This window comes from Euleptes europaea, chromosome 2 (genome assembly GCF_029931775.1).
Source record: "Euleptes europaea isolate rEulEur1 chromosome 2, rEulEur1.hap1, whole genome shotgun sequence".
Classification (NCBI taxonomy): domain Eukaryota; kingdom Metazoa; phylum Chordata; class Lepidosauria; order Squamata; family Sphaerodactylidae; genus Euleptes; species Euleptes europaea.
The window spans coordinates 26,030,056-26,093,503 of record NC_079313.1 but is presented as its reverse complement, the minus strand read 5'-3'; the positions used below and the strand labels follow the sequence as shown (position 1 = coordinate 26,093,503).

The following is a 63,448-nucleotide window of genomic DNA, read 5'->3' as shown; positions in this document are numbered from 1 at the left end:
TGGTGGCTGCAGGTCTCCCTCCGGCCATCTGCTATGGCGGTGCTGAAGCACAGGAGAGAGTAGAGCAACAGCCTCCTCCTTTGACAAGTTCCCATGATGGCACAGAGAGAGTAAGATATCTGGTTCCTGCTGCCCTCGTTTAGGACCAACGCTTTAAAAGCTTTCCTGGTGGATTTTTACCATACAAAGCAGAAGGGAGCCTATCAATTGGAATTTCCTCTTCAGGTACTAACACAACACGGGTGGCAGGTCCTATTTGAGTGGTGCCCATGTTGTTTTTTTGTAAAAGCCCAGTGAAGCGAATCTCTGGGCCTCTGTAGTTTTTATATTTGACTCTTTGGCTAAGAAGAGGTATGTGGAGTTGTGAATACAAGCCTGTTGCCTCATACTTGCGATTCGCAGTGGAGGGGCTTTGGAATCATCAGTTGGTTGCCCAAAGTATGGATGGGCACTAATAAGTGAGAAATAGTGGTTGCTACAGCAGAGTTCGGGACTAGATTCTCATGGTAGATCTTCAGACCACCTGGGAACATCTGCTTTCAAAGCCTCATTCTCACACTGTGAGGGAGGCCTACTTAGAAAGTGCAGGCCGTTGATAAGAGAGAAAAGCAGATTGTTCTCTGGATCTCCAAGGCCAGTTTGGTGAATATTTTGTCTGGGCTGAGAGGTGGAATGCTTTCCCTCCCTTTCCCACTCAGCGGTGGTGGCCTGGTGCCCACTTCCAGATTGCACCGTATTAATGGATTTTGCAACAAGTTGATGGAACCAGTGCTTTTCACTTCAGCCACAAGAAACTTGAAAATATGCTTCGTAGGCATCCGTGACACATCTCCCTTTCCTATCCCTTTGATTATTAGCCAAGAACAACCAAAGTGAGCACCTAGTTGTTTTGTCCTAGTATTTTGGGCAGCTTGAACATTCTACCCTTTCTCTTGTTTGCTCAAGATTTCATATGTCTGCAGGATTGGCTTGTAGGTGATTCAATGCACCCTCTTCAGTGGCATTCCTCTGTATTTTGTTGACTCTTCCTTTAAGCCACATCAGTTCTGAACATCAGTTCAGTCCCTAGAGTCCAATGTGCTCTTTCAGTGCCTTCAAACCATGTGCTCCCTGAACTGATTTCATAGCAGTTGGGTACAAGAGCAGAGCAAGGACAGGTTCTGCTGTGTGTGCATGTTTCAACCTGTAAGTGGATTCTCTCATGCTGCAGCATACACATATTTTTAGGAAACTTCCATTAAAGTCTCTATCCCAAAAGGAGATGTTTTCCCATGCAAGCAAACTGAAGATAAGTGGTGGACCTACATTTTTGGGACCCTGAAGCTTGAACTGTTATGGGGGCCCCTTCGCAACCAGCAACAATAGGGCAACATTCAACAAGGTCCAAAGGGCCTTGCTGCCCTTGCAAGGATCTCGAGGCTCAAATGGAAGAGAACAGGATGGTGGCGTAGAGTCTTTGAAAATGGGCCATACAATGAGTCCCTTCCCACCAGTGAGGTCTGGGTAACCACTGTTATCTTCTTCAGTGGGGTTGTTCTATGGCAGATGGTTCATTCTCTAATAGAGGTAGAAGGTCATCAGAGGGGGCTTGTTAGGATAAAGAGGTGAAAAACTGATTTTTGGTGTTAAAACACACAAGCAAGATAAGTGCAGCCGGAATTGAGAATTAGAATAGATTCTAATTCTATGAATAGATTCTGGCGGGCTCAGCAAGCCCATACAGCTGGGGGTTTGGACGCTGCAAGCCCCTGAGAAAATTTTGAAATTTGACCAATTACAGGGACATTTTGATGCCATATGAAATGGTATTAGAGTATATTCTAAGGTCAATATTAAGTACTTCAACCCACTGGCTTATGATTCTATCACTAAAATAGCCTTATTTTAATAACAAACACTTAAAAAAACTCCATCAGTTTTGTTGAAAAATTCACTCATAAAAAAAAAAGTTGCTTCAGGGCCCCTCCAGGATTAGGGGCCCTGAAGCTTAAGCTTCATTAGTTTCATAGTAGATCCGCCACTGCTGAAGATTGCCACCTTGTTGACATTCTGAAGGATTGCTAATGTTTTGGGGAATTCTGAATCACTGATAAAAGAACTTATGAACAGTGCATACATTTTTTAGTTTTGCAATTGGTCCTGTAGCAGCCAGAAGGCAAGTTCAATCTTAGGGTGCATCAGTAGGGTTGCCAGATCCCTCTTTGCAACCAGCGGGAGATTTTGGGGGCGGAGCCTGAGAAGGGCGGGGTTTGGGAAGGGGAGGGACTTTAATGCCATAGAGCCCAATTGCCAAAGCGGCCATTTTCTCCAGCCGAGCTGATCTCTGTCAGCTGGAGATCAGTCGTAATAGCAGGAGATCTTCTGCTACTACCTGGAGGTTGGCAACCCTATGCATCAATAGATGCATAGTGTCTAGGACATATGATAGTATCTCTGTATATTGCTCTGGTCAGACCCCATTTGAAGTACTGATTCCAATTCTGGAGGCCTTTTTATAGGAAGGGCATAGAAACTTTAGAGCAAGCGCAGAGAGTGACGAGGATGATTGGGGATTTGGAGACTAAGCCTTACAAAAAATGGCTGTGGGGACTGGGAGTGTTCAACCTGAAGAAGAAGGATATTGAGAGGGGGATATGATTGCTTTTTTAAAGCATTTGAAGGGCTGTCATTTAGAAGAGGGTAAGGTGCTATTTCAGTTGGTAGTGGAGGATAGGACTTACAATAATGGGTTTAAATTACAGGAGGGGAGATATCGGTGGATATTAGGAACAACATTTTAAAAATAAGGGCAGTTCAGTAGTGGAAATGGTTGCCCACGGATGCTGTGGGTACTTCCTCCTTGGAGGTAGTGGAGATTGTGGATATTGGACATTTGTTTGTCGGGATACTTTAGGTCCTTTGGATGGTACAGGGGGCTGGACTGGATGATCTTTAAGCCCCTTCTGACTTTTTAATTCTGTGACTGATAGCACCTGGGGCAGGTTGATTTCTATTGGGAACAGGTATGGGGAGATTAGTTTTTAAAACCTGTGCACCACTCCAACCATTCCTTCACACAGCTGATTTTGAACATTAAAACTATTTCAAAGCTCTCTCATGTGTAAAATTAAGTTCAGCCTTTGGTCTCTTTTGAATTTTAGGGACTGGATGACTCCAGAATGCTAGAGCCCTGGGGCTTTTAAGCTAATTCACATACCCCATTTTTAAAAAATGGCAGCTATCCATAGGTACAGTCCCCAACCATCTCTTGTGCAAGCCTCATTGAAAGACATCTGTTCATCTGGGCTTATCTTTGAGAAGATTTTGATGCATGTATCCTAGGACAGCACATCAGGACTACCCCAGTGCCTCTCCAGGTGAAACTGGATGGATGGAACAGAAAAAGCTCTGCAAACCTGCCTTCCTGCATTATGTTGGCAGTCCAGATGGATGTTGTCCTCATCTGTTGCATAGTGTCAGGCTGCAGCTAGATTCAGAGTACTCAAAGAAATATAGAGGAGTTATTGTCCATGACATTTGTTTTTGTCTAATTACATGTTGTTTTTAATTACTGCAATTTTTGTCAAACAACTTTTGCATGTTTTTGAAGCCATTCAAGGGGCTCTGAAAAACCAGCAAAACCTTTTTTTCGATGCCAGTCGTAGGAAAAGTGCATGTGATTGCTAAAAGGCGCATCAGTGGCTCTAATATCTCACCCACGTTCTGGGTGGGGGGGATACAAAATGTTTCTTCATCAGCCTCCTTAGGAGTAGTTGTCCATACTAAAGGCTTGGTATAATCCAAATACTCATGTGTACATAGAATTCCGTAGAAATAAAAGTTTAAAAAAGTATGTACAGTTACAATATATTTGTAGGAAATAGGAATTGTTAAAGCTTTCCAACACATTCGGAAGGATAAAGTCTTCCTCTCTCTGCAAGAAATATTCAGCTTGTGCCAGCCATCGTTTGACCTGACCTTACATCAGTGTAAACAGTATTGTTCAACTGCCAAGGAACGTTTTCCTTAAGCAGAGTTTATACTGGTGTAGCCTCTTCAGAAAATTGACTTTGGGTGACGGGCTTAGGGTTGCCAACTCTGGGTTGGGAAATTCCTGGAGATTTGGGGGTGGAGGATTGGGTTTGGGGAGGGAAGGGACAACAGCAGAGTGTGACGCCAGAGTCCACTCTCCAAAAGCCCTTTTGTCCAGAGGAGCAGGTCTCTGTAGCCTAGAGATCAGTTGTAATACCAGATATCCAGGCCTTCCACTTGGAGATTGGCAACCCTACAACACAGTGGTTCCCAAACTTTTCGGGCCACTGCCCCCTTGGTTCCACAAACTCAACCCCAGCGCCCCCTACCCTATCCAACAACACAGTTGATGGGGCCCACCGCTAGTGCCCCCCCTGTCTCTTAGTGCCCCCCAAGGTAATCCCACCGCCCCCCAGAGGGTGGTACTGCCCACTTTGGGAACCACTGCTATAACAGGATACGCTTCTGTAGACCCTTGGTGGTGTGGTGGGCAGCATGACCAAGCGTGGAAACAAATGAAGGAAGACATTTGTCTCTGTTTTTAAGATTTTTTTTAATTGAATGTATAAACAAACAAAGGGTGCATCTCAACAGCTTTTTTAAAAGAGAAAAAAAATGCAGTTTCCTGATCTACTTTTTAAAATTGAAAGCGTTTGCCTTTGAGGCATAAACGCAGGAGTCCAATTTCAAGCTGTCTGCACGTTTAGTCTCTAAAAGCAGACAATTGCGGCAACAAAATCTCGAGGAGGAGTTGGTTTTTATATGCCCGCTTTCTCTACCACTTAAGGGAGACTCAAACCGGCTTACAGTCGCCTTCCCTCCCCCTCCCCACAACAGACACCCTGTGAGGGAGGTGAGGCTGAGAGAGCGTGACTAGCCCAAGGTCACCCAGGGAAATATGTCCCCTGCCTGGGCTACAAATAGTTAACAGCTATGCTAGGACCCAAAATGGCTTAGATCAGGGCTTCGATCTTTCCGTGAACCCACAATGCATGCATCACAAATTGCTGTTGAAAAGTTCCCTCGGGTTCAGAAGTGGTATGCCATACCATGTGGATGGGTTGTCCAAAACAGATATACACAACAGCTCTTGGGAGCGCGGTCCTTTGGCGCTTGACCCCAGTTTATAATATATTATACATTAGTCTTGCTGCTGTTTGTAGTGGTAGTGTTTCTTGTCTTGTACACCGTTCTCCTGCAAACCGAACGCACTCCTCGGAGGTGTTCTAAGTTACTGTTGTGGCTAATCGGTCCCTCTGCTATAACAAGACCCCGAGAGGGCCATGCTCCTTCCAGCCTAAGAAAATATAAATTTCAGGCTGCTTAATCTTTGGTTCTTGCAGGTTATCCGGGCTGTGTAACCGTGGTCTTGGTATTTTCTTTCCTGACGTTTCAGGAAAGAAATACCAAGACCACGGTCACACAGCCCGGATAACCTACAAGAACCAATGAACTCTGACCGTGAAAGCCTTCGACAATGCTTAATCTTTCTTTATGACTGTAACATTTGTTCTGGAGCAGTTCTGTATGTGGAAATGGAGGCTTAGATTACCAGTGTATAGTTTCTTTATTTATTCTTTGTAAGATAAAAATTGAACTGTATTCCTGTAAAATGATCAATTTGTAAATAAGAAGGCTCTTTGGAGGGGGCAATAAACCCGTGTCGCTGTCTGTATATTGAGGTGAAGTGTGATCAGTCCTGTCACTATGCACAGTTGAAGAAGAAGAAGTAGAGTTGGTTTTTATATGCCGACTTTCTCTACCACTTAAGGGAGACTCAAACCGGCTTACAACCACCTTCCCTTCCGCTCCCCGCAACAAACACCCTGTGAGGTGGGTGAGGCTGAGAGCTGTGACTTGCCCAAGGTCACCCAGCTGGCTTCGTGCGTAGGAGTGGGGAAACGAATCCAGTTCACCAGATTAGCCTCCACTGCTCATGTGGAGGAGTGGGGAATCGAACCCGGTTCTCCAGATCAGAGTCCAGCACTCCAAACCACAGCTCTTAACCACGACACCACGCTGGCTCTACTTAACACAGTTAACTTTGGCTCAGTTTGGCTCTTCCCCCTACAGAAGTGGAGGAGGAGACGCTGCTCAAGTCGTGGTAAGTAGAATCCATCAGGAGGGTCCAGGGAAAATGAATCCTCAAAAAAACAAGTCATGTAGTACCCTGATTAACCTATCAGTAGGGATGCCACCTCCAAGTTGGGAAATACCTAGAGATTTGGGGGGCAGGGTTTGGGGAGAGACCTCAACGCCATAGTGTCCAGCTGCCAAAGTGGCCATTTTCTCCAGGTGAACAGATCTCTATCAGCCGGAGATCAGTTGTAATAGCGGGAGATCTACAGCTGTTACCTGGAGGTTGGTAACCCTACCTATCAGGGAGACCATTGGCGCAGATGGAATACAGAGCTGCTCCTGTATCACCACACCTTCAATGCATGTGGGGGCAGGCAGCTGCCATAATCAAACCACTGTCTTCAGCCTTATTTCCGTTCTGAAATAGCCCACAGGATCAGCTACGGCTACTTCTGGCAAAAGAGGCTGCACAGTGTGCCAAACACGCTGCAGACCAGAAAATTGTGAGGTTAGGCCAAGAGTCCCAGCACACACACCACTTCAGGAAGACCCAAGCATGAGACACACAGGAAGCTTCAGGGACTAATCCTGAGAAGTTCTACAAGCCAAGCACTGAGCCGTAGCCTCCTATTGAGGATGCAAAGTTGATGCTGAACCAGAGCCCCACCACAGTAGGTGTCTAAAATTATGCTGCTGAACTGATGGAGAAGACACAGTTCCAGCTCCACACGATGGACATCCATCAGCTTCCTGCCCCAGCCATTTTCCATGCTGAAACAGTATGGAGGGGGGTTAGGGATGCCAGCCTCCAGGTGGGACATGGGGATCCCCCAGAATTAGAAGAAGAGTTGGTTTTTATGCCGCTTTCTCTGCCACTTAAGGGAGACTCAAACAGGCTTACAATTCCCTTCCCCTACCCACAACAGACACCCGGTGAGGTAGGTGGGGCTGAGAGAGCTCTAACAGAGCTGTAACTTGCCCAAGGTCACCCAGCTGGCTTTGTGTGTAGGAGTAGGGAAAACAAATCCAGTTCACCAGATTAGCCTCCGCCGCTCATCTGGAGGAGTGGGGAATCGAACCCGATCTCCAGATCAGACTCCACCGCTCCAAACCACTGCTCTTAACCACTACACCTCACTGGCTCTCACAATTACAGCTCATCTCTAGACTACAGAGATCAGTTCCCCTGGAGAAAACTCATGCTTTGAAGGGTGGACTCTATGGCATTGTATCCCACTGAGATCCCTGTCCTCCCTAGGCTCCATCCCCCAAATCTCCAGGACTTTCTCAACCTGGATCTGGCAAGCCTACCCCCGAATCCCCAGTTGGTGGCCAGGGGGGGACCTGGCAACCCTAAGGGGGGTATTTCCGTTTTTGCTGCTTTGGGGGGAAATAACTCCCTCCAGCACTGTTTCAGCATGAAAAACGGCTGGGGGAGTCGCGCACGCCCCCCCCCCCCCGCCCAGGCTGTGTTCTGAGCCCACGCTCTGCTTTATTGTTAATAGTCATTTTAGCACAGCTGCTGTATGGCTGTAGGGAACCCGACTTGGGTGTGTAGAACCCGGAACCCACTGTTTTTAAAAAAAAGGCAAACATCTATTTTGGTCCTCAGGCTTAGCTCCTTTCTGAACTTGTCTGAGGTACTTCTGGAAAAAGGAGTGACCTTCTCAAAAACCCTGAGACCTTGACTAGGTCTGTCTTAGGCATTTTTAGACCTAAGGTGGAAAACCCTCATGGCACAAACCAAATTACTGTCTTTGGCACAGGACCCACACTGGGAAGGGGGGCTGCCACTGTCTGCAAAGTTGTGCTCTAACAAGGGGGATGGTTGCACAATCCCCCCCCCCGCTCATTCACTGGTGGTGGTGGTGGGAGGAACATGGTCATGAACCTTTTGAATGCAGTGTATGGAGGGGTGCATGGGAAGGCATTGAGCAAAATGATTCATTTGTGTGGTGGCGTCAGCAGCTCACCCCAAAGGGATTGTGTTTGATAGTGCAAAACATCAGATATACCCAGAATACTTTCCAGGGCTGTCAGGTGACTAGCCCCATGCGAGGATTTAACTGGGGGCCCTGGGTATACTATGCCATTCTCTCCCGTCCTCTTTCCTGGCTGGTCGGTTTCGACACCAGGACTGCTGGCACATTCCTAATGACCAATTCTCTGTGTGTTTGTTTTTCCTGTGTGCGGTTAGAGTTCTGCTCAGGTGTGCAAGGTCTGAGTTCTAACCCTGCCTCTGCCTTCTCTTTTGCTACTGGTCACCAGCTCCCCCTTGGTAGGAGTCAAACCCATGCCTTGTATTCCCCCCTTGGGAGCTCCCCCCCACCCCGGGGAGTTGGCAGGGATGCCTTCTGTGAATGTGCAGGTGAGTCTTCTGTTGTTGGGTGTCTTTGCTCCCCCTTGCCTTGCAAAAGGCTGGTTTGCCTTAACCCCACCCCAAGACCTGAATCCTTCCGCAAGAAAGGTTTTGGGAGTTTTATCAAGGTTGCCTCTGCCAAATGAGCTGTGGACGCAAATGAATACCAGGGTGAGGCCAAGGGTTTTTGCCCCTGAGGTGACTGACTTTGCCGCCTTCCCCCCAGCGCTGCAGGGAAGCTTCCTCCACGTAGGCAACCTGGATCCTGATCCAGGTTCAGGATCGGTGGCAGGGGCCAGGGTTGCAACTTGCTGAGGTGCCTCTGCCACCGATCCTGAACCTGGCAGCAAGGGAAGGCTCTCTCTGTTGCCCAGTGAATTAGTGAAGTATGGGATTGGGCCGTTTCTTGCTATGCCTCCCACTCCCGTCCTAGACCTGGCACCAAAGTTAGGACCTGGCACCACGTAGTGGCCACGCCCGTTTCTTTCCTATCTTTCTGCTTCACAAAATGGGACATGGTTGCACAAGAGGGGAATTGAATCCACCACTGCAGTATGTTCATTCCCAGAATCCTACTGGTCACATCACAGTTCTCGTTGCATCTGAGAGTGCTGAGTTTCATTGACACCTTCAGTTGTTGCATTCTGCATGTCAGTGGGGGGAATAGTCCTGTCAGGGTGGTGTGCCAGCAGTGTGTGTTCTTCCACATATAAATGACATGGGAGCATTGCTGGCATGCAGCGGGTAGCCAAAGACCGGCAAGAACAAGACAATTGTCCAAAGGCCGAGAGGGAGCTTGCTCCACGGGCCTCACAGGAGATACCATTCTAAAAACTATTATCTAAAAACTATTATCATGTGGCTGGACCTTTCCTCTATCCGGCTGAAGACAGAATCCATTTTTCTGCCCTTTCATTTTATCTGCACAGCAACCCTATGGTGACGATTGCCATAAGGTCACCCAGTCACCTTCCTGGCTGAGTGCGGATTCTCCCCAGTCTAGTACAGCATTCTAATCCCCGTGCTGCAAAGTCATGCCACTCTCTGAGAAGGAGCCCTACTCTTGGGACAATCAGCCTCACCTCAGACATGGAAACATCTATTTTCCATCTAGCTTGCTCTTAAGAACAGTTAGCAGACAAAGGAGCCCACAGCCTTGGCGTTTTTGAGAAAATCACATCTGACATTGCAACGCAGGTGAACAGTGCAGAAGGAGGGACCCAAGAATGCATGAGAATCATAAGATTGTGCAACAGAATGATGCAGCTATCTACCACATACGATAAAACTTGGAAGACGCGTAAATGAAATGTTCTCCGACGTCCTTGGTGTGCGAGTAAAAAGTTACAAAAACACTAAGCGTTCCTCTACAAACGTAACCAGAGCCCTGCTGCACCAGCCAAAAGATCATCATCCCACTTCCAAACGAATCCAGCCAAATTCCTCTTTTTAAAACATGAAACCAGATAAAAAGTGTGCGGGGAGAGGTAGGGTTGCCAACCTCCAGGTAATAACAGAAGATCTCCTGCTATTACAACAGATCTCCAGCCGATAAGAGATCAGCTCGCCTGGAGAAAATGGCCACTTTGGCAATTGGACTCTATGGCATTTAAACCCCTTCCCTCCCAAACCCCACTCTCCTTAGGCTCAGCCCCCCAAAATCTCCCGCCGATAGCAAAGAGGGACCCGGGCTGGTCACCCTAGGGGGAGGGGTTGTGCCGTTCCGGAATAACAACTATGCCACTCCAAAATTCATATCGTCTGCATTACCACTACTGTTATCAAGTTTCCAGCTCTGGTAGTTTTCTCTCACTCCATCTAGGCTTCAGTCCAGTAGCACCTTAAAGACTAACAAAAATATTTTCTGGTAGGGTATGAGCTTTCGTGAGCCACAGCTCACGAAAGCTCATACCCTGCCAGAAAATATTTTTTGTTAGTCTTGAAGGAGCTCCTGGACTCTTGCCATTTTCTACTACTGCAGACAAACATGGCTACCCACTGTGAATTATCCATCTAGGCTTCTAAGTGTCGTGGGTTTAGAGCACTGATTCCCAACCAGGGGTCCATGGACCCCCAGGGGTCCGCGAGAACTAAATTAAGGTCCGCGAAACAAAGTTACAAACCCATAATAAATTAATATTTTCAATTAAAAGTTTTCTATTATAAAAATACATTCAAATAGTATTCTAAGTTTAATGTTTAACTAACAGTTATGATTAAAGTTTATTTTCAAATTCTCTGAATTTTTATTTTGAACCTTGGGGTCCCTGCACCGAACAAAAAAGTCCTAGTGGTCCCTGGTCAAAAAAAAGTTGGGAACCACTGGTTTAGAGGGTTGGTTTTATTTGATCGACTGCTTGATGGTATGCCAATAAAGGTATTGACATTTGAAGTGTCGTGCAATGCGACTCTAAACAACAACAAGGCAGCTGCTGCGTGCACGCACACAAAGAAAACGCACACGTATGTTTCAGAAGTCCTCTGGGGCTGAGAATTACAATGGCATGCCCCTGCCTCTTTCCAACATTTCCTTTCCAAAGGCTCTGGGAGGAAGTTCATGAAGGCAACGCCTCCGTTCCTCGTTGGCATTCACAGGTAGACATCCTCTGCCCTTGCAAGCTTGACTGGGTTTCTCCTTCTGGATTCCACGTGGGCCAACCCGGAAGTTCGCCACACTTTTTTTTCCCGCCGTTCCAGCGGCAGTAGTAAAATGTGTGACGTCGCCGATGCCCCGCCAATGAGAAGGCCTCACCGCCCCGCCCTGGAACACGGAACAGCCCGCCCCCCGAACGCTCACGCCCGACCCTATTGGCTAAGCTGCCCCGTTTGCCTCCTGCCCATCATCGGACTACGGTCACGCCACGCTCTCCGCTCCCCTCATTAGCGCCGAGATCAGCTGCGTTGTGGGCCGGGCGTATTGAGGGGGGAGGGGGCGTGGCTTGATCCACACTGAACAGCACGCGGCGCCCAGGCTACGCAGCCCGGCTCGAATGTGGGGCGGGGCTTCCCTGCTGCTGCGGGAGGTTTCGGGGCGTGGTCTGGCGGCGCCCGGGGGCGGGGCCGCGGTGTGGCTCCTATAGTCGGCGGTGGGGCCGCGATCTCGCCTTCATTCATTCTGCTCTTGCCGGCGGGGCCATGCAGAGGGTCGCGGTGGTCACTGGAGCCAGCAGGTGAGGCAGGAGGAGGAGGCGATGCCTGGAAGGGGTGTGCGGGAAGCATGTGTGAAAAGCCATGTGGATGTCTGACTCGGGCCAGCCAAGAGTAACGTGTGAATGCAGGTTTCCTGGCAGGAGAGTGTGTGTGTGTGTGTTAAGTGCCGTCAAGTCGCTTCCGACTCATGGCGACCCTATGAATGAAAGTCCTCCAAAATGTCCTATCCTTGACAGCCTTGCTCAGATCTTGCAAATTGGAGGCTGTGGCTTCCTTTATTGAGTCCATCCATCTCTTGTCGGGTCTTCCTCTTTTCCTGCTGCCCTCCACTTTTCCTAGCAATGCTGTCTTTTCCAGTGACTCTTATCGTCTCATGATGTGGCCAAAATACAATAGCCTCAGTTTAGTCATTTTAGCTTCTAGGGTCAGTTCAGGCTTGATTTGATCTAGAACCCACTGATTTGCTTTTTTGGCAAAATCCGTAACACTCTCCTCCAACACCACATTTCAAAGGACTCTATTTTCTTCCTATCAGCTTTCTTCACTGTCCAGCTTTCACACCCATACATAGTAATAGGGAATACGATGGCATGAATTAACTTAATCTTGGTGGCCAGGGACACATCCTTACGCTTCAGAATCTTTTCTACCTCCTTCGTGGCTGCCCTTCCCAGTCTCAATCTCCCTCTGATTTCTTGGCTGCAGTCTCCCTTTTGGTTGACGGTGGAGCCAAGGAATAGAAAGTCTTCAACCATTTCAATTTCCTCATTGTTAGAAGCAGGAGTTAGAAGCACGTCTAAACCCCACTGGCTTTCATTGGCAGCATGATGCACGTGTTTCATAGTCTCTCCCTTTGAAATCAGTGTGGCTGGAAAGGTGCTTGGAAGGCTTTTGGAGGGGAGCGGACAAGTTCATGGAGGAGAGGGCTACCCATGGCTACTGGTCAAAATGAATACTAGTCATGATGCATACCTATTCTCTACAGTCTCAGAGGAGCATGCCTATTATATTAGGTGCTTTGGGACACGGGCAGGACAATGCTGCTACAGTCACCTTGCTTGTGGGCTTCCTATCGGCACCTGGTTGGCCACTGTGTGATCAGGCGGCTGGACTTGATGGACCTTGGTCTGATCCAGCAGGGCTTTTCTTATGTGCTTGTCTCTGGCTTGATCATCCTTACTATGTTTTATTTGGAGTTCTCCATTGTGGCTTATGGCTGGAAAGTAAGTGGGTGGTGGTGGTGGATGCCAGTGGTGACTTTGGAGAAAAATGACATTCTAGGGTGATGAGGGTGAAAAGACAGCCCTGCCCTATTCTAAATGCAGCCTCATCTGTTTATATATATTTTTGTGTTTATATATTAAAAATAAAATATTGTCAATATTAAAATGTCATGACTTTTCCCCCTTTAATAAGTGCCTCTCAGTTATGCTATTGATTTTGCATTGGCCAAAAATGCTAGAAAGCAGAAGCTGATTTGTTCCTCGCTAAGCAGCAGAATGCTGCCTCTTTGAGAAGTAGGCATCTTTGTGCCTGCTGTGCTCCAAACCCCTGCAAGGCTATGTGCACAGATGTTGGTGCTCTAGCTAGTGTACCAGAAGACAAGAGTGGGGGGGGGACTGAACATGACCAGGCGCACTGGGAGCTCCAGCGGTTCTGCCAGTTCTTCCAGGGCTTACTGTGATTACAAAACTGGTTCCAGGTGCCAAACACAACGGCCTGGCAAGGTGCGGTTTGGCACTCGTGCCGGTAGTTAGTTATCCCTGGCCTATGCGTTTTTCCTTATAGTGGGGACTCTTCCTGTGCCTAGAGCCCTTGGTCAGCTCTTTGTTTGGCAGAGGTGGCGAGAGGCCCATTTGTGTTAAGGATTTTTGAGGAAGGGTCAAACCGCATCTGGTTATTTTAAATTTGGTTGGGGCCATTTCTAAAATCATTTTTTACGTTTGTATCATATTATCATTTGTATCGTATTAGCTGCATTCAGGGCAAAATAAGCATGTGGTTAGGGCATCAAGGGAAGGGGGGCAGCACAGAAAATTGCAATTGCCGGATTTACCATGGACCTTACGGTGCAAAACCACAAATGGTGCAGTTGACCCAGGGGCCACAAAAAGGGGGCCCTACAATAAATTACATACATACAGTGACTCAACCCCAAACATCACAATTTTTACTGTTATCCTTTAAAAACATAAGGATGAAGAAAAAGTGGGAACTGAAAATAATCACACTAGGCTCGATATATTATTTTTTGATGGTTTATTATTGTTTATATTTTGAATTACATATATATGGGGGCACCAGAACCTTTTAAGTGCTTAGGGTCTCTAAAGGTCTTAATCCGGCCCTGGCTGCATTACGGATTTGTTAAGATTTTCAACATAATCAAATGTGATTGCTAGGATTCAGTGGTATTGTAATAATTGTGGATCCTGTCTAAATTTTCCACCAGTGGAATGGAACTTTTTGCCCCTTCCCTCCACTGCAACCAACGCATCTCTGTGCAGTGATGTTCCTGGGGGATAGGGGGACTTGAGGAATGACATGGGAGGGGTCTGCAGGCGGAAACTGGAATTGATGGATATTGCCAATTTAGTCTGGATCCAGCGCTTAGAGAAAAGGATTGTTGTTTGAAACTTGGCCTCGAATCTCTCTATCTGTACATCACTGAAAATAAAACTACCAGTATCAAATTAGTGGTGCAGCCGCATGTGGAATACACCACGTACACTTCTGTCATCTTATTTCAATAAAGATATCTTGGCACTGGAAAAGGTACTGGAGGATCACCTTTGGTATGGGTGAAAAAGAGGCTAAAGCGTCTGGGGCTTTTTAGTTTAGAAAAAAAACCCTTCTAAAGTGGCACAAGAGAGAGGGCTGCAGAATTGTACAGGGAGACATTTTTCTCACTATCACAAAACTAGAGCTTGGGGGTCACCTGGTGAAATTAAATTCAGGGCAAGCAAAAATAAAGACTTTGTTCACAGAATGAAATCTGGGCCACAGGATGTGATAAGGACATCCGGGCTTTTCAAGGGGCACTGAACTCCGAAAATTGTCTGTTGACAGCTATTATCTGCAATAACTAAATGGAACCTACTACTGGTTCAGAATTTAAAACTAGAGAAGGTTTAGAGATCATGCATGGCCTGAAGTTGCCTGTTTGGGGGAAGAGGTTGATTCTGGGTCACTGGCTTTTTTCTGGCAATCTCTATACAATTAGTTTGGGCAGATAGGGTGCTTGGGGTGGGGACACCTGTTAATATTCTGCCTGTTTCAAAACAAAGCTCTTTTTTGTGCTTCTTGGGGGGGGATTAGACATCTGAAAGTTTGAAATCCAACCCTGTGCAAGATAGAATTTGCAGTTGGATGCTTTGTGTGTTTACTTGTGTGTAAGTCTCTTGAACCGAGGGCTAACAGTTGCTATGTGCATGGGATTGGACTGTGTGGGGTTTGTAGTTGGTGCATTTCACCAGGGCTTAGTTCCTAGAAAATAATAGGAGATGCTGGGAGTTGTGGGGTGGGGGGAGATGAGACTCCTGTGACTTGGAAATCTTTCTCCCTAAATCTCCTATTTGTGGGGACTACTCACTGTTGATAGAAATGCATCATATACCTGCTTAGGGGCCCCCTTTGTCTCATACAGGACTTCTTAAACTTTTTCCACACGCGACCCCTTTTGCGCCCGAGAGATTTTTACGCGACCCCGGGTATATAAAATAGGTCTACAAATCAAACATTGACTGATAATAAATCATAAATAAATTTATTTTAAAACCATTCTTTGGTATACATATAATTTTACCATGAAAGACAAAAGCAAATTTGCATGCTGTTGCCAAATTTTTCACAACCCCCACATTCAGTTATGCGACCCCCTATGGGGTTGCGACCCACAGTTTAATAAGCGTTGGTCTAGTATTCCTTTGGGTTGGATCTCACCATTTCTGCATAGGGGACAGGGGTTTTTCACTGATTCTCCCTCTCCTGCAAAAAAACCCCAATTGCCCCCCCATGCTGTTCCCGAAGGTCCCCCATGAGCGGCATTTAGGGGCTGCAGTGGAGTGCGGGGTAGGCAGAGAAAGTGCACTCCACTGATGGAAACCCTTTAGTAGATACTCTGTGCAGGATTCGAGCCTCCATTTCTTTTAGGGTTAAATTGTGACACCAACATAAGCCTTCTTTTCAGTTCCTGCCCTAGTGTTCTCAAATCTTTCTCGGTTTGTGAGAAAATATTGGGGGGTCACAAAGGAATATACACAGAGATTCCCCAAAGAGCTTCTGCTTTATTGCACGGGAATATCTGTCACGGGGGGGTCCCAGAGAGCTTTTTTGCCACTCCAGGAAACAACTGCATTTAATGCTTGTTATATACAGGTGGGATAGGAAGGTCTGTGCTTTCTCTTCTGGGTTTTTTCCAACGGTGTCCTTGTAACGTACCAGTGAACGGTGCGAAAGGAAGGGATTTTTATCCCGTCCAGTGACTCGGGAAGGAAGCTAGAAGCGGTTGCCCCCACCCTTCAGATCATGTTGTCCCAAAAGCGCGGGGTGTGACTGGAGGGATTGTGTTTCCCCCTCGGACTTCATCCTCTGGTTTTTGTCAAGTAGCCCCGCGCCCCAGACAACAGTCTGTTGTGTCGGACGAACCGTGCCTAATGCTAGAAAGATCGGATCTGGTTCTCGGACAGACCTGCCACCTACGACTAGGGCCGGATGAAATTGAACCGCAGCACGCAGCACGCAGACGCTTACACGTCCACGGCTCGATCGCTGGCCTTTACGTTTGGCACTCAAAGTGCAGTTTGCTTATGGGTGCTGCCCAGTTTTGTGAGCTTTCTGGGAAATCTTGAATCGGGAAATTTCCCAATTCAAAATAAAAAGATTTTGCAAAATAGACGTAATGGTTACCAAACCAGGCAAATATACCATGGACAAGACTGGACCGTGAAGAAGCACTGAGATGTGTCCATGCTACATATCCCCCGTTTAGACAAACGTGTCTAGCATGTTTGGTTTGCAGTACAACAGCCGAGACAACTGTCAATAAACAGGCTGACATTCTCATTTATTGGAATTCGTCAGAAACTAATTCTACCTCTTATTGACATGATGGAGACCAGTTCAGAGGATGAGAAAATTAAATTCCTCTTATGGGAGGGAGACTCTCAGCGATCTTTGCAAGTAGCCAAGTATTGCTCTGTAGCTATTAAAATTCGTTCGGAGAAGGGTATTAGTGATTTTAATTGATTTTAATCGTTATATGCCTTGTGAGTGTGGTGATTTTAATTGATATAACTTTATCTGTATTTTGTAGAGAGAGGTTTTAATTTAATTATTTAATTATGTAATCGGTTTTAACTGATAAGGTGTGTAGTTTATCTGGCTATCGCCGTAATAATAAAATCCTTCATTCATTTATTGGACGTGATCTGTTCATGTATGTTAATAAAGATTGCTCTCTTTGGGCAGCGCAAGCTGTATTTTAGGCAATAAACCACATATGACCATTGTTGAAAAGTGGATGACCTCTAATATATATTATGGCCTGTAACTATTCTGCTGGTGTGTACAGCTGTACCTGTTTGAAGGCTCTGGTGCCTTGATAGGATGGTGTTAAGGGGATGCCTACTAGCGAGGCTTGGGTTTCTCTCTCTCTGGTGATCTGATCTAGGGCGGTGGGCTTGTCTGAGGACTGCATCTTGGTCTCCACTTGGGCTTTCCTTGTATATTTGTGAATAAAGCAGCTACTACAAAGACACCATCTGTCTTTGGTGTTTTCTCTCGTTGAAAGGAAAGAAACCCTTACAGCTCTTCTGAGGAGCTTCCGGGCACTTAGGTATCAGCATGATGATCTTTCTATTCAGATGTTGATGTGTGAAACTGCAATGTCTAGGATACCTGCTGGGTGCTTTTTGAAAAGTAGGTGCCTGGTTAGTGTGGGGTTATAGTGTCTTGGGTGTCTCAAGGCAGAATAATCAAGAATTTTTGTAATTCACTCTTCTATATTCTTCAAGGGAGCCTGTAGAAACTAGGGCAAGATAACTACTTCTGAGGGCAATTTCTCTACTGTTTTCCTGCCTTCACTTTGGCCATTGCTTACATTCTTCTCTCCTCCCCTGTTGGCGCCAGATCAGTGGGTCTTCTCAATAACCCAGCATGGCAGTGCCATGGAGACCCATGCTTTCAACTCCTCCCATTACTCCGCATTAAGACCTTCGCTTCCAGGCATCCAAAGTCTCCAGACGTCTCCAAAAAAAGAATTAATTGAACCAGGACTGAATAGAGAAGTCTCTGCAGTAACAATTGTAGAATTTCTGAAAGAGTTGGTCACTGTCACCTATCATAAGGAAGTTCCACTTGCTGCCCCAGGGAGACATTTTCCTGATAAAAGTATATGGGTTGCCAGGGAGTTTTCTGTAATGAGTGTGGAATGTCCTGGCTCTTCTGTGTGCGTGTTAAGTGTCATCAAGTCGTTTCCGACTCATGGCGACCCTATGAATCAAAGTCCTCCAAAATGTCCTATCTTTGACAGCCTTGCTCAGGTCTTGCAAATTGAGGGCTGTGGCTTCCTTTATTGAGTCCATCCATCTCTTGTTGGATCTTCCTCTTCTCCTGCTGCCCTCAACTTTTCCTAGCATGACCGTCTTTTCCAATGACTCTTGCCTTCTCATAATGTGACCAAAATATGATAGCCTCAGTTTAGTCATTTTAGCTTCTGTGCTCTTCTAGCATGATACATTTGCTGTACAAGGGCTTGGTGGTGGTCAGGCTGTTCCTGTAATCCCTTAATCCATAAATGCAATAGCATATTTTGTAACTCTTTCTGTTGGTTCCTTATGAAAGGAATGAGCTGTTTGGGTGGGCTACCTGTGCTCTTCAGGCTGTTCCTGTAAGCAGCCGACCCATAAATTTGATAGCATGCCTCATTACTCTTTCTGTTGCAGCGGCATCGGCTCTGCCCTGTGTGAGCGCCTGCTCCAGGAAGATGCCAGCCTCCATCTATGTCTAGCCTGCAGGAACATGGAGAAGGCCAACGCCACCCGCAAGACACTGTTGTCCTGCTTTCCTCATGCAGACATCGGCATCGTTCAAGTAGACGTTGGCAGGGTGGAATCGGTCCTAAATGCCGCCAAAGAGATCAAGAAGAGGTACGCGGAAAGGCGGGGACGGTGTGAGTGGGACTCCCTGGGGCTTGATGCAAGGAATCATTCCCTTAACTCACCTTGGTTTGCCCTGTTCACAAACAGTTCTCCGCTGTAGTTTTCCAGCCCACCCCCATGTTGCAGACTTCTGTAAGTAGAAGAAGGAGTTGGGTCTTCATGTGCCGACTTTCTCTACCACTTAAGGAAGAATCAACCCGGCTTACAAACACCTTCCCTTCCCCACAACGGACACCTTGTAAGGTTGGAGAGGCTGGGTGAGTTCGGAGAGAACTGTGACTGGCCCAGGGTCACCCAGCTGGCTTAATGTGTAGGAGTGGGAAAAACAACTAGATTCACCAGATGAGCGTCCGCCACTCATGTGGAGGAGTGGGCAATCAAACCCCGTTCTCCAGATTAGAGTCCACTGCTCTTAACCACTACACCACGTATAGCCGTATTACTCTAATGTAGCAAAGTGATACTTGGAAGCCTTTTAAGGTGGAGCTAGATACTTGCCAGCAGATAAGAAGCTTGGGAACGCTGTCTGGGTTGCCAGGGTAAGGAACTGAGCGCCCGCAAGAATGCTGTTCTGCAAGTCCTCGGAATCTATGGGCAGCAGAACATCTTACACCTGCAACCAAAGTCCAGTTCCATCATTATCAGGATTCCCCAGATTGTAGCCAGAGTTGTAGCCAACTGCTGTTTTCAACAAGCCAGCAAGGAAGTTCAATCCCACCCTGCAATGGTTATTATAAGCGCTGACCTGGATGGCCCAGACTAGCCTGATCTTGTCAAATCTCAGAAGCTAGTGGCTGGGTCGGCCCTGGTTAGTACTTGGATGGGAGACCACCAAGGAATACCAGGGTCACCACGCAGACCACCTCTGTTAGTCTCTTGCCTTGAAAACCTTACTGGGTTGCCATAAGTTGTTTGTGACTTGATGGCACTTTATACTCAAATCAAAACAGAGGCAGTTTCATGCTATTGAATGCTGTAAACTGAGGTTTTATTTAGTTCAAAGAAGCCCTTCCCATTTTTAAGATAGATCTTTTCTCCTCCTCTCTCCAATCTGTGTATTTATTTTTTTAGACCCTCAAATAGCTTTGTACTTGCCTGTAGCACTTTGAAGACTTACCTTTTTTGTGTGTGTGCCATAAATTTCCATAGGTTAGTATCTACTTTTCCAGCACAGTTTTTCAAGATATATAATTGACATTTCCTGCACAATGATTTTTGGAGAAGTTATTCTAGGTTTACTTTTCAATCAAAGTTCATGACGAAACCAGATTTTTGACATGTAAGATCTTTCTTTTAGGCCCCCTGGGGTAATAAAGGTAGATCTTGATTCATCCTTCATAAGCTTACGTGACAACTATTGTGACAGTCATCAGTGGCTGCCAAACTTTCTGAAGTGGGACCCACTATTAAACTTACTTTGCAAGTGGGTCCCAAAAAGTAGAGTAACTCCACACTAGTTTCCCGCTCCCTGGTATAAAATACAAAAATCTCACATCAGTTAACGCTAAGCAAGGTTATATTTTTCATTTTATGTATTTACAAGTATATTGCAGAGCCAGCATGGTGTAGTTGTTAAGAGCGGTGGTTTGGAGAGTTGGACTCTAATCTGGAGAACCGGGTTTGATTCCCCACTCCTCCACATGAGTGATGGATGCTAATCTGGTGAACTGGGTTGGTTTCCCCACTCCTATACATGAAGCCAGCTTGGTGACCTTGGGCTAGTCACAGCTCTATTAGAGCTCTCTTAGCCTCACTTGCCTCACAGGGTGTCTGTTGTGGGGAGGAGAAGGGAAGGTGATTGTAAGCCGGTTTGATTTTTCCTTAAGTGGTAGAAAAAGTCATCATTTAAAAACCAACTCCTCCTCCTCCTCCTCTGTCTTCCTCCTCCTCAGCAGCAGGTTGGATGTTATGGCCATGTCATAAAAGGTTGAGTATCCCTTATCTGGACTGCTTGGGAGCAGAAGTGGTCCATATTTCAAATATTTCTGTATTTTGGAATATGTTGGAATTTTTGCATATACATAATGAGATATCTTGGGGATGGGACCCAAGCCTAAACACGAAATTCATTTAGGTTTTATATATACTTTACACATAGCCTGAATGTAATTTTAAACAATATTTTTAAGAATTTTGTGTACACTGAACTATCAGTGGCACTGCTGAAGGCCTGTGAGTAATGCTGGCTCAAAAGGTCCAGTTTTCAGATCTGTCTGGATATCAGATGACCAGTTAAGGGATACTCAGCTTGTATAGGCAAAACCAAACTTCCTGTTTCTTCTCCCAGCATTCCCTGTTCTACCTCTACCCTCTTTGGCCCTGTGATCCACTTTGGGGTCCCAACCCACAATTCAAGAATTGACAGAAATAATGCTAGTGCAAGCAGATACTAGTTTGCCTCGTGAGAAGCCCCATCATTTGGCAACAAGATGCCAAGCTAGTTTGTGTGGATTGCTGCTGAGTTTTAAAGTTCCATGAGCCCAAACAATTTTATTATTAAAAATTGAATAATTTTCTTTTTAAAAGGTGCAGATCTTGTGTATTTCAGTGATAACTGTTTTTGAGTACAGACTTTCTCTTCTATGTATTCTTTCAAGACCCCAGTCCTGGCTAGCTCTGTTGATTTAAATGGGACTTACTTCTGGGGAAATGGATTAGGCAGTAAAAACACGGAGTACTTGCTTAATGGAAAGTTGTCAAGTTTTAACCCACACTTTGAAAGATTTTTTAGCTTTTTAACATTGGAAATACAAAGACATATTACTGTTTCAAGATGTGTGCTTTCTTCTTGCTTTGAGCCAGAAACCTGTTTAAAGGCACAGAAGTATTTCCCCCAGCTTTTTTTCATTTTGTATATAGCGACTTCCTCTTCTTCCTCCATCTCCACACATTTTGAATTCAAGGTCAAGTCACCCAAACAACTTAAACTTTAAAGCCTGCCTGTGACTCCTTGTCACCTGTTGGAAAGGATGCTTGACAGAGCCAGGAGAGGAAGTTACCATGGTATTACCTCGGTGTGTCTTTTGGCCTTCATTATGGCATAATGGAGCTACCTTTTGGTGTCATGCTACTGTGTTCAAGTGGTAGCAAACTTCTTGACACTTGTGAGTGGTGAGATGTAATTGGAGGGCTGTAACTGGAGAGGGGAAAGTTAGAAACTTGTCTTTGGAGCCTTGGGCTGTGTTATAACCAGTTCTTTCCTGCACCGTCCTCCTGTAATGCATAATGGCCCAGAATCCACAGGTTCGAGGGGGGTAAAGCATTTCTTGGTCTAAACCTCTTCAGGCTCCAGGTGAGGTGGGGTTATATATTTAAATGCTCTGCTGTAAGAAGATGAATTCTTGCAAGCAGAAAACTGCCATATTGAAGAAAACGATTCACCCCAATCTTTTCCTTGTATGCCACTTTTCTGTATGTTGGGAGGCTGTGAAGCCTGCAGCTGAATCTGTCTGGTCCAAGCATTGTCACTGAATTCTGCAAACTGTACGAACTAGCTGCCAAAGGAAGATGGTTGCCAGTTGAACCAGAACTTGGGTCCCAATGCAAGTTTTTTGCTTGACCCGTTCTGTGTAGCAAGTGTGCAAGATTGCCCTTCTCTTCTGGCAGTAACTAACAATAATTAATTCTGTCGCGCAGGTTTCAGCGTGTGGATTATCTCTTCTTGAACGCTGGGATCATGGTAAATCCACGCATCAGCTTCTCAGCTTTTGTAAATGGCCTCTTCTCAAGGTATAGCATATCCAGCTAACCAGTGGATCTTGCCTGGCTTTGCGAATGGAAGGGATGAATGAATGTTCCAGTGTCTAGGAGATTGCTTTGGGTGGCCAAGTGAAATTGTAGCCATGGTCTTCGTCATTGCCTGTGTTACAAACCTAAGCCCATAGAACTCTCATGGATCTCCTTGCTCTGAGATAGACTGCCACAATTCTACTGTGATGAAAGCAAAAACATTTACCCAAGGCCTCTGTCTTGCTTTTCTGCTTCCTTTCCTGCATGGAACCCAACTGAAATTCTTAGAATGTCAAAATTTATTTTAAGTATAAAGTACATTTATAGACTTCACAGAGCTACATTTCATGGCATGAATATTAAATTATTAGAGGATCAGAAACAAGAAGTTGAGTTAAAACATAGCCCAGATTCACTGTCTGTTCCCTCTGCCAGTTAACTTGAATTGTTAGGGTGGGACCCTTCCTTCCTCTCCCCACATAAGATCAAACCCAGTGTTTGAGTAAGCATATTGCAGAATGAAAGTGCTAGCTATCTTTAGGCATCAGTGGTCATTTATGCATGGGAGTTTTACTTGCGGTTCATTGCTCGCTGGACCCACACTTTTCTGTTGGGAATCTATGAACTGGCAGTCTCCAAGTATCTGAATCCCTGCCCCTTGAAGTGCTGCTTTGTAATTGGCTGTACTGAGAGAAAAGTCCCCCCCAAACCCAATTGCCCCATAAAAAAGCATTTTAAGAGCATTTTAAGAACAAAAAGAATGGAGCTATTTGAAAGGAATTCGGGGTGGGGGGAGAGACCCAAGCCTCATTTTTAAAAGCCTTCTGCTCAGAAAGAACTCAGAGGAAGCAGGAAGTATTTGAATCCCCACCCCTTAACATGCTGCTTTGTAATTCGCTGTCTGCATGCTGTGAGAGAAACCAAGCTTCTGTGTCCCGCGCTTTGCCTTATGCACGGGGATTTCAAGCGGGCTGAGCTCAGGGGAGAGGGAAGTATCAAGTTAATAGAGGGATGGGAAGTCCCAGGATTTGTGAGGGCTGGCAGTGAGGTCATCTCTAATGGAGGGGAAACTCATGCATAACTCCAAGGAACAAACGAGATAGATGGGGGGTGAACGTGAGTGTGAGTGAAAGTACTTATGCTTAAATGACCAGTGTAGTCCCTCCCCCCAACATGTTGAATCCAGCACAGTATTTCCATGGGAGCAAAGACTTGTGAAGAGCAACTTTCTTGGTGCTTCATTCCATGGAAGGCCAAAATGCCCCTGAAATCCTGCTCCTGTGGGTCCCTTCTTCCTAGAAACAGGATTTCAGGGGGCATTTCGGGCTGCCATGGGCAGGGAGAGCCAGAAATGTCATTGCACCCATGGAACACTGCCCTGGATCCAACTCATTATGTGCTGTGATAATATGCATGTTGGGTTGGATCCAGACTGAATTTTCTATCAGTGGAACTTTTCAGAACTTTTCTTTTTCATTGCAGCCCACTGATCTCCATTAAGTACTACTCATGAGGGATAGAGGTCATTGGGGAGCAGCATGAAGGGGTGGATCTGCAGCAGGAAGGGAGAATTGGTGGAAAATGCCAGTTAATCTGGATCTAACCCGTTAGGTCGACAGTATGAGTAACATAAATATGACTTGAAGAAAAAGTAAAGCTATGGTTGGTGGTATTATAAAAAGCAAGAAAGCATTATTTTGTTTAGCTTGGAAAGAAGGCTGTTAAGGAGAGAGATGATAGAGGTCTATAAAATTATGCATGGTATGGAGAGAGTCGACAGGGAGAAGCTTTTCTCCCTCTCTCATAATACCAGAATGTGGGGTCATCTGCTGATGCTGGAGGGTAAGAGATTCAAAACAGATAAAAGGAAGTATTTCTTCACACAATGCATAGTTACATTGTGGAACTCCGTGCCCCAGGATGTGGTGATGGCTGCCAACTTGGAAGGCTTTTAGAGGGGAGTGGACATGTTCATGGAGGAGAGGGCTATCCATAGCTACTAATAAAAATGGATACTAGTCTTGATGCATACCGGTTTTCTCCAGTCTCAGAGGAGCATGCCTATTATATTAGGTCCCTTGGAACACAGGCAGGATGCTGCTGCAGTCATCTTGTTTGTGGGCTTCCTAGAGGCATTGGTTGGCCACTGTGTAAATAGACTGCTGGACTTGATGGGCCTTGGTCTGATCCAGCATGGCTTTTCTTATGTTATGAATTGGGCAAAGGTTGAGGGGCCCATGGAAGACATAGTGGAGAGAACTCTTCCAGTCTCTGTTGCTGCTCACTCTTGATGTGAGGGCAGAGCTCTGGATCCATGTCTTGGTTTGGGAAAAAGTGCCTCGGCCCACAATAAAGCCAAGAAAATCCTTGGAAATAAGAGCTTTTCCACGGGGCCAGATGAGAAACTACCAGGGCCTGGATAGGACTGGCAGAGGCAGGAAAAAAGAGGGTCACATTTATCTGTAGCCCTTTGGGGCTTTTCTGGCTTTCCTTTGGGAGACTCTGAATGTACAGTTTCTGCCATGGATCCTGTTTAGATGCACGTACCCTAGAGGACAAATATACCTTCCCTCCTGTTCTTTGCAATTCCGCTGACTGTTGTCCAAGAGCAGTAGCCCCAGTTGGCCATCCGCCTTAAATGCAAAAGACTATCTTTACACTCTAATTCTGAGCCTCGGCAGAAAAAAAGTTAGGAATCAATGGCTTTGTGTTGGAAGTTTGCAGTATGCTTAGCTAGTGCTCCGTAAGAACTGGAAGCAGTCTAATTGCAGCACTGTTTCTTGTCAAAGTTGCTGCAGCTGGAGGCATAGGAAAACTCCTAGGCAAATGCCAAACTTCATTTGCCAGGCACGTTGCACTCCTGTTACAATATCAGTATTTGGAACAATTCTGGCATCATATTTCCCCCTCTCTTTTTCACGGTCTCCTTTTTCCGTATCGCATTCATTGTGAACTTGCTCCTTGCTTTCAAGGTCTTGCATCCTCTGACCTTTCCCTAATCTCCCTCCTCTCCCTTGGCTTCTGTGCCCCTTCCAAGGGGTGCAGGTTTTTTCAGGCATAACCAGCTGCTCTTGGCCCAGTTCCTCCTCATACAGAACTCTTAAGTGCAACAGGAGCCCTTTGGGTCAGCTACCCCTGCTGTATAACATGTTGCGTCCTTCCTCAGTGATCCAAGTGGAAAAGTGTAAATATTTCCTTCCTTTCGTGGAATCCGTTATGTACCTCTTCTGCTACTTTTTCCAGTTCCTCCTCCTCAAAGCCAGCAAGTTGCACACAAAACTCCAGATATGGGGGCCAACATGATTTTATTTATCTGCTTATTTATGTCATTTATACCCCACGTTTCTCTCCAATGGGAGCCCAAAGTCGCTTACAACATTCTTTCCTTCTCCCTTTTATCCTCACAACAACCCTATGAGGTATGTTAGGCTGATAGTCTGTGAATGGCCCAAGGTACCCCAGCAAGCTTCCATATAGGGTTGCCAGCTCCAGGCTAGGAAATACCTGGACATTTTGGGGGGCTGAGGAGGGCGGGGTTTGGGGAGGGGGGGGACTTCGATGCCATAGAGTCCAATTGCCTACGCTGCCATTTTCTCCAGGTGAACTGATCTCGGAGTGGCCACAATAGCCAGCCAGATGCCTCCCAGGGATAACACAAGCCAGGCATGAAGGCAAATGCCTTACAGTCTAATTAAAAACAATACAGGATGCAACCTCAGCGTATCATAATAACATTCAAGAAATTCCAGATACTTCCCTGAATTTTTGCTGTGGTTTTGAGAACCCACTGAAAAGTGGGTCCCCGCACTGTAGCAAAAGAACTGCTCTAGGACATGTCAAATAGAAAGTTAAAGATTCTGTCATTTCCCCTAGGGGGAAAAAAGAGATCGGTCTCTTATTACCGCCAAATAATCTTCCCTACCCACACTTTGAGTAAGAAGGGGCAGTGATTATATTTTAAAACTGATTGTCCGACTTAAGGGCAGCCGTCTTCCCTCTTCTGCCGAATACACTGCAGCTTTTTGTTGTGTTTGCAGGAGAGCCGTCCGGATGCTGACCACAGCAGAAGGCCTAATGAGCCAAGAGGACCGCGTCACTCCCGACGGCCTGCAGGAAGTCTTTGAAACCAACTTTTTTGGGCATTTCATACTGGTAGGGAACCTTTCGGCCCAGCGACTCGGTTTTGTGTTTTGAACCCAAAGGGAGCTAGCAACAGGTTACAGGTACCCACGCAAGGTAGTGCATATTCAGTTCTAGGTGCCAGTTTCGTAGGAGGCTCCGAGCGTTTGGTTCTCCAGTTCTCTCACGCCCTTGTTAGTTCTGGACTAGCTGCCGTTTTGGGTGCGAGAGAAAGAAAATAAGGCTTTTGAAAAAAAAATTAGAGTGAGACATAGCTCTGAGCTTCCAGTTCCCAAGTGCAAATCCCCACTTGCAGATCATGAGCACATTTAGGATCAGTTCTACCCCACCCACTTTCCCCCCGTGGTGCTCTTTCTGTGTGCCTGGCATTGGTAATTCTGAAGGGTGGCACTCGACTTGTGTACAGTCGACAGCTGAAAGCCCATTGAAATATGACTTTTTGTGAGTGAGGAAACTGGGCAGTGGTTGTAGTTGCTAAGCATCTGCGGCATGCTTTTTAAACCAATGACCCCAGCGCTGGGCATGATGGCAGGCTACAAGGGAAGAGGGGCACATAACCAGTCCTTGTTTGGGTGCTGGAGCAGGGGTCCCCTCACATTTCTCAGCATGCAAACCCCTGTGGAATGCCACAGGAGGTGGAGCCTCCCACAGAGTGTTAGGTTATGCATAGCTCTAATAGAACTCTTCAGTATTTCAGGTAGAAGATCCGTTCAACTTATTGCCTTTTAAAAAAGAACATGCTTTTTTCCCCTCAATACATGCAGCTTACCTTCAGTAAGACAGTGAAGATCCTTATGCTGTGGTGGCAGCTGCTGCCAAAGCAACTTTTTCAAGCTCTGCACAGGCAACCAGATTTCCAGGGGCCAGTCAGAAACCCTGCTGGGAAAAGCCCCGTTGGGCCCTGCCCACTTTCTAAAAACACTTGGCGGGCACCAGGAAAGGTGTCGGTGGGTGCCATGGTACCCGTGGGCAGAACACTGGGAACCTCTATCGAAGGCTATCCCAGAAGAGAACTGCTCATCTCAAGGACTTGTATAACTATAATGTAAGCAGTTCTGACGTTGCTCTGAATGAAAGCAATTGAGTTCTTGCCTGGGAGAGGGTCAGGATCTAGCCGAGTCCACAGTAAAGAGGCTTTTCTCTACTCATGCCCTGTTGAGGACTTTTATGTTTCAGATGTCCTGCGAAGATTAAAGCTCTCTTTGCATTCTTACTGCAAGTAGAGGGCCCTAAGACTCTGAGAAGCCCAAGGGTTACGTGATCATTTGAGAGGACTCCCTTCCTTCTTCTTGCACCCTGTGTCAATGTCTTGGGAAAAAATTACTTATTATCTTTTTTTAAATCAGAAAATTCTGATTTCCTTTCTTTGTTCATTTGTTATATGTAGTCTTCTGCTTTTTATATTTACATTTTTTAAATAAAAACTGAAACCTGAAAACAAAACAGGGTTCAGTCAAGACCCTAGCTAGCCTGACTACATGTTGGTTGGGGGAGGGAGAATCATGTGCAATACATAGGATTGCCAAGTCCTGCTTGGGCAATACCTGGAGATTAGGTCACGGAGCCTGGGGATCATGGGGTTTGGAAAGGGGAGGGACCTCAGTGGGATATAATGCCATAAAGCCCACCTTCCAAAACAGCCATTTTTTCCCGGGGAATTGATCCCTGTCATCTGGTGATCCGTTGTAATTCCTGGAGGTCTCCAGCTACCACCTGGAGATTGGCAACCTTAGTTATACATAAGTTTGCCAACTTCCTGGAGGAAAAAACCCGCCTGTCCCTTTAATGAGATGTTATTTACCAGGTGATTTTATCTCCATGCAATGGAAAGCTTCACCCACCCATGCACACCGAGCATCTGTTCCAGGGAGAGGACATTTTTTTTCTTCAAGTCGTCGTCAGCTCTAGTTGGAGTCTTCTGAAAACCTGGTTTCTTGTCTTCCCAGATCCGGCAGCTGGAATCTTTGCTTAGCGGCCTCGAAAGGCCTAGCCAGCTCATTTGGACCTCCTCGATCAGCGCCCGCAAGTCTAACTTCAGTCTCGACGACTACCAGCACAGCCAAGGCAAAGAGGCCTACAGCTCCTCTAAGTATGCCACTGACCTTGCAAGCATGGCTCTGAACAGCCGTTTCAACAAGCAGGTGAGGGGGGTGTTGATTTCTTCTCCGCAATGGCCTGTCGTTTTTCAGAAGAGGGATGAGGTTGGGGTGATCTTCCAGTGAACGTTAGTGAAGTGTGATGAGACATAATGTGCCACAGAGTGTTTTATTAAAAAGGGTTTCTAGTCCATATGGCTGTGGAGATTGGGTTTAAATTTGTAAGCAGTGCCTGGTGAAATTTCCGAACCTGGACGGGGGTGGGGACTTACTAGGATTTTTCCTCTCTGTGATCTGCTGGTGGAGAAAAAAATTAGGCAATCTAAAGAGTTTTGTACAAACCTGGTTAATTTCTTAATTTGTTCAGGGCACAGAGTGGTACGCAGGTGGCTTGTTCTTAGTGCAGGATTTGAGCTATTTTGGGGAAGGTTTTGCTGTCGCCTTGGCTTTGTTTCATCCTCCAGCAACCTTTTCTCCTCAGTCCTGTGTAGTGCTTAGAAAACATGCAGGGTGCATTACCAATCTCTGTACTCCAGACACACACCACATGTGCAGTGTGTACACATTGGTGCTTGCATAGAAGGAGTATGGATGCGCGCACACACACCCCATTTGCAATTGAGCATGCTGGCCCAATTTCTCCTATGTGCATTCTCTTAAATATGGGCACGGTGTCTTCATGCATACAAGCTAGAACCCTGAAGGCCCAGTCCTTGTAACTGCAAACATTTGTTCCCAATCATTTCTGATCACATACATAGGCATTGTTCCATGTGCGGTGAATGTACAGCGATTCATTGAGGGTACCACAGTAGTTCCCATTTCAAAGATACAGGGATACTGAGGTTGAAACACATTGAGTTCTCCAAAACCTACTGCCAAACATTGCAACAGGGACTCCCATATTTCAGTGCAGTACTTTTCATCAGCCAAGTCACACTGCAAGTGTGCAAAGCAAAGAGTCCTGTGACTTTAAGAGCTGCACAGCAGAGAACCATTCAACGTTTTCATTTACAAAACTCCTTCCCAAACTCTACAGATTGATTCAAATGTATTTAAGTTATTGATCATATTTGTACACTGCCGTTCTCTCGAGATTGTGGCCTTTTATGCGTGGCTGTTTCCCTCTCCGTCACCCCTCCGACGACTTCGGGTCTTTGTGATTATGCGTGCCGTTTCCGGGCGTCAGAGGTCACCTTGCTCTCCCCCTGCATACATAGTGGTATGCCCTGTGTATTATGGCTCTTAAATTCTTTAATCTATAGAATACATATTATAAACCAAGGATTTTGCAGGAACTCTGAAACTACTGTCGGAGTCTCTGTACTAGCACTTCGCTTTATTAAAAAAATTACATTTATTCCCCTTAGTGTTCATAAAGATAGGCTGCAGCACATGAGAGCAATTGTATGCTTGTTTCAACTTTGTACAGAAATGTTTCAGTGGAGATCTAAACAAGCATATCTCTAAAAGCCAAATGAGAGCTAGTGTGGTGTAGTGGTTAAGAGCGGTGGACTCTGGTCTGGAGAATCAGGTTTGATTCCCCACTCCTCCACATGAGCAGTGGAGGCTAATCTGATGAACTGGATTTGTTTCCTCACTCCTACACATGAAGCCAGCTGGGTAACCTTGGGCAAGTCATGCTCAGCCTCACCTACCTCACAGGGTGTCTGTTGTGGGGAGGGGAAGGAAAGGTGATTGTAAGCCGGTTTGATTCTTCCTTAAGTGGTAGAGAAAGTCGGCATATAAAAACCAACTCCTCTTCTTCTTCCATGTGTTTTGCCTGAGATTTCAGGGACCTGTTTTATAATGGATTTCAAAACGCAGACAAAACATGGGGAAATGCAGGGGGAGAGCAAGGCAACCTCTGACAGTCAGAAACAGCATGCATAATCAAAACAGAGACCCGAAGTCTTCAGAGGGGTGATGGTGAGGGAAACGGCCACGCATAAAAGGCCTGTGTTTTTATCCTCACAGCAAGCAAGCGTAAAGTTAGGCTGAGATTGCAAGTCTCACTCTTTCTGGACCCCCCGGTTCCAGCCTGGACCTTCTATCTATTGCATCACATTAGTCGTCTTGTTGTAATTCACGTGTAGCAGTCTCTGACATGATCATGGTATCTTATGAACATGTGCAGAATTAATTCCCTATAGAGCTTAAACACATCATACACATACAGAGGTTTGTGTAATGTATACTGAAAGTCTGTGTCATGCTGACAGGCAACTCTGTGTCATGCTGAGAGGCAACTCAAGGTTAGCTCTAATCAAAGCTAACTACTAAAGTTACTCTGGCTTGCCCTTGAAGGGGCAGCGTAAAAGTCATCTTTCTGCCTTAGCTGCCAGATGTCAGAATCTTAATCTACTAAGAGTGCATTAATAGTTGGAAGTGTGCTTAAAAAATAGTTCTCTCAACATAAGAATAATATGCTTCCTTGCTCTACTGTAATCTTGCAGCAGAGAATGCAGCAGAGAATGCAGCAGAATGCAAACCTGCTAAACTAATGTAAACAACACTTTGTAAAGTGACAATGTCAGCTATAATTGTGTTTCATGAGTTATATAGTTAAACGTTGTGCTACAGGTTTCTAAGTAGTTTCATTTAATGCGTATAGTCCTAACGAAGAGGATGGTATAGAAATTAAATATGTAACTTAATCATGTAACTCAGAAATAAGGATTTATACTTTAGGCACAGAGGACTGAAAGGAAAGGATGTCCATATTTGGGCAATAAGATATCAGAAGACAGGAAAAGAAACCACCAAAGCTCCTGATTCTGGATACGAAAGGGAAATAAAATTATCCTTTCGAGGGCTAAGGAAGAGACGTTCCTGAAGGAAAAGGAACATTCTTCACTCTTAATGGGTCTAGAAACAGTATAAATAGAGCCACAGTACAGCTTGCATTTTAGAGTCCTATGGCTGGCAGACTGCAGCTGTCTGGCATAGCACCTCCATCTCAAAAGGCTTGAGATGTAAAACATTGAAACTCTGATCCTTGCGTGGACAGAAGTTCTCAGATATCTTGAAATATCAAGATCTGGATATTTCAACATATCTTACTCACAGTCTTCTTGTGAGACTGCTCTATTCCTAGAAGAGGATAGAGACCCTTAGAATTCCTATTCTTTGAATGGGAATCTAAGTGCAGTGATCTTTCCATGTATTGGAACACTGAGAGTCCATCAGATTTATGGATTCTTACAAACTAAGCCTATTTGGCTTACCAATGCTAAGAAGCATCCTGAATACAGGGATAATAGCTAGACCTCTGAGATTGTGTCAGAACGTCCTCTACTTAACAGAGGGACTTCTGAACCTCCTCAGAGCAAGAGACCAGAGAAGGGAAAGGAGACTCTCTGTACTCTGTGAGATATGCACAATGCACATACACAGATGACACAGCAAGGTATAGTGTGTCTTCTGTACAGAAATGTTATGATGTTTTGAATGATTTAAGTTAGGATGCTTCTAACCAAATCTTTCTCCAAAGAATTAACCATATTTTGACAGGATTTCTGTAACCTTATATTCTGAATGAAGGTGCATTGCACTAAGGATACTTTATGAGTATATTCTGACTAAAATACTCCTTTATGGAGGCATAGAGAATGTGAATGATTACTTGCTACATAAACATGTTTAAGACTAATGATGTCTATCCTTATATGATATTTTAAGGCTTTGCAACCAAAAAGCATATATTGTATAATGTAAATAAATGTGTTTTTTATATATACTTCTACTCTTGTCCATTATTATAAATTTATTGGCGTGTTCAAGAGATGTCCTAGAAGCAATAACAAGTTTCTAGGAACCGTTGATTCCGGTCTAGTGGTGTCTCGCTGTATAAGATAACTCCATTTCTCAGTAAATGGTACATTCTAAGAGTGTAGGCACTTAACGGCCCGAACCGCGACACACGTAGCTGCTCTTAAGGGATCGAATGTTTCGAAGGGCCCCCCCAACCCGGATATCCATTTGCAAGAAGCCACTCGGGAGACCCTTCCTTGTGGTCTCCCCAGCAGAATGCTTTCTCAGAAATAATCCCCTTGCGACTTGGAGCAATTGGCATTCATAAAGGTAGCAGAGTGGGAAGCTACCTGGAAGAGGGGGGCAGGTCATCCTTCGCCCAGTAATCTAAGTCATCGTACATATTACCTAAATGTGGTCTGCTGGATTCACTCCCCCCACACCCTTTTTCCTTTGTTTCCCCTCTTCCCCAACAGGGCCTGTATTCCAGCGTCGTGTGTCCAGGAGTTGTGATGACCAACATGACGTTTAATATCATGCCTTCTTTCATCTGGAAGCTGTTTTTCCCCATCATGTGGCTGGTGAGTGGGGGCAGCTTCTGAGGGAGAGACCATGGCTCACTGTGGAGCAGGGGTCCCCAACATGGTTCCCATGGGTGCCATGGCACCCACTCACACCTTTTCTGGTGCCCGCCAAGTGCTTCTATAAAGTAGGCAGGGCCAGGCGAGGCTGGCTTCCGTTTGGCCACTGGAGATTTGATTGGCTGTGCAGATTTTGAGAAATGTTGCTTTGGCAGCAGTTGCTACCTCAACACAAGGATCTTCGCTGTGTACCTGAAGGTAAGCCACAGCAGCCGTTTTGTGGCTGGCTCTGCCTCCTGTGGCAGCCATTTTGTGGCTGTTCCCACCACACTGTGTCAGAAATCCAAAGTTGTCCACAGGCTCAAAAAGATCGGGGACCCCGGTGTAGATCATCTGCCTTGCATGCAGAAAGGCCCAGGTTCACTTCCCGGTTATCAGCAGTTAAAAGCATCTGATAGCAGATGATATGGAAGACCTCTACGTGAGGCCCTGGGGGGAGCTGCTGCCAGTCAGAGAAGACAAGACTGGCCTGGATAGATCCCAGGGTCTGGCTTGATCATAAAGCAGCTTCATGTGGTCAAAGTTTGGGAAACTTCAAGCACGTGTGGGAGAAAATGATATATTTGTAGACCAAGGACTTGGCTTATTGCTAGTAAGTATAAATCCAAGGCATGAATGCTGTCTCGTTGTTTGGTAACTGGGGAGGTCACAGAGTGGCTATTTTCTGCATGATCGCTGGTTGCTGTAAATATTTATGCGGGGCAGGGTGGGGCCAGGTAGCATTTCCCACCCTGTTTGAAAATGTATATCTAGTGCCAGTGTTGTAGAAGGGAGATTAGAAAAACTAAACTCTGTTTTCCTCTGCTGCCAGATCCGCCTTTTCACCCACACATATACACTGACGCCCTACAATGGAGCAGAAGCACAGGTAAGGTGTTTTTAACCTGTGGCATTCAGGCGGGCGTTGGCCCTTTAAATCGAGTGGTTCCCAGCCAGCTTCTCTGCTTCTGTTGGCTGGCTGCTGCCTCCCAGTGGAGCAAGTAGGGAAAGGTCTCTTCCAGGGGTCCGCAACGTGGTGCCTGAGGGCTCCATAGTGCCCACCAACACCTTTTCTGGTGCCCACCAGATGTGTTCTTAAAAGGTGGATGGGGCCAGGTGGGGCTTCTCTCCAGCAGGGCTTCTTATTGGCTATTGGATTCTGATTGGCTTTGCAAATTAAAATGTCATTTTGGTAGTGACTGCCATCACAGGGTGGGTTTTATTCTCTCACTCCTCATTCCCAGTGTATTTTTTTTAAAGTTACTCTTCTTGTCCCCTGCACTTGAGCTTCGTGTGTGTGTGTGTGTGTGTGTGTGTGTGTGTGTGTGGTTGGATACATCTCCTCTGATGGCCATTTTTTTTATTTTTTTATAATTTTCTTCAAAATTATTAATCACATAGTTTTTATTTTTTATTGTATATGTTATTGTTAAACTAATAACTAACATTGTTAAAAAGTGTATATATAATAAAGAATTGTTGACTTCCCCTACACCTCCCTTCATCTTGTGATGAATTAGTAATCTCATTTGCACAAAATTCTAATCCTAATACTATTGTTAATATTTATTGATCTCTTTGACATTTATATTTTTCAAGGGAAAAAAAAGATTAATAGTTAATAATATCATATAAAGGAAAGAAAGAAGAAAAAAGAAAATAAGAATAAAAGAAAGAAGAAATAGTAAATCTCACTAATAATAAATGGATTAGTATAATAAAAAGCGTTTGATTATTTCCATTAAAAGTTAATTATTTTGTAAATCCTCCATTTCTCCCTAACACTCATTTAATACATATTGTTTTTCTAGTAAATTGATATCTCTGATGGCCATTTTGTGATTGGCTCTGCCTCCCATGGCAGCCGTTTTGTGGTTGTGCCCACCACCCTGGGTCAGAATTACAAAAGTATTCACCAGCTCGAAAAGGTTGGGGACCCCTGGGCTTTTCCATCAACTGTTCTCCTAGCCATTCTCATTTAGCCCAGCTCCTTCCTGTCTGTGGCCAGGCCACTTCTTCTTCCAAAGCAACTGGCATGAAAGAGTCTTCTACAAGAATGAGCAATGCCTCTGAAAATGGGTAGAGAGCTTATTCTCACGCCACAGAGGACTGTAGCCCTATCCCCACACACTGAGACCTGGGCGACTTATGCAGCAGAATAAGCTGGCTGACTGCTCAGAACTGCACCCCTTCAGACCACAGGGGGAAAGAATTACTTTGTTCAAACTTTCCCTATGTTAATAGTTTTCTGTTCAAACTTTCCCTATGTTAATAGTTTTCTGTAAGTGGAATTCTAGCACAGCAGGCGTAGAGCCAGGCTAGAACCTCTTTCTCCGCTGTGGGGAGTTTTTACATAGGGGAGCAATGAAAAAGTTTGCTTTTCCCCTTCCTGCAGTTTGAAATGGTATAGCCCATTTTATTGCCTCCCGATTTTACCAACTGCCACATGTGTAGCCTGAGAGATAAGGAGCAAGGATTTTGGTTTTTTAGGATAGGTAATATTGAGCCCCAGCCTTTCTCTCCCATTGAAAATAGAGCACTGCTCCCACTTCCCTTGACAACTTGTTGGGGTAACAGTCCAAGATATGGCAATATTCCTATACTGCTTCCAAATGTTATGCCAATACTTCATGCCTGAGTGTAACTTGGTGTCATCTCTAGGGTTGCCAACCTCCAGATGGCACCTGGAGATCTCCCGCTATTACAGCTGATCTCCAGAAGACCAAGTTCAGTTCCCTCGGAGAAAATAGCTGCTTTGGAGAGTAGACTCTATGGTATTATATTCTGCTGCAATCCCACCCCCCAAATCTCCAGGTATTTCCCAACCCAGAGCTGGCAACCCCTGGCCATATCGCTCACCTCTCTGTGTGGGCTTTCTTCCACCTCTCACACCTAACCTTTTTGGTACCTGCTAAGCTTTGCAGAGAGGGTCCTTGGCATTGGCAGAGTTTGTCCTGAATGAAGGGTGCTTACAGCATGCTGTTCATTGCTTTGCCCTTCTCATCTAGGTTTGGTTGTTCAAGCAGAAGCCAGAGGCGCTGGACCCACTGGTGAAATTTCACAGCTGTACCACATTCTTTGGGAAGAACTATGTTGATATCCGCAAGGTACGCATATCTATTCATGAAAATTATGCAACAACTATTGTTTCGTTCATGATATCCACATGTATTCTGACATACGGAATGGGAGGCAGGCCTCTCGTGAGGAGCGGTAGCTGCCTTAGACAGCAGATTTATGCTTACCGTTAAGGCCAGAATACTCCAGGACAGGGTACATTTTACCATATACACTTAACCAAGAGCTTCTCCTGGCCCAGCCTCATTGAAATGCATAGCCTGGAACCTTAGGGAGGGTTAAAATAAAATTTGGCATTTCCTTTTTTTTTTTTACTATGCATACAGAGACTGTTTAAAAAACACAACTTTGTGGCCCCTTGGTTAGCACATTGTGGAAGAGACTCTTGCTGTGTATCCATGCAGACAAGGACACACACAAACTAAGAAACCAGTCCCATGAGGAGTTATGTTAACATGAGATGATAGAATTCTGTATTTAAAAAAACACGCAAAACAAGCCTTGATACCAGTATCCTATGATCTTGTTTATTACTTGCACGAATACTTCTAGTAGATTTTTTTTAAAGAAGCAGCTTCAGCCAGCTAGTGGGACTGGTGGACATTAAAATAAGCTTTGGTGTGTATATCCCCAGCAAGATGAAGAATCCTGTGTGTGAGAGTAGGGATTGCATGTGTCGTTTCTGCAGTATTCCAGATTACCAGTACTGCATCTGTGCCGTTCCTTTTGAAAGTGTGCTGATAGCACTGGCCAGTTGGCTTACATGCAGGGGGCTCAATTTAGCTCCTGCTACCCCAAGCAGCCGATTAGCATTAGCACAGGTGTTTTCCAGTGACTCTTGTCTTCTCAGTTTATTTCATTTATTTATTCCTCGTATTTATAGCCCGCCCTCATTCCCAGCCATGAAAGAGCTAGAAAAGATTCTGAAGTGTGAGGATGTGTCACCGGCCACCAAGATATGGTTAATTCATGCCATAGTATTCCCTATTACTATGTATGGGTGGGGAAGCTGGACATTGAAGAAAGCTGATAGGAAGAAAGTAGATTCCTTTGAAATGTGGTGTTGGAGAGTGTTACAGATACTGTGGATGGCCAAAAAAACAAATCAGTGGGTTATAGATCAAATCAAGCCTGAACTGACCCTAGAAGCTAAAATGACTAAACTGAGGCTATCGTATTTTGGTCACATTATGAGAAGACAAGACTCACTGGAAAAGACAATCATGCTAGGAAAAGTTGAGGGTAGCAGGAAAAGAGGAAGACCCAACAAGAGATGGATGGACTCAATAAAGGAAGCCACGGCCCTCGATTTGCAAGACCTGAGCAAGGCTGTCAAAGATAGGACATTTTGGAGGGCATTGATTCATAGGGTCGCCAGGAGTCGGAAGCAACTTGACGGCACTTGACACACACACACACATTCCCAGCAAGCTGGGCTCAGAGCTGGTTACAACAATGCATAATAAAACATCAATTAAAACATACCTTAAAACCTCATAAAAATTCTGCACTCCATATAATTAATAAACAAGATGGCATTCAATACTAATAAATAGCGACCACTAGAATAACCTGGCCAGGCAGTGAGCCCCCATAAGCTCCAGTTGGGAGAAGGATGTGCATGCCTAGCAGAATTGAGACCAAGAAATAAAGCATGCAGTTATTAGGTAAAGGTAAAGGTCCCCTGTGCAAGCACCGGGTCATTCCTGACCCATGGGCTGACGTCACATCCCCTCATTTCCAAGGCAGACTTTGTTTGCGGGGTGGTTTGCCAGTGCCTTCCCCAGTCATCTTCCCTTTACCCCCAGCAAGCTGGGTACTCATTTCACCATCCTCAGAAGGATGGAAGGCTGAGTCAACCTTGAGCCGGCTACCTGAAACCGACTTCCGTCGGGATCGAACTCAGGTCATGAGCAGAGCTTTTGACTACAGTACTGCAGCTTAACACTCTGCGCACGGGGCTCCGATGCAGTTATTAGATCCAGTAAATACGGTAATGCTAGTGAACAACTGGCATGGTGCCCCACACAGGCTTCCTAAGAGAGAAAGGGTTTAACTCATCCTGTTAACCTTTCACTCCTGTGTTCTGTGTGTCATTCAGATGGATATCGACAGCGACCTGGCTGAGAAGTTTTACCAGAAGATGTTGGAACTCGAGAAGGAACTTTTGGCGAGATGTGGCAATCCGGCACATAAGCAATAACTACTCAATATCTCCTGTTGCCTGTCTTCATGGCAGTGGGACATTTTTCTTCTTGTTTGCAAAGCAAACCTCACTAAAGAGATGACATCAGGCTTTCCTGGGGCTGATGAGCCCAAAAGCCTTAATTATCTCTCCATTACCCTTCTCCCCCCACCCAAAAAAAGTCTGGAACTTTTACTCCTGTATGCAAACTGTCTTTCTAATAAACTGTAGCTACACAGAACCGTTAGAAAAACTTGCATTTGGCTTGTGCTCCCTCCTGCCCCATGGCTGGCAGTTTGCTGCAGCTCAGGAAGTATCCATCTTAAGAAGGCGGTAGGAAGGATATTAAGTGGGTCCGGACCTTTTGGTTTGCATACCTGCTTCAAGGGGCTACTGATGTACTGTGGAACATAGGCAGGACAATGCTGCTGCAGTCGTCTTGTTTGTGGGCTTCCTAGAGGCTGGTTGAGGTTGGCCACTGTGTGAACAGACTGCTGGACTTGATGGGCCTTGGTCCGATCCAGCAGGGCTTTTGTTATGTCTGTATTGCTCACGTATTCAGAAACTCTGACTGACTTCCCCCCTTTCCCATACAAGAGAGACAATAGTCCCTTCCTCCAGCTCTGTCTGGATACGGCTGTCACAACCCTTGGAAAGTCTCCTGAAAAGAGGCTTCTCCACACATCAAGAGTTCTCATCTACAGTACTGATCCTCTGAAAGGTCAACATTTTCATCCTAGAAGTACAGCTCCTAGAGGTCATGATTTCCTACTTGAAGGTATCTGCAGCAGGGGATAAAGCAAACCACTCAATCCAAGTGAAGGGGCTTAACGCTCATGGAAGGGAGCTTCAATCTCTCAACCTCAGACTCCTTCTTAATTTATTAGTTTTAAGCACATTACTAAAATGTGCAAAACTAGACCACCCTTGAACGGCTGCAAAAATCAATCACGAGTGCAGAAAAATTCACAAGTGAAAGAGTGATAGGTCCACCATTATCATCTAATAAGAGGTAATGTCTCCATATGATCTCTATTTTGGAGCAAAGTTAAAATTAAAAAATTCCTAGCCTCAGAAAAATAGTTACATTCAAAAGTCACATGATACAGAGTGTCTACACTACATGCACCGCAGTTGCATACCCTATCGGAGTATGGTATCTTAAGACATTTCCCTTGCAAAACTCGATGGTATAAGGCATTTAGGCGCACCAACATATAAAGGCACTCCTATACCAAGGATCAGTCAAAGAAGAAGTAGGCTTCTGTGCATATATCCTTAGGTGGAAAAGGAACCTGACGCACTGTGCACCTGCCATGTTTCCCCCTCAGTCTTCTTCCAGAGCTGAGCATACACATAACCCTAGTTATGCTGTGGGAGGAAGGAGAGTGTGGACCTGGAATCCCCCCTCTCCTTTCTCCTGGCTAAGCAGCTGATTGGTGCAATTGTTGATTTTCTGGAAAGGTTTACCTTTTTACAGAATTGCATCCAGGGGCCAGTGTGTGGATATGTTGTGTAAACGTTTTAAATAAAGGTAAAGGTCCCCTGTGCAAGCACCGGATCATTCCTGACCCATGGGGTGACGTCACATCCCGACTTTTCCAAGGCAGACTTTGTTTACGGGATGGTTTTCCAGTGCCTTCCCCAGTGATCTTCCCTTTACCCCCAGCAAGCTGGGTACTCATTTCACCGACCTTGGAAGGCTGAGTCAACCTCGAGCCGGCTACCTGAAACTGACTCCTGTTGGGATCGAACTCAGGTCGTGAACAGAGCTTTTGCCTGCAGGACTGCAGCTTACCACTCTGCACCACGGGGCTCCTATAAACATTTTACTGACAGTAATTATGAAAGTTGAAGTTGCAAAATAGGCTGCCTATGTCCTGTGGGTAGGTTTTCTGAGCACCCAAAGGTTGGATGGGAAAAGACTCAAATATAGAAATTGTTTATTTTAAGGCACTAATGTCTGTTAAAAACAATTTAAAAATCATATTAAAAGAAAGCACAAATGGCAACTGCTAGAGGTTGATCAACTGAAACCACAATCCAAATGTGTTTTGGCCCTCTGGCCTTCATCAGTGGTCTAATACAATCACTTATAATGCGCACATATACATAATACAATATGTATAACAGTGTTATAGGAGAATTATAACAACCCAGGTATCTGTGTAGGGATGTCTTCCAATCTGACTCTGTGCTCAATATATTCGATAAAATTAAAGAGTCCGCTGCCATGGGATACATACTACTTGTTCTGTTTCTGGGCTGTGTTAGCCTTCATACAAGGTGTGCATACCATTATCAACCAGATAAATGTTTGTGCTTTCTTTTAATATAATTTGTTATTGTTTTTAATATAGACATTTGCGCCTTAAAATAAACTATTTCTATACTTAATTGAGTCTTTTCCCACCCAACCTTTGGGTACCTAGCATTGGTTTTTAGGTTGGGAAGGAAAGAAAGAGACAACTTTTTTTTGTGGTTCAGTTCTGCAAATTGCCTTGGGCAGGAACAGACCCCAGTCTCTTAAACATCCATATGCTAGGAATCAGTCACATCTCCTGTCCTCAGAGCAGCAGTTCCCAGCTTGGAACCTGCCAGTGTATTTCTTTTCATACATTTTGAATCCAAAGGAACAGAGGGGGTTAAAGAACTTGAGGTTGTTCCCCTTTCTTTGGTAACTGAAAGCATATTTTCCCCACCGGTCAAAGTACTGATTGTGCCCTTTCATGGCAGCCATTTGGCAGTCGCTCCTCACAGCAGCCGTTTCGTGTTGGCGTATTCTAGTTTTACTCAAAATTTACTCAAAAATGCAATCTCAACATGGTTAAAGACGTATATTGAGAGCAAGATACCTCCCACTCAGGTATTTTCTGAGAACCTTCTCATAGGAAATAGCCTTGGTGACACTTTTTTTCCTGTGTAAGTAGCCCACCCCCAGCCAGTATGGTGTAAATCCAACCAGCACTCTTAGGAGGGAGTCTCAGAGGATACATCTGATAGGTAAAGTTGACTGCACTTGGACCTCAACATAACTTCCATCATCCTCTTTGAGAACTTGTAGCGGGGTGCTCAGTTCTTTGCCCTTTTGCCCCCAGCCAGATATTTCTAGAGCTCTTCCTCTCAATATGTACTTTCCCTAAAATTAGCAGACTGTTATTTCAAATGGGGCTGTGCGGTGGTGAGGAGCTTACTTGCTTTTTGAAAGCATATTAAGCAAATCATTTTCCAACTATGCATGTATTCTAGCATATATTTTCATATGTTACCAGATACAGTTGAGATGTATCCTCTGGCACATGTTGTGTAGTGCTAGCTACATGAAAATGAAAAGGCAATTATTAATGGCATATAACCAAAATGTGTGGCCTGACCTGTTCTCTCTCCAGTTACCGATGCTTTCCAGTGTGGTGCTTCATACTGAATGGACATAGTTCAAATGTTGTGTGCTATACAGAGTCCAACTTTAGAACAAGTAAAATTCCTCTGGCCTTAATCCGCTTAGGCTGTGTATTAATATAATGTTAATGAGCAATTTCCCCTATCCTTATCATCTCCAGCCCAGCCTCAAAACGCAGATATGCAACCCTACGTCAGGGGGGACAGTGATATGGGGCAAGGGAAGAAGTCTTATTGGAGCACATGAAAAGGTTTCAAACATCATGTCCTAGAAGGGGAAACACACTGCTTGGAGAAAACGTTTTTAAAAGAGAAGAAAATATGTTTAATAGATCTGTGCTAGGAGACAGGTAGCCTTGCACTAGTTTCCTGTTCATTTTTTAAAGACCACCCCCATTTTTGCATCTGTATGCACACGCAGCTATCTTTTATGATACTTTTAAAAAACCTAAAATCCTTGCCACTGGGGTAGTGTGGAAGTGTTACTTGGCGGCAGTGATGTCATAGTGTGCTATCCTGTAGACGCACATGGAAGCCGTAACTGCTTTGGGTTCAATTACACTTTACTGGAGACGCTGCTACTGTTCCATGTCTCCCTCTGCTCGCTCTTGTTATGTTTAATATCCCATGAGACATGATGCTTTTGCACCATCTCTTTCCCTTTACCCTTCTCTCTTCTTTGGCTGGCAGGGAAAGGAGGATGTGCATATGTTATGAATTAAGCCAAGACAGTTCATTGCAGGAGAGGGAGGGATACCCAAAAATCTCTAACCAAAGATTGAGCTTGGGGTATTCTGCATGCTGAGCAGGAGCTGTGCTACTGAGCCACAATAAGGAAAAGATGTCAGAGTGACATCAGCAATAGCTCCCTGTCTTGTACAGAGCAACACTTGATTCCTTGCCTCTCTCAATGTCTAGTTCTGCCTTTTGTTTCCCTTCTGAGAGAAGAGGCAGTACTTTTCCCCATTCAGTGAATTTCTTCCCCAAGATCTTCAACATCCAGTTTAAGATTAGCCTTTTTTCCCTGTCAAATCACATTTAACTTATGGCAACCCTGTAAGGTTTTCAAGGCAAGAGACATTCAGAGGTAGTTTGCCATTGCCTGCCTCCATGTCATGACCCTGGTATTCTTTGGAGGTCGCCCATCCAAATACTTGCCAGGGTCGACACCTACTGAGGGGATAAGAACAAAAATGGGTTGTGGTCCGCATCTGAGGTATCCCTCTGGCTTCAGCCTCTAGAACAGTGGTTCCCAACCTTTTTTTTACCAGGGACCACTAGGACTTTTTTGTTCAGTGCAGGGACCCCAAGGTTCAAAATAAAAATGCCGAGAATTTGAAAATAATCTTTAATCATAACAGTTAGTTAAACATTAAACTTAGAATAATATTTGGATATATATTTTTAAAACAGAGAACTTTTAATTGAAAATATTAATTTATTATGGGTTTATAACTGTTTTGCGGACCTTAATTTAGTTCTCAGGGACCCCTGGGGGTCCACGGACCGCTGGTTGGGAACCAGTGCTCTAGAAAATGTTATATCTGGGCCTAGTTTTTAAGCCAGGCCTGCACAATGTGACCCAAATTGAATGCAGCCCACCAGGGGCTTGATAAACCACCTGCCAAGCAAACCATAAAACGCAGCTGATAGGTTTTCTGAGTCACAAGTTGTGCGGCCTGTTGATGACTCTTAAGTTCTGTGGTCTATTCTATAGAAAGATGCCATTTTTTCCCCCGCCCAAGGCTTGGCGTTCCTTGAGTAGGCCAAATGCCCCACAGCCTATGGTTTAGGATTAACCATTGCCTGTGGTTGCAGAGAATGCTCAGTGCGGGTTTTGTGCCCAAATATCTCCTGGAGGCTGAGTTCTTTTTCCCAAGCTGGAATGTTCTTGTGCCGGATGTAACGGAACTTCCGAGCTTCGGCATATGACTTGGAGAAATTGGGTCTGGAATACATGGTCCTGAGGCGTCCGTCTGCCGCGTAGGCCTCTGCATCTAGAATCACCTTCTCGTGAATAAAAGAAGGTCTTCTCTTCCCTTGGGGATTCATAGGCTTAGTTGCGGGGTCCTTGGATCCAGAACCTCTGGTCTCCTCTGTCGTGAGCCCTCTCTCTTGCTCCTGTCTGCTATTGGGCTCTTCTCCCTTTGCAGGTTCTTCTGAGATGCTCAGCTGTTTGGCGATGGTGTTTTTAAGAGCAGTCACTTCACGGTCAGCAACAGAAGTTTGGTCTGTGGTTTGTAGCGGTGGCAACCACCCCTTTCCATCTTCTCCACAGACTGGCACATCACTATGGTGTGGATGTGAGGGAGACTGGCTTGTACCTGAGGGGCCTCCTGGCTTGGCTTTCCTCGGGCTTCTAGAAGAGAAGGAGAATTATGCCTAAGCAGAAATGGTGCTTCATTCCCTCATAAGGCCAGACTGGTGTAGGATTTGAGTTTCAGACGGGGCTCTGGGAGGCTCAGGTTGAAATCCCCACTCTGATATGGAAGCTTGCTGGGTGCCCTTGGGCCAATCATACGTTCTCAGCCTAGCCTACCTCACAGGCCTGCTGTGAGGACAAAATGGAGGAGCAAAGAATGATGTAAGCTGCTTTGGGTCCCCATTGGGGAGAAAAGCAGGGTATAAATGAATAAATACATATCACAGAGTTTAGTGGACCAAGTTCAGCTTCCAGTACCACCAAGCAGTCAAGAAGCCCACAATCCCGTAAGTAGATAATGCAGCCTCTGGGACAGAAGGCGCTTTCACACATGCCGAATAATGCACTTTCATCCCACTTGCAATGCACTTTAGCAATCCTTTGCATGTGGATTTGGCCATTTCACACAGTAAAATCCAGCTGCAAAGTGGACTGAAAGGGCGTTATCTGGCATGTGTGAAAGCGCCCTGAGCTCAAGGCCTTTTTACACTTTGGACTGGATTCAGTGGCAAAGGTCTGTGGAATGAGTTGGTGGAGGGAAGAGTTCCCTCCCTTCCCCAAGAAGCTTGCTGTTTGTCCTATCTAAGGGGCAGGAGAGCCTCGCAACAATATGGCCCCTCGGTGCAAGACGCAACAGTGACCAGGGGGACAAAATCTCCTTATTCCTCCTCACTGGTTTAGTAGCTGCTCCCTGTTGAGTGTACAATTAACAGAAAGCCTAGAGCTGCTGCTACCGAATGTATGATATATAGCCTCATCATTGTCTGGGATTTTCAGCTCTGTTGTGGTGGGGGTAAAAAAAAAAAAAAAAGCTAATGAAATTGTGTGGGATAAGCTTTCCAATGTCAGATGATGAAAACTGGGTTAGTAGTTACAAAATTGAAGTCTTACCGCTAACGTTTTGCTAGCACATTTTTGTATTTTTTTTTCCAAAGGCAACGTTGGCTAAATTTTGAGCTGAGAGACAAAGGGCATCTAACTGTAGACATCTGGATCCAAATTTTGCACTCTGAATGTCTTTTGTTATTTACGCAAGACCAAGCTTTTTTCCTTCCTCAGCTAGCCTCAAAGGGGGAATCTGCACGAGAACACAGCCTTGTTGGGCATATCCCAGCGTTCTACCCACTGGCCATTTTAATTTCTCTTCAGCCCAACTAGTCATGGCAGCTTGCCATATTTGAAAGCGGTACATGTCTTTTCAATAAAACGTTTATTTCATTTATTCATTGACAAGCTGCCCTTGAAAATATAAAGCCTGCAAAACAACAACCGCGAAAAAGCAACCCGCCAGCTGAATCGTAATATCCTTCCTATTAAACGTAAATATTTGGCAGTAAATGTAAAAGGAAAAGGAAAGTAAAAGTAAAAGGAAACCAGTAAAAGGAAACCAGTAAAAGGAAACCAGTAAAAGGAAACCAGTAAATGTCACAACATTTAAAAAGAAACCTATGCCTTAAAACCAACCTGTTGGGAATTCATCCCCTACAAAACGCCTTCCAGATTGTCAACGATGAGGGGACTGACTGGTCGGGTCTCTAGGGGTAAGGAATTGCAGGTAGGGTTGCCAGCCTCCAGATATTACCTGGAGATCTCCTGCTATTACAACTGATCTCAGGTCGCTAGAGATCAGTTCACCTGGAGAAAATGGCCGCTTTGGCAATTGGACTCTATGCCATTGAAGTCTTTCTCCTCCCCAAACCCTGCCCTCCTCAGGCTCTGCCCCAAAAACCTCCCGCCGGTAGCGAAGAGGGACCTGGCAACCCTAATTGCAGGACTTGGGGGAGGGGGCTGCAACGGTAAAGGCCCTTTCCTCTTGGTACACCAACCTCACTTCATAGGGCGAAAACGCATGGTCGTTTTGTGTGTCGCAGCCGACTTATGGCGACCCCTTATGGGGTTTTCAAGGCAAGAGACTAACAGAGGTGGCTTGCCAGTGCCTTCCTCTGAATAGCAACCCTGGACTTCCTTGGGGGTCTCCCATCCAAATACTAACCAGGGCTGACCCTGCTTAGCTTCTGAGATCTGACAAGGTCAGGCTAGCCTGGGCCATTACCTCCTTTATTCCCTGTTTCAGCCAGGATGCAGCCAGGATTAAATGCACGTTCGGCAAAATGCATGCGTTCAATCCTGGCTGAATCTTGGCTGAAACAGGGAATAAAGGAGGCTAAAGGGACCATGCGTTTTCGCCCTATGAATTCTGGCACACAGACAAAGGCACCAGATGAGAGGGAAAGTGAACAGTCTTTCTGTTTTCTACTGTTCTGGCTAACGGATACAAATACCCCAGGATGACTGACAAGCCCTTTCATTTGATTTACGTTATTAATACACGAAGCAACTTCTCGTAGGCCCCTTTCTCTTAGCTTCTTGCTGCTTTGCATTTACAGGAGATCACCCCTTTGTAGCCTAAACCCTTCTCCACCAATATTCCGGCCACAGACCTCGTTTAAAGCCCAGCGTTATTTGGCCATAAAAATAATTCGTGACAAGAACATTTTCCAGTTCTTGGCAGCTGCCACATTTCTAGGAGTCCAAAAATTAAGCCGTCTTACCGTTGTGCAGCATCTCTGGAATTGTTATCTCCTCTTGTCTGATGGGATAGTAGCGGTAGTGTCATATTTATGCCAATATGTCCTGTGCCCAGGGATAGCTTCTGCTTGGGGCGGCCTGGGAAGAACAGGAGAATGATAGTCATCGCAATGCTAGTGCTATGCATAGGGTTGCCAGGTCCCTCTTTGCCACCGGCAGGAGGTTTTGGAGGCGAGCCTGAGGAGGGCGGGGTTTGGGGAGGGGAGGGACTTCAATGCCATAGAGTCCAATTGCCAAAGCTGCCATTTTCTCCAGGGGAACTGATCTCTATTGGCTGGAGATCATTTGTAATAGCAGGAGATCTACTGCCACCACCTGGAGGTTAGCAAAATATCCGCACAAAATGCGATCATGCTCTGTAAGCAAGTATAGCTGAAGAAAACAGCACTATGACCCCAGGTCATATAAATAAATCACACAAGGTACTGGATGCTAAACCAATATATTGTGAAGCCAAAATGTTGTGTGTGTGAGAAGTGCTGTCAAGTCGCTTCCGACTCATGGCGACCCTATGAATGAAAGTCCTCCAAACTGTCCTATCTTTGACCGCCTTGCTCAGATCTTGCAAATTGAAGGCTGTGGCTTCCTTTATTGAGTCAGTCCATCTCTTGTTGGGTCTTCCTCTTTTCCTGCTGCCCTCAAGCCAAAATACCACTCTAAAAAATACACGACACTACTACTAAACTATCTATTTGCGGCAGCAAAGAGGGAACAATATATTGCCTCTTCAGACTGGACTATCCTATGATATATCTATGGACATTGGACTGAACTGTCATTGTAAATATGCCAAGTGGAGTCCCAAATTCTATGTTCCAGTCTTATGCATATAAGAATGTACTGATCATATTATATAGGTATGTTGTTATAGTTTCATAGTTGTGATAGGTTATAGATAGTTTAGTAGCAGGGTAGTGTATTTTTTAGAGTGGTATTTTGGCTTCACAATATATGGGTTTAGCATCCAGTACCTTGTGTGATTTACTTATATGATCTGGGGTCATTGTGCTGTTCTCTTCAGCTATACCACCTGGAGGTTGGCAACCCTAGTTATGCAATAATATGCTGAAAATCGGGAGTTCCAAAGCTAAAGGCAAGAGAGATCTGAATGGTACCCCAATAGATTTTGACTGAAACACAGCAGCGGATGAGTAACTGGGGAGGGGCTGTTTTGACTCTTCTTCACTCTAACCTTCCTTGAGCTGCTTTTCAGCAGATTTTTGAGCCAAAAAACAGCAGAAAGAGACTAGTTGCACACATTTGAGTGTGGGCACGCGTACTATCATCTACATCCAAAAGACACATCCAACTATTTCAATGTAGGGTTGCCAACCTCCAGGTGGCGGCTGGAAATCTTTTGCTATTACAACTGATCTCCAGGCAACAGAGGTCACTTCCCCTGGAGAAAACGGCTACTTTGGAAAGTGGACTCTATGGCATTATACCCCACTGAAGTCCCTCCCCTCCCCAAACCGCCCTTCGCAGGCTCCACCCCGATAATCTCCAGGTATTTCCCAACCCAGAGCTGGCAGCCCTATTTCAAAGGCACCTGAGTGAGAATTACAACGTGGGGGCGTAGACTGCATTCACATCGATAAAATGCGGAAGGCCTGCTTCTACAAGCAGATCTCCCTTACTGGTTAAGGACTGTTTACCCACTGAGATTCCTTAGGGACTCTTGGCAAGAACAATTAGACCAAACAAAGACATCACTCATTGCTGAATCCTCACTAAAAGAGCTTTGTCATTATGTTGGATGAAAGCTGAGAGGCCGGCCGCTGCTCACTTTTCTGCATTCTCTGGAGTTCCTGCTGGAGCCGCCTCTGTTCCTTGGTTATGAAATTCAAATAAGAAAGTCGAGCTTCTTCCAAACTCCTCAGCCCACGATTGAGCTGGATCTCTGCCCTTTTGACATCTCGCCTCTTTGCTTCCCAGCGTCTGAAGTCTTCGCTTTCGGCCATGAAGTCTTTGGCTACTGCACACGTCTTCTTGATGTTTGCCCAGAGAAGGGGATGCCTTGTGAACACCTGTGCTGGGCGGTGCCTTTTGGGTCCCTCCCAGTCAGGTTAGGTTGCCAGGCATGCTTGGAGAAATCTGAAAAAAGATTTGGTGACATCAGCATCCTGTCTTCTGTGCTTTGTGATAGCACATTGCAGAGCTCTGCAAATTAAAAAAAAGAAAAGAAATCTGGGCAGCTTAATCTGAGCCAGAGATAGGATTTTCCTGCACTGAGATGCGGAACGCCTGCCCCAGAATGTATATAGCATTCAGAGGATATAGGAGGGGGATCTTTCAGCTCACACAACCCCTTTTTTCTGGACACTGCTCCTTCTTTTGTGGGTGTGGGTGTGAGGGGAGCTGGGTATTGGTACAACACTAGAGTGTTCAAAGCGCTTTACATACAATACTCTATGATAGGGGTGTCAAACTCAATGGTAACAAGGGCCGGATATGACACTTGGTTGGACCAGGCCATGCCTCGCCAGCCCAGATCAAGAGGGGTGGGGATGCCTCTTGTGGGCCAGATCCAGCCCTTGGGCCATATGTTTGACACCCCTCACTATGACATTTTACATTTTTTAAAGAAAGGTTGATAACTTTCCCCGACCCCACTCTTCATACACAAAGTGCAGATGTGACACTTGAAAGACTGAGATTCATGGACACAGCAAATTTAACACCAGGGACTTCACAGTCACAACCATGTAGTCTGCTGGCTCCCGACACCCAAGTGTAAGGATGCAGAGAATAAGTTATATCCATTCATACTCATACATAGCCCCATGATTCTGGAACAACCTCCCCAGGGCAGTGTGCATGGCCCCCTCACTTTTGATCTTTAGGAGGCAGTTGAAGACGGTTTTATTCAGGAGTGTGTTTCATTAATTTGGTGGCAGTCCTAAAGTGTGGTATTCAATTGTGGTTTTTATTGTTGTTGTTTTATTTCTATTGTGCTCTGTAAGGTGGAAAGGAGGCTAATAAGCATTTTAAATAAAATAAGCTGGCTTACAATTGCAAATTTTAAAATGTTTAAAGTACAATAAAAACCCAGTTAACCTTCCCCCCCCCAAAAAAATGCCTGCAACTTATACCCTATTAAAAACGCTAGCAAATAAAACTGTCTTGCAACAATTCCAAAAAAATTCTAAAGCCAGGGTGTTTAGAGTGTCTCTGGGAGACTCAAATTAAAATCCCCATTCTGCCATGGAAGTTTGTTGGGTGACCTGGGGCCACTCATATGCACTGAGCCAAGCATTCATCACAGGGTTGCTCTAAGGATAAAACGGAGAACAACGGCTGTTGACGCATGGCTTAGTTTGCTTCCGTTTATACCTGTGCTGTCCCACGTTTTAAAATCTCGCGTTGCAAAAATTGAACGCACCAGCGCAAAGAAGAAGGAGCCATGCTGGTAGGTAGGTGGGGCTCCATTCGCTCCTCCACCCCGCCATCTCCCGGCTTGGAATGGTTCTGGAGGCAGGTGGGGAGCCTGCTGAGGGGTTTTTGAAAAAGGGGGCCTAAAGGACCTGCCACGGCTCTGCCTCTGATGGGTGGAGGTGGCGGGGGCTGGAAGAGTGTGGCGGCTGTCCTGCCTCTGGCAATGGGACTCTGGGCTGGGCCTGCTGGAAGGTGCTTGGAAAAGCAGGGAAGAGGGAGGCGGAGGAGGGCGCAGGAGCTGGGGGAGAGAGGGGCGCGGGGTGGGTGGTGGGGCAGAAAGGTTTCTGCATGCTGCTTCTGCTGCTGGGGCTTCTCCCAGCACGGAGTTGTCCCGGGCACTGAAATGCTCGGGGGACCACTTGCTAATGGAGAGAATCTTCGTTTTAAATTGCAGCAACGGAGGGATAGAAAAACCCGCAGAAGTTTCAGAATGAGGTGGGTTGATCCCGTTTTCATGTAGTGACCATGCGTGTTGCCTTCAGCGATTCGCTACATTCTCGGGAGAACCAAAGGACAAAACAGCCATGCGTTAAAGCCCAATGTAAGCTGCTTTGGGCACCCATTGAATGAGGTAACCAAGAAAACAGACAATGGCTAATAAAAATTCAGCTATGGTAATTGGGCCTGTATCTAAGTAGGGTGGCCAGCCTCCACGTACTAGCTGGAGAGCTCCTGCTATTACAGCTGATTGCCAGCTGATAGAGATCAGTTCACCTGGAGAAAATGGCTGCTTTGGCAATTGGACTCTATGGCATTGAAGTCCCTCCCCTCCCCAAACCCGTCCTCCTCAGGCTCCGCCCCAAAAACCTCCCGGTATTTCCCAACCTGGAACTGGCAACCCTTTATCTAAGTCATATTTTCACAGAGCTGGTTCAAGTTGCTTTGTTGCCCCAAGCAAGGTACAGAGACCCTTGCTTGGGCTTTCATCAGCCAGATCCCAACCCCTGAGGAGTAGCCCTGTACACTGTTTAACCACATTACATTTTTAAGTGTACTCTGAAGATTTCTCTTAAACCTGTTATTTCACTTAAACCTGTTATGTGAACGAAATGAACATGCACCATATGTGCAAGGATATAGTAATCAGGATGGAGCTGTGGCTGGCGGCAACGTCTTCTTGAATGTACACTTGATGGCAACCAGGGTTTCCCATCTGTATAATGTGTGAAAAGCTGCTTTTAAGCTTTTTTCAAGTGTCTGGGACACTGATTCATCATGGATGATGCCCACAAGCCCCAATCAGTGCTGCTTGCCATAGAAGAACTGGGGGCTAGCAGGATTCATGAGGAGTAGGTGGGGAAAAACCCTCACAAAAATTTCTTCTCCTTCTCCTTCTCCTCCTCCTCCTCCTCCTCCTTCTCAAATTTCCCCAAATGTATGCTTAGTTCTGGCTGCAAACCTATTCATACTTAGATTGTTGGAAGTAAACCTTCCACTGAATTAAGTGGGATCTCATTCTTCTGACTGTATATAGGCAGGATGGGACTGTAAATTTTCTGGCCTCTGGAGGAGAATCCAAGGTTGGCTAGATTCTGAATAGAGAACCCGCCTCTGTTGTGTTCTTTGGATAGGGGTTGCTATGAGAAAGACTATCTGAACCACAGTGCATACACTGTTATGTAATATGAAAAAGTAAATCTTTGTTTTTCCCTTTAATATGCGGCCAAACAGTGCTGAATCTATTATGCTAATGCTAACTTCCCTGTGTGGTTTACTTCTTGGTTTGCCGTGCAGTCTGTAAGGAGCAGGACAGATTCTAGGGCCCTGCTCATGGTTCTGTGTCTGGTCATCTTGGTTACCATGAATGTGGGCTATTATCCCTTGGTGCTTTGTCTGAAGTGCCGCTGAGGAGTGTGTAGGTTTGGGGGATTTAACCTGTTAATGATCCTGGAGGACTGGGAGTCGGGTAGGGTTTCCAGCCTTCAGGCTGTAGCTGGAGATCTCCCGCCATTACAACTGATCTCCAGCTGATAGAGATCAGTTCACCTGGAGAAAATGGTCGCTTTGACAATTGGACTCTATGGCATTGAAGTTCCTCCTCTCCCCAAACCCCACCCTCCTCAGGCTCCACCCTAAATATCTCCAGTTATTTCCCAACCCAGAGATGGCAACCCTAGAGTGGGGCGGTCTTAGCCAGTGGGAAACAGGGGTAGCTGCCCCAGGTAGGGTTGCCACCGGTGGGAGGTTTCTGGAGCGGAGCCTGAGGAGGGCGGGGTTTGGGGAGGGGAGGGACTTCAGTGCCATAGAGTCCAATTGCCAAAGCTGCTATTTTCTCCAGGGGAACTGATCTCTATTGGCTGAAGATCATTTGTAATAGCAGGAGATCTCCAGCCACCACCAGGAGGTTGGCAACCCTACTGGGGCCCGATCCTGGACTTTTGCCTAGGGCCCCAGAATCACTAATATCACCCCTGCTGGGAATCCAAGTTTGGGAAAGTGATTCCCCCCCCCCCCGCCGCCCAGAGCCCAGGGAAGAGGCAAAAAACAAAACCATTTGGAGTCAACATTTTTTCCGTGTATCAAACTACTTTGACGGAACTTTTCGTGCTAACTTTTCTTTTAAGACACCCCTGCCTAGCCTGCCACAGAATCCCTGCCGCATGTACATGATTCTGGGGCAGGGTTCAGTACATGCCTGTTCATCCAGGGCTCTGTCCAGGTCAGTTGAATTTTGCCATCACCCTATATGCTAAGAGTTGCACTGTAGGGTGTGCTAACTACTGCTTTGTAACTGAACTTTGAACACATAAAGCAGGGCCCCTGATAAGTTTCTGAAGGATTCCAGGGTCCTCCCCCCCCCCAAAAAAAACTAAATAGCAAATCTAGGCTAACTATTCTGATTCCTGCTGTCTCTGGTCAGAGTTCCCCACTCCCAACCCCATGAAGAGGCATTGAAAAACAGACCCACTTGTTAACTATTCTGCTTGTCAAATGTTTAAGGCAAAATGGATCCACCGTAAGCCATTTTATTATGCATCCTAAGAATGGGTACTGCTCAGATGACCAGGTGGAAAGGAGACTTGTATTCATTTGCATCTGATCACCTGAGCAGCGATTGAGCAGGAATACAAGTTTCCTTTGCAGTTAACAGGAAATTTGTGGCAGATTTTCCCAGTCTACCAAAGACAAGCATCAACTGACAAAAATATCTATTCTATCTGTCTGTCTGTCTATCACATGAACACATTAATCAGACCCCTGGTCCATCAAAGTCAGTACTGTCTACTCAGACTGGCAGCAGCTCTCCAAGGTCTCAGGCAGAGATCTTTCACATCACCTGCTTGCCTAGTCTCTTTAACTGGAGATGCTGGGGATTGAACCTGGGATCTTCTGCATGCCATGCAGATGCTCTACCATTGAGCCACAGCCCCTCCCCTATCGCCTGCCTGCCTGCCTGTCTATTGCTGCTCGTACAGCTATAGCCTTGAGCAGAAAATAAAAGAATTAAAAATCCCTTACTTAATGTTATTCTTTTGGTATTTAATTATTGCCCCTATACGTTTTGCCACAGACAGAGTAACAGAGTCATTTGTATCTGAGAGTAGCCACGTCACCTGCACCCTCATACTGCCAGATGCCTCGTTGGACATTTCCATATTTTTTTTAATAAAGGAGTAATTAAACTGGCCCTCAGCTCATTAAATATGGGACACCCCGTGGTCAAAATGTCTGTACTGTAAAGACAGAGAAACCTGCACATCTGGTCACACTCAGGCAGTTTGCAAAGGCAGGACAGCGTTGCCCATGTCCCCGGAGAAGGATACAGGTGACTTGCAATACTTACTCTCTCAAGATTCTTGCTGTGATTTATGGTGCTACTTCATATCCAGACTGCGAATGTGAAGCTGGCTGACGAAATTCTCACCATTCATTCACAAGATTGATTCTGTTAAAAGGTGACCAACTAAGTTACTCCTTGTTTTTTTGTGATTCTAGAAAGCCCCAGACATCATGCAAGCAAAGCTTCCAGCCACTCAACTTGCTTGCTGGGCTGGGGAAGTCGATCTGTTTCCAACCTTGCCTGCATGCAAATCCAGTTGCGGTTGTTGCTGGTTCTACTTCGTGTTTTTGGCTGGGTGCCAGGAAGGTGGAGGCTAGGGAAGGGTAGTGACTTGGCTCAGGGGAACAGTCCCGCAACAAAGAGCTCTGTAAATAGGAAACAGGCGTGTGAAATGACATCATTGGACAAGATTTTGACAGATAAGGGGGAAAAATAGAATCCTGCCTGGACAGTAAAGTTTGCTTTTTAATAGCATATTAATAGTATCTATCTGATGCTCGTGTGCCACTTGTATACTTTCCTTGCCATTATACCTACAAATAATTTGAGTTTTTGCATCACAAAATCACTTTGGGGACAGCATCGGCAATCCTAGTTATTGCACAACTTGCACTCAATTCTGATCCCCCAGTCAATTATAGCCTTTCCTGTACAGTACACCAACTGAATTCAACAGGAGCCCAGTGGCACTTTATAGACCAACATTTATTCCAGCATAAACATTCATGAGTCAGTTTATGCTGGAATAAATTTTTAGTCTTTAAGCTGCCACTTATTTATTTAGTTGTATAGTTGTGTCTCTGCAGCAGTTCCAGAGCGGTGGCCGTGTAATTATTCTGTTGCAAAAGAAACAAGCAGCAGTCTGATAGCACCTGAAAAAACTAAGATAATTTTTGCAACATAGACACTCTTGAACAAGAACCTGCCAGTGGACTCCTGTTTATTCTTCTGCCGGGAACTTCTGCACTTCCGTGCCCTAATCCCTTATATCAAGCCAGGACTTGCTAACGACAACTAACCTGGGAAAGACCCCCCCCCCATATCATTGTATGGCAAATGAAGAAACTATACTCACTAGACGTGAACTGAAGGATTAAATCCTGTCTGGAAAAAGAAATCATCATATTTTGCAACACTTTCTCTGAAATCTGACTCCCAAGAAAAACATTTGAAAGGACCCTTGGGAACCAGTATCTTTACCACAAGTTGTTTGCTCTGCAAGCTTCAGCTGGAACATAGTTTACAAGGAACTCTAAGCTTGAATTATGAATGTGAGCCCACAGATAGCTACTGCGTTACAAAACCTAGCAACTAGTACCCGAGAGACTGCTTGGTTCCCAGGGTGGCTCCCTTCAGAGCTTTAGATCAACCTCAGAAACAGCCTTTAGTCGTTAGGGTTTGCTGCTAGCGTGCTAGGAAACTTACTGGTGCATTGTCAGTATTAGCGACACTGCCGTTTGATGGGCAGAGGAGTCAGGGGGGCACACATTCTCCCCCACACACACCAGACTGTGGTAGGGTCAGCCAGTGTCGGTCTTCAGTTTTAGATCAGAAGTGTCAATAATTTCAGTGTGTGACTGGGGTTTCCAGTCTCCACATGGTGGCTGCAGATGCCCCAGAAGGGCAACTGGTCTCCAGGTTTCAGAGACCAGGTCCCCTGAATAAAACGGCAGCTTTGGAAGGTGGACTCTATGGCATTAAACCCCACTGAGGTCCCTCCCCTCCCCAGACCCCACCCCCAAAATCTCCAGGAATTTCGCAACCCAGATCTGGTAACCTTCTGTGTCACTCTAGTCTTTTTCTGTTAACAGTACGCACCAAAATACTATTTGTATTCATTTTTTTGTTCACTTTTATTTACTTTATTTATAGTTGGCCTTTGTCACAGGGATACATGGCGGATCACACATAGTTAATCAGTACAATCAACGAAATGGGACAGTCAATAACCAATGCATTAGGAGTTTAGAAGTCTGGAACCACCGGAAAGAACTGAAGCATAGCATAAGTATTAACATAATACAGTTAAGTGGTACATAATTGCATAATAGGATCCTACATATCATAAACCAAACATTGCAGTATAGACCACAGTCTCTAATAATTTATCCAAGTAAGTTTGTGAACCATTTTGTACAGTGCAGCCCTATTACCTACGCAGAAAAGCCCTTTTGAATAGTTCAGAGTTGCATAGTTTGCAAAAAGCCAGGAGAGTGGGAGCTTTCCTGACTTTGTACTTTAATAATTTTATTAATTTAGTTTTGTAGGGGTCAGCTGTGCTGTGCTAAACTGGTAGGGTTGCCAGGGGCCCCCCGCCAGGCTGGCAATGGCACAGCCCCACATGGCCCAGTGGTGAAAAACACAGGCAGTGCATCATCCCAGACTTGGGAATCCCCACCAAACCATGGGCCAATGATTGCCCCCTACCCTGCTGATTTAAACCCCAGTAAAGAAAAAAAAAACCCAGACAAAATAAGGGACTTAAAAACCCAAACTTAAAGATGCTTTGGGGGCCATTTTTGATTGGGGAAATGGCACAGGGGCAAAGTGTTACCCTCCCAAGTGCTGCAAACTCAAACTGTATTTATTCCACAGCTACATGTTGCAGCTGCATTACTTTGTGGGAGATTTAATCACAGGTCTCCCACATCTTATGTAGTTTGATCCTTCTTGTCTGATTGCACATCCCTGTTTTACGACTGAAAACAATGTCACCACTAGGTGTCACTGTATTCTTACATAATCTTTAAAGATCAAAAAGTTGCCAGTCCACAAAATGACCTGCAGGGGGTGCCTTAGGCCTATCATAGAATCATAGTTGGAAGGGATCACCAGGGTCATCTAGTCCAACCCCCTACACAATGCAGGAAATTCACAACTACCTCCTCCACCCACCCCCAGTTCCCAGAAGATGGCCAAGATGCCCTCTCTCTCGTGAACTGCCTAAGTTCATCGAATCAGCATTGCTGACAGATGGCCATCTAGCCTCTGCTTAAAAACCTTCAGGGAAGGAGAGCTTACCACCTCCTGAGGAAGCCTGTTCCACTGAGGAACCGCTCTAACTGTTAGAAAATTCTTCCTAATGTCTAGATGGAAACTCTTCAGATTTGATTTTAACCCATTGGTTCTGGTCCAACCTTCTTGGGCAACAGAAAACAACTCGGCACCATCCTCTATATGACACTCCTTCAATCATGGACAATGCACAGTAGGATATGGGATATCTTTCATCCCTTCTGGGGCCATTGGTTTAAAAATGCTTTTGCTTTACTGGTTATCCCCACTACTGCATGAGTGGCATATAAATAATATAAATAAACACTATGAATATACAAGTGGAGGACCTACAAGGACTTGCTGGGGGAGGGATCTCATTCCCCCCCCATTTTCTCTTTCTCTTACCTGGAAGCCCCCACAGCCTCTCCCCTTTTCCTGCCTCCTTATCTCCTTCCCATACAGCAGCCAACTTACCTTTATCTGTCTCCCATCTTCAGCTTTCCCTCCTTCACTACCCCTACCAGCTTCTCCTTGAGAAAAGTCTGGCCCAGTTGTGCAATAGGGCCCAGTTCTGCAGTAGGGATCCCACAAGGACTTGTCAGGGGCACCTCACTTTCCCGTTACTATTTCTTTCCTCCCTTCTCCCCCTCCTCCTCCTTCTGGGAGCCTCCATATCTTCACCTTTCCCTGCTGCCTTCTCTCCTTCCTACCCAACCACCAATCTACATTTTATCTGCCCCCATCTTCAGCTATATTATTTATTTACCACATTTATACACCGCCTTTCTCCACAATGAGGACCCAAAGCGGCTCACATCATTCTCCTCTCTACCATTTTATCCTCACAACAACCCTGTGGGGTAGGGGTGAGGCTGAGAGTGCGTGACTGGCCCCAGGTCACCTAGCAAGTTTCTGTGGCAGAGTCGGAATTTGAACCTGGATTTCGCAGATCCTAATCTGTAACTTCTAACCACTACACCACTGGTTTTCATGTGACAGACAGACAGAAACATTTATTGCGGCATTACGCCAATAAAAATTTAGAACATAACGTTACCGCAGGTACATTGATATTATTTAAAAATTGTGTCATGTTAATTTAAAAGGATATATATAGTTAAAATGTTTTACAGATTAGACAAGAAATAAACATTTTGCCAACAATTCAGAAAAATCTTTAACTTCATTTTTCATTGTTTCTTTGAACTTTATTTTATTAATCTTTGACGAAGTTTATAAATTGCTGTGCAGAATTTGGCGACCTCACTAATTTGTTGGGGAATTTCATCCGAAAGGAGCTTCCTAATCTGAAGTTTTTCAGAATAGCCCGAGCTTTTCTCAAACAAGGACCGGGTCAACTTACAGCGGGCAGCCTTGTAGAATGAGCATCTGAAAAACATGTGTTCCAGTGTTTCTATTTCCCCAGAATTGCATGGACAGAGTCTCTCTGCTCTTGGGATCTTGTTATACCTCCCCTGTAAAACCACAGAGGGTAAAGCTGAACACCTAGCTAAAGTGAAAGCCCTTCTGTGGGTGTGGATTTCGAGGATGGAAATGTAGACAGATGGGGCTGGGATGCATCTGGTCGTAGGGGCAGACATAAATGAGGGTACCCTCATCAAGTCAGACTGCCATTCAATATCATTAACTGCTTGATCTCTACCCAACTTCAGCAAAGCATGGGGGGAGAGACCCAAACTCTCCAACTTACTTTTCACAGCCTTCTGCCATTTGGATTCAAAGTTGTCAATTAAAGTCAGGGGAAGAAGACCATGGGGACTGAGTTTTGTTTTTAGACATAGAAGGAAGGATGATATGCTCACTCTTGCTTCTACTCTTAACGTACCTGTTTCTAGACGTGCCAAGGGCTTTGATACACATCTGCGGACCTGGAGGGCCAGTCTAAGAAACTTTGACTGGACTCGTTCCAGTGGTGCAAAGCAGAAAGAGGGAGGTCCAAGATGTGTTCCGTAAAGCATTTGTGCCAATGTTTTGGCCTGATATAGTTTAAGAGCTGCTGGGATGAAATGCGCCCCCTTTGTGCGGAGGAATTTGGTTATACTATAGGCTGATCTAACCCCCAGGCTGGCCACGTATTTACTATGGGCCAGCTTAGAGCCTGAGGCCTGTAGGACTACACCCAAATACTTAAAGCTGTTCACCTGCTCCAGTCTATGCCCTTTTAGGTTCCAGACTCTGAGTTTTGGGCGTTTGCCAAAGGCCATTATCTTTGTCGAAGGCTTTCACAGTCAGAGTTCATTGGTTCTTGTAGGTTATCCGGGCTGTGTGACCGTGGTCTTGGTATTTTCTTTCCTGTCGTTTCGCCAGCAGCTGTGGCCGGCATCTTCAGAGGATTAACACTGAAGTACAGAGAGACACTGTCCTTCAGTGTTAATCCTCTGAAGCTGCCTGCCACAGCTGCTGGCGAAACGTCAGGAAAGAAAATACCAAGACCACGGTTACACAGCCCGGATAACCTACAAGAGCCATTATCTTTGTTTTCTGAAAATTGATGGTTAATTTTTCATTATCGCAATATAATGCAAATCTAGCAAGAGCTCTTTTAAGTCCTATAGGGGTTCTGGATAATATAACGGTGTCATCTGCATACAATAGGACTGAAATATGCTGATGTGCCAGTTTTGGGGGATGCAGATCAGCTCCGTTTAGGCAATTGGGGATGCTGTTAATGTAATAGATAAATAATGCTGGGGTGGTTTTCATGTGGTGGCTGCTGTTGAAAAGTGGCAAGCAGCAGGACCTGGGTGAGTCAGGCAAGTCCCGTGGTTAGACTGGGATCCACCGGGGCATTTCCACAGATGGAATGATTTCTACCCATGGAACATGACTTTCTTACCTAACCCCTTTCACCTGCAGACCTAAATGCCCCCCCCCCAATTCAGGGAAGGGGCGAGTTGAGAAAATCACGCTCCACGGGCAGAAATCATTCCAGCCACAGAAACACTCTGATAGATCCAAGCCATTCTGAATTTGCGTTAAAAGCAATACAAATATGCCTGTAAAAAAAAGCAATAGAAAAAGCAGAAGAGGAGAAGGAGGTGGAGCTGGGTTTTATATGCTGATTTTCTCTACCTTTTAAGGAGAATCAAACCGGCTTACAATCTCCTTCCCTTCCTCTCCCCACAACAGACACCTTGTAAGGTAGGTTGGGCTGAGAGAATTCTGTGTAAACTATGACTAGCCCAAGGTCACCCAGGCTGGCTTCATGTGTAGGAGCAGGGAAACCAACCCAGTACACCAGATTAGAGTCCACTGCTTTAAACCACTAAACCACGCTGGCTCTTAAGAGAGAAGAGCACTGGAAAAACTTAAGGCATATGTGGCAATGGTCAGCAACAGATTCCAAAGAAAACCGCTAACAATCCAGATGGATAATGGAGAATACATGAGAAACGAGAGGTAAAATTACCTAATAGAACAAGGAACTGAACACCAAGTTACAGTGCTGAATACACCTGAAAATAATGGAGTACCCTCCATCTATTTATGAGTATTTATGAGGGGCCTCTAAATACAAAAAAATATATATTTAAAATTACCATTTATTTTGGTAGCACTATAGGGGCTTTTAAACATGATATAGATTAGATTGTCAGCATGTCTTAACCCAGCCCTGAACTCAAGCCATCAGAATGTGTCTGGCATTCAGATCAAGGCAGAAAGAAATCAACCATTAGCTATGTCACGTTTGTTGCTGAGCTTATTATTTTTCAGGCTCCTAAGTCATCCCCCTAGCCAGATACAAGTTTGCTGGGGAAATATATTCATGATCCACACATGGTTTTACAGATGGATGGGCAGCCAGAGAACCAACACACAGCCTCGCTGACACAATAGACCTCTGTCAACAGCGATCTACTGCTCTGTAGGACACACTGGCCAAGGGCCCTTTGCATACTGGTACCAAGCCAAGGAACGGGGTGTTTTAAGGTAACAGGCTTAGCATCTCCAGCACTGGGCGTACCAGAGGAAAGGCCTAGTGTGCTGTGTTCTTGTAAGGTTGGTGTTTCTAGTTTACTGGGCCTCTGCCATGCATTTTTTTTTTACCCCCTGCAATACATGCCCTTGTTTTGCTTGTATGAATTCCATGTATTTCCCAACAGACTGGTATTATCTTTCCCCTGTAATTTCACATGGAGTCTGGTGTCTGCTTCGGAGTCAAAGCTTCTAGTTTACAGTTTTGGGGTCCTAACCTCACCCCCAAATGCTACAAAATGTACTAAAATGTACTAAAAAAAACTCTGTAACTATATTTTTAAATACTGAGCATTTCAAAAAATGGCTGTGGGAACAACGAGATGTTCAATGGCACATACAAGCCATTGTATTCTCTGCAAGCCAACAAACTAAAAAGTGCGGAACTCGAGTGCGTGATTCTGTAGAGAATTTGTGGTGTCAAAACATAACCCGAGGTAGTGCAAATTCTCCTTTGACCATGCAATAGTTACTATATATTAGGGTTGCCAGGCTTGGTCTGGCAACCAGTGGAAGACTGAGGGCTAGGGACATGAGAGGGTGAACTTTGGTGGACGGCAAACTGGAAGTGATGTCACATCTCTGTAGGAACCATAGAGTTTTTAGTGGTCCCTAGAGGACTGATGTCACTTCCGAAGGAGGAGCAGAAGTGACCTCAGTCACCTCTAGAGTTTCGGCCAGCTGGGAGATGGGGATCTTCTGTCTCCACTGGCGGGGGGTGGCAACCCTACTATATATTGATGCAGCACTTAAGCTATGTATTATGTCTTACTGCATTTTTAGTGTGTGCTTTGTGGCACCTTCTCAGCACTTTGGCAACAGTACAAATCAGGGGGGGAAATCTGACTGCTTTTGGTTGTAGCCAGTTAGCTGCTTTCTAAATGACATGAGAATATCTAAGCCCAAAAAGGACAAGCTGGAAACCAGCAAGTGGGGCTTTTTTTTTTTGGTTAATTTGCTCGTATAGTAATTTTCCCCCTGGACTTTCCAGATAGCTTTTGTAAATAAATAATTCCTAGTTAATCACATTTTTGTTATGCAGTTCTCACAGCACGGTATTTTTTTGGCAAAGCAGATGGGATTGTCAGCTCCAGAGGCACTCTGGACTTGTGACCAAAGCTTTCAAGAGCCAGACTCTGCTTTTGACTGAAAGGAAAGGGTTGTTTTTATTTCTTCAATACCCCTCTCGCCCCCCTGTTGCTGTAGCCAAAATGGCTGCAATTTGAGGTGAATCAGCCAGTATATCTTGGGACTGTGATGCTGAAAGGCATTCCCTGCAAACCAACAAAATAGAAAATGCAGAACACCAAAGCGTGATTCTCTAGAGTTTATGGTGCCAAAATATTTGCCATTCTTCATTCCCTGGCAGCACCTGCTTCACCAGGCTCAAAGACCTACAATGATCTGGTTGCCAAGTGGAAGGCATATTCTTGGCCATGTCTGTCTGCTACCCTACAGGGGTTCACTTTTTTAAATGGAGACCAAAAAGCAAGAGGACCACAGACTATGTAGCTGAGCTCCATCCCCTTGCTAGATTTTTGTACATTTGGGGGTCTCCAGGAGGACCTGCTTGAAGATCATCTCATCTGCAGAGTTTAAGCATCCCATCTTGTGAGGATCTGTTGCGGCACCCCTGGCCATGGCCAAGGCAACTGGCATGCTATCTGGCAACACCTGCATGCGAGGTCTCAGAAAGAGTGAGGGAACTTCACTCAGTCACCCCCTACTTCTGGCTCTGGGATGTTACAGCTGTAGCCTCGCACATCCTTCACCTTTCCTCCTCCCTGGCCTGCTGCTGAGAGACTAACTTATAGGGTGTCCACTTGCCCTTAGCCCACCCCACTTGCCCAAGGTTAATCTGTTCTCTTCTACATCAGAGAGCAGAATTACTGTCTATAGGTCTTGGGCGAGATCTCGTACTGGTCGAGTATCATGGCCTTGAACCGGTTGTAGACAGTGGCGTCTTCTTTGGACAAGGCCTTGAAGGTGGCCTGAGCCAGGCATGTGAGATAGGGTCCCAGGAGATATGACCACCTCTCCTTGGGTCATTCGGAGACCTCGGCAATCTGTTTGAAGACCTCTAGGAAGCCCCTGATCTCATCCTCTGGACATCATCAGATTGACATCACCAGACGGCCAGTATAGAAATCAAATAGATTACATAATTGGAAACAGAAGATGGAGAAGCTCTATTCTCTCAGCAAAAACAAGACCAGGAGCTAACTGTGGTACAGATCATGAATTGTTAATATCAAAAATCAAGATAAAGCTGAAAAAAAAACACTAGAACATTCATAGCACCAAAATACAATCTAAGCAATATTCGTGAAGAGTTGAGCCCCATGGCGCAGAGTGTTAAACTGAAGTACTGCAGTCAAGAGCTCTGCTCACTACCTGAGTTCGATCCCAACGGAAGTTGGTTTCAGGTAGCCAGCTCAAGGTTGACTCAGCTTCCATCCTTCCGAGGTT

The 63,448-nt window shown here is 45.4% G+C and overlaps 2 protein-coding genes across 2 annotated transcripts; one reads left to right on the top strand and one right to left on the bottom strand.

Annotated features, from left to right (window-relative positions):
* Positions 1-11,558: 11,558 nt before the first annotated feature.
* Positions 11,559-38,456, top strand: HSD17B7 (hydroxysteroid 17-beta dehydrogenase 7). The gene is made up of 9 exons (XM_056845692.1): positions 11,559-11,619; positions 18,544-18,747; positions 22,396-22,488; positions 26,526-26,640; positions 28,575-28,769; positions 32,954-33,058; positions 33,930-33,986; positions 36,106-36,204; positions 38,277-38,456. Exons 1-9 carry the CDS (start codon positions 11,585-11,587, stop codon positions 38,376-38,378), a joined length of 1,005 nt encoding a protein of 334 aa, XP_056701670.1. The 5' UTR covers positions 11,559-11,584; the 3' UTR covers positions 38,379-38,456.
* Positions 38,457-43,541: 5,085 nt separating this feature from the next.
* On the bottom strand, positions 43,542-48,737 carry CCDC190 (coiled-coil domain containing 190). The gene is made up of 3 exons (XM_056845684.1): positions 48,557-48,737; positions 46,734-46,848; positions 43,542-44,118 (listed from the first exon to the last, which is right to left on the bottom strand). Exons 1-3 carry the CDS (start codon positions 48,729-48,731, stop codon positions 43,542-43,544), a joined length of 867 nt encoding a protein of 288 aa, XP_056701662.1. The 5' UTR covers positions 48,732-48,737.
* Positions 48,738-63,448: the final 14,711 nt, after the last annotated feature.

Bases quoted from the DNA above. Each gene is read 5' to 3' on its own strand.
- HSD17B7 (XM_056845692.1), top strand. From the start codon at position 11,585: ATGCAGAGGGTCGCGGTGGTCACTGGAGCCAGCAG. The intron at 28,770-32,953 runs GTGAGGGGGGTG...CTTCCCCAACAG, and splicing joins ACAGCCGTTTCAACAAGCAG to GGCCTGTATTCCAGCGTCGT. The intron at 33,059-33,929 runs GTGAGTGGGGGC...CTCTGCTGCCAG, and splicing joins TTTTCCCCATCATGTGGCTG to ATCCGCCTTTTCACCCACAC.
- CCDC190 (XM_056845684.1), bottom strand. From the start codon at position 48,731: ATGGCCGAAAGCGAAGACTTCAGACGCTGGGAAGCAAAGAGGCGAGAT. The intron at 46,849-48,556 runs GTGAGCAGCGGC...TGTTCTTCCCAG, and splicing joins ACTCCAGAGAATGCAGAAAA to GCCGCCCCAAGCAGAAGCTA. The intron at 44,119-46,733 runs GTAAGACGGCTT...CTTCTCTTCTAG, and splicing joins TCCAGAGATGCTGCACAACG to AAGCCCGAGGAAAGCCAAGC.